A 56,134-nucleotide genomic window follows, 5' to 3' on the forward strand; every position below is an offset into this window, starting at 1 on the left:
TGAATGCAAAGGGTTTTAAAGAGAAAACTGAGGGTACTGTTTTTAAAGGAGAACAAATGCATGTCCTTAGAAAAGCATCTGTTTGACTGGGTTTTGGTTTGGGTTTTTGTTTTTAAGATTTCTGTGTGTTCTCTTTGCTGGTGGGCAGTTAGGGATGGGGAGAAAATTTCAGGAGTACCTGAAAGTAAAAATTTTCAGTGCTGGTACTTCCACTAGATGTGTTTTACATACACATGAATTGTTCCTACAGAGTCAAAACCTACAAAAATGGTTCAATAATTTGTAATTATCATTTGAGCATTAAGTTTGCAAGTACAGTCAAATCATGGGGTAGCACTACGAGGAAGTGTTTATGGCTCATTGCTTCCTACTTCATATCTTTGGGACTGAAAGTTGGTATTTACAGGTACCTCTAAAATGGGGATACCTCTAGATGAGATAGTGGGAGCATTGCATGCACTCAGGAGTTTCTGTTTTATGAACCTGAAGACTAGAGAATTTGAGTAAAGTCATTGGGAACAAGGAAATGTGGTGTCCTGACCTGATGCCTGTATCCTTTGCTATTACTTTTTCCTTTTATAAAATTAATTTGATAATTTTGTTGGCTATCACAGGGATTATTTCTATTTCATGGAAACTTTTCAGTGCAGAATATATGGATGGTTGGAAAGGGTTTGGAGATGAAGAGCACTAGGGGTATAATTAGTCAAAATCAGTGTGGGTGAAAAAAATCCCGGATATTCCACTTCTGTAAAAAGACCTTCAACCAGAATAAAAGAATCTTGTTCAGAGGCTTATACCAAGAATAAAATGTATTATCAATGCTTAGGAGTGGCTCTGTTTGACTAAGAAAATGCCATTAGAACCAAGTATTTATGACTAAACACACTTGAATAGAAAACATGCAGAGAAAAATCTTGGTAGTTCATTTGTCAAAAGCTGACTGAAGTGTAGCCCTGTAATAATTATGTACTGGATATCACAGGCAGAGAAGCTGGTGACCGCAAACTGACTTCCTCATTCCTTCTCCTTCCTCCAGGAGTGGTTTGGATTAGGTAGTCAGCTGAAACTTCCAAAGCACATATTTTCTTACCATGCTGCTGCAACCCATCTCCAGGTATTTCTTTCTTAGATTCCCACTAAATGCTTTTTATTTTTTTCCATCCCCCTCTTTTGTCCATGAAATGAAAAGTTTATTAGTGCATTGACTTATTTAGTTAAATGCTTCCCAAGTCCCTCTGCATGTGTGCACACATACAAAAGCACAGAGAGGAAAGCAACCTATGTACTAGAGAAAAAAAAAAAAAGACAGCTGGGTATTGCTGAATGTAATCCAACAATTCTCTGGTTCCTTGTCCTGAACAACAGATATTCTGTATCACCTAATATTAACAAACAAAAGACTTTTTCCCACGCCATTATATATTTACATTAGTCTACTGTTCAAGCTTGGCATGTTGGCTTCCTAAGACTATTTGATCCCAGATGCAGCTCTGTGCCAGAATTGCTGGAACAAAATGCAGTGGGTGGACAAACCTGTCCTGCTGCATTGCTTCTAGCCTTTTAAACACAGAAAGCATTTATCTGACTCATTACTGTAAATGTACTAACAGAGCATACCGGTGATGATTTTCTGACTGAAAGTGCCTGCATCTGCTCAAAAGGTTAACACGGGTGCAAAGTAAGTGCATATCATGACACATTTGTTGATACCAGCCAGGGGCAAATATTAAGTAGCTTATCTTTTAAAGAGAGAGATAAGGAAGAAGGTTTGTGAGGCGCTTGCCAATAAACATATATTCATCACAACTAACGCTCCCGTGCATTGCCGTAACCAGGGTGGGTAGGGCTGGTAATGAGAGCCCCAGACCAAAAACCAGAACATCTGAGTTGTAGCCCTAACTCTTGACAGTTTTGTTTTTTTTTAACTAGGGCCTTTGGCAAGTGATTTAGAACTAGACGAGGCTGCCTCCTGTTCCTGACTAGGTGAAGGGGGAAAAAGGTTTCACACATCTCCACTTTCTCCAATCGCAAAATGAGAACTTTTCTTCTTTTTTTAGAGACTTACAAACAAAAAGACCTACAAATGAAAGAAAGAAGAATTATCAGGTGTTATCAGGTGTTATCAGGTGTTATCATGGTGCTGCTGACACAGTACATCTGGAAGGAAACGTGGAAAATTTGTATTCCTCTATTTCAGTAAGAGGCCACAAAATCCACTCTCCTTGAAAAGGGAAAAATTGAGGAAGGATCTTAGAGAAATTGCTCTGAATATCTGCAGTGTGTATTTTTCAGATATGCACACACATATTTTTTAAAATATATTTACATATAATTTTATGTGTGTGTGGAAATACATGTGTGATATGTGTGCAGTTTGGCCTTTTTATTTGGGATATATGATGCAATTTGAGGAGTGCCTTCTTTTCCTTCTGTCTGGGTATGCTAACTCTTATAAGTACTGGTATGTATATATTCCTTTGTCTTTTAAGCGTATAATACTTTCCTCAGAAAGGTGTTGAGACAAGTAACCATATTCTGTGTGATGGCTAGCACTACAGAAAACATGTGACTGATAAATTTCACTGCCTTGTTAGCAAACCTAACCTGGAGGCTGAACTCAGCTTCAATGGCAGGGTGCAATCCATGCAGGTAGTTGGGATTCTGCTGCTGCAAGAGTCTTTGGCATAGCGTGATGAGCAGCAGCCTGGATGCGCTCCAATGAAATAACTGAGGGAGCACTGCAATGCACACCCATTAGGATCCTTCACAACCAGTATCATAATGCTATTAAACATTCACCCCTTGGATTAGATTTCTCTGCACAGCGCATATGTTAAGAGGAAGTCAAAATCATAAATAAGCCACTTTGTAGGAAACTGCTTCATCAAATCACTGGATAATAGTCTGGCTTTTTATAATTCTCTTTGAAATCATTTCTGTGGGGAAATAGTTCATGCATAAAATCAGGAGTCGGAGATTGGTTGGAAGAGACGACAACAGGGTGGCAGTAGAAAGGAAAAGCAAAGCCAGTTTCACTGACATAATAGAGTATCTATTCCACAACACATAAAATAATAAATCTCACAGTTTAAAAAAAAAAGAAAAGGAAAAAAAAAAAACCTAAGGAAAATATAATTAGTGCCCAAGAGCAGCTGAGGCAAATGCTAGAGGGGAAATGGGAGTTCATTCACATGACACAATTTTTGGTGCTTAATTTCAGTGGATAAATTATCCGGCGTGTCTCCCTGGGGTTTTTCTCCAGTTGAGAAGGAAGAGATGTTCTGTCAGAGCTGCACTAATGCCTCCCCCAGAGCAAGTTTGCTCTCCCTATTGTAGAGGGAGTCCAGAGAGGCTGTCAGCTCACTTAGCCCGTCTTTTAGTCTTTTAAGTTGAGTGGTGTGAATAGTTTTCAAAATGCCTTTGGGTTTCCTTTTACCCAAAGATTGAGGGAATGCTCCTTTTCATTCTCAGCCACGGGAATTAAACAATAAGATCAAAATCTTGTAATCTCCTTGGGAATTCCTTTTAGTTGTATGGGATCTAAAATGCTGGCTTTCTGCTAAATTGCTGGGCAAATGAAGGCAGAGGCTAATCATACAGCTGGCCTTCGATGCAAATACTTCCAATGTCTGCTGCAGTGCCATTTGTTTGGGATCACCTATGAAACAAATGTGTTAATTGTTTTTAATACCTATGCGTAAGTTTAATTGTCATTAAGCTGGTTCTCTATTGAACTTATGGCCTGTTTACAGAGAGAATGAGAGGACCTGGAACCAAAATAAACTTTATTCCTCCAAATTTTTGGGCCTTTTCATAAGTACCAACTTATGGAAAAGACGGTCCTATGAAATGGAATTGCACTAGGGTGTCCAAATAGGTAATATTTAGTGTACTGCACTCAGTAAAAACAGCACAACTAAAGATTTTGAATTTAAAGCAGTATGATTCCCTCTGCATCAGTCATCTGTGCAACACAGTGCAAACAACAATCATGTATTGTGTGAAAACTTACACCTTCCTTCTTCACCAAACAAATCTTTTAAAGCACATATATCTGTACTGCAGGAATGTGCAGGGGAAAAACACCCTGGGTCTTTATTTAAAAAATGAGATGCAGATTTTAAATTCGCAACTTCATGTCCCCTGTCAGATAAATGATCCTCTGCAATTTCCTAATAGCAAGTGTAACACCAAAAGGAAAATACTTGCCAGCTTTTGGGTATGTTTGTTCTCCAATGAAACAGTCTGAATGTGCAGAGATGCAGATGGGGACTTTGGATTTGAGGGGAAAAGCTATTGTGGATGAAGTTCAGCCTACAAAGCTCTTTGTTTTGTGTGCAGGAGGTTTCTTACAATATCACGATATCACAAACTGAAATTGCTTACAACCTCCCTTGCTTTTCCACCTTTGATGTTTTTTTCCCTTAGACATAGTTTTAGCTGTGTATACCCCACATCTCATTGTGGCTGTCACTCAGTGAGAAGAATATTGGATCTTTACTGTACCACTTACTGTACTGCCTTTGCTGTGGGAACTGTCATTGGAACAAAAGGTCTGAAGGATTGGAAAGGAAACGTGCAGTCACTCTGTCCAGTTATGAAAATCACTATGAATGCAAATTATCTGTAGCTTTATAGGAAGCATTTTCTGTTGAACACCAATTGTGCCTTCAATACTGAAAGGGATATCAAGTTATTTGCCTGGGAGAGCTGGTATAAGGGAAGGTCTTGATTTGTTACGTTCAGTATCACTTTGGGGTTTTAACCTTAAACTAAGAAAGAAATCCATGGAAATACGTTTAAAACTTTAAGTGACCTACTTGCGACATGCTTTAGGTTTGTTAAAAGATTTGCAAACCTTTTGATGAGTTTCATCTATTTTCCAGATGTCATCGTAGAAACAAATGTAATATTACCATTCGATATAAAAAATTCTTCAGCTCTATTAACAAGTTTCCCATGACATAATTAGAAAGAAGGTGCAGTGTTTTCTTTGGCATCCATGGATAAAATGCTGTACATACTTATGCTGCTATAAACCCAGGCCAACTCAGTTCATTTTAATGAAGTTGATTTGGACATAGTTCATGTGGAATTTGGCTATACCTTTATCTATAGCTGGATATCTTCCCCGAGAGGCAAATACAACAAAGGTTGCACATTTTCTTTAGATTTCTTATAGGAAGACACTGTACTCAGTATCAAGGAGGTTGCTACTATTCTGACCAAGGTAAATGCTGTACAATATTCTAGGTACAGATTCAGGTAGGGTTTTCAGATGTGTCCATAACTTGCTTGAGTGAGCTAGAACATGTGCAAGTCCTGAAGTCAGGGTCTTCAAGCCTCTCCTCTATGCCTCTTACTCCTCTCTGTTTGCTGATCTGTTACATGAGGTTCATGGTCAAGAACCATTTTGGAGTAGGATGCCACATTTTTTATCATGAAACATTTATCCTTTTCTCATTTGAGCCGGCCAAAGCCTCTGGTAATAGCAGGGTTGGTGGTGCTTGTGCCAATTTCTCTGTTACTACTGGTGTAGGTAGATGACTTTGGACTGTGATACCAAACATACATAGATTCGTTCATTATTATTTCTCACAAAACACAAAAACTGCTTTGGACTTGGAATCTGCCTATCACTTCTCTTCCAGAGAAGCCAGTACACAACTGGCTTTTGCATAAGGCCTTGATGTTTTCTTTCTTTTTTCTAAATGAATAACAAACAGAAAGGGAACTAGAAGGGGAAAAAATTAAATTTTAATGGACACACATTTCATCTTTTTTTTTTATGCTTGCCATAAAACATTAACGTGGTAAACAAATTGATCTTTGCTCATAAGTTCTTTAATAACATACAGTATTATGAGTTTTGTCATGGCTAAGGTATGGTTAAACCATGTTGTGTTGCTGGTCGCATTCAAACCTCTATTGTCACAGTTCTTTGACATCAAACTACATCTTCGAAAATAGAAGTTGTGTGTAACCCACTTCTGTTCATAGACACCTTCATTAAAAGGTCACCATTTTGAGGGGGATGTTTCAGTACATTAATGGTAATGGTGTTTTCTGACCAAAACTGCTGTTTCCTGGGACATTGTTCAAAGTCCATGCATTCCCATGGTCAGCCCGTGCTATGTGCCATGCAGTACCCCCCCCCACAAAAATTTTATAGAGTGCTCTGAAACGTTATATTCTAGACAGCTAATCCAGTCGTAGGACTGTTACCATGATGTTACAATAGCTGACAAAGCTATTTGAAATAAGGGTATGTAAAAAAAGAAAGTGTCACTTTGGTCCACTTTTCAGAGTGGTTGGTGTTATAATATATAACCTTTTTTTTTTCTTTTTTAACGCAGTGTAGTTCACAATAATTTAAAATACTCTATAGACATTTAAACGATATACAATAATATAACTTAATTGGATTCCTCAATTGTACTTAACAAATACTATTCTAATATATTTACAGTATCTAGTACCATAAAGACTGTGCATTACTGTGCTTGGGAGCTTTATTTGCTTCCTGTCAAGAATGTATTGAAAGTACAGTATATCACTATTATTCAACAAAAATACCCATGATCAAAGGGACTTTAAATTATATGGAGTGACTCTAGCATTTTGGGGGGCCCCTCTTGACTTCTGTGGGGTTGTTCACATCAAGGCTGGCATTTAGAAACCAACAGCAACAATGAAAAAACTGAGCTCTTCAACTTTGGATTGCTACATGGCAGGCTCATCAAAGGGCTCTGATTTTCAGAGGGTAAGTACTTGGGGTCAGAAAGGCAGGTCCTCATGAGTGTTCAAATGAAGGTCCCCAAGTGATTAGTTACCTTTGATAATGCAGGCCCATAAAATAGGGAGGTAATCCTGGCTCATTCACATATCCAGCATGGGAGCTAGTGGGGTGGCAGCTCCACCAGCCCCTTGCACCAAGAGCACTGTGTGGTGTGGCAAGTGCTCCCATGTCAGGTGGGGAGGGCTCATGGCTGTGCAGCCCCTCAATAAAAGTAATAAAATGAAACAAAAGCTAGAAATGCAGATATGCAGCTGTTAGGAATTTTTTAATCCCTGGTTTTAGAAAATCATGTAGGGACCCTTGCTACAAGCGAACATTTATGTTATTAAATATGGCTCTTGGGTTTAGAAACACTAGATTTTACAGTAGTAAAACATCTGAGGACTTTCTTTAAATCTCTCCTAGGGAAAAGGTGTGTGAATTAGAATTGAGTGCTGGTGTAAAAAGTCAGCTTCTTCCTTAACATTCATGTATTTACCACAGGGTATGTTATTTCCAACCTTAGAATAATGACAACACAGATTAACCCAAATTTTAGCTTTCTTTTATGTTCATGAAGCCACCACAGCTCACAGGTTGCAGCAACCTAGAGCTCAGCTACCATATTTTTATTAACTTCTCAGTTCATACTGAGCATGTTATTTAAAACTACTGGTAATATTAACTTTCAACCGATAAAGGCAAAACACAATGCTTGGAAGATCCTGCCAGTGCATTTGACAGCAAAGCAAAACCTTTGATATTTGTCGAAGCATGTCTTTGTATCCTAGGACTCCCTACAAGGAGCTGAGAGCAGGTGCTCCATGCCTCAAGCCTGAGTCTAAAAAGAGTCATTCTTAATCAGGAGGCAAGTGGGAAAAGTCTTTATCAAGCATTTGTAACCACAGTTTCGCATGATCTTTTTGCTCAATTCTGGTAATTGCTTAAGGCCTACAGTAATTGAACTCTCTAATAGTGGAGTGACAACAGATCAGTAGCATTGAAGAACTTACGGAGAACCAAATACAAAAGTCATAAAGTCAAGAGTTCCAGTAAGTTTACATTTAGTACAGAATTAAGACATAGCTACCCGTTAGTGCTTAGAATTTTTTGATACTATTGAAAACATAAATAATTATTTTTAATGTTCATTCAAAGAGTTCCAGTGTCACTGGCAGCTGACGTAATTTTGTGAACGTTATTTTTTTCCAAACTGATAGTGGAGTATTTCCGCCATAGATTTTGTCTCCCTACCAGTTGTTTTCTCCTTACCTGCTTTCATAGAAATTTAGGTTTTTGCAGCAAGACTGCTGTGTTCTAGTCACAGAAGATTTCATTTCCGTAAAAAAAAAAAAAAGTCTTTATTTGCAGAGGGCTCGCTGGTTTTGTTGTTGTAAAATAGGAGAAAGTGTCTTTTTCTTTTCAATTTCATGGGAGCTGCAATGCAATTAACTTCTCTGATGTGTATAACTTAAAACACAAGAGAATCTACAACACCCAGACTGTAGTTTAAAAAACAAAATAAGAGTTTCATATGGTTGTCAACATAACCTTAATCCTGTTGCCCTTGTTTCCAAAGCAGTTACAACAGCCAGCCAGCCAAAATGCACCATCCTTAGAAGTGTAAGTAGTGGGGAGGGAGTGGTAGTTGTGGTGGTGGTTGTGTTTTTCTTCCCAAAGATTAGATGTGCAAAATGATGCTGTCGTTGTTGGTTGTACTCCACTTTCTTCACTTGTGGTGATTTGTTCTGTTCGTTTGCACATGATGCCGTTATTTGCAGGTGAACACCTCTGTCCGCTCACTACACGTGTTGCACTTCACAAAGCAGCACCAGTGGAATTTGCAATTACATTGCCACACCTTCGTGTACTGGTGTGTGTTGTACCCTCTTCCACAGCACATCATGTCACACCCATCCGCATTGGGTGAGGTACGGTTGCAGAGTCGTCCCTGGGTACCAACACTCCCTGTGGAAGCATCTTCCTCACAGTAGTTGGGTGACTTTTCGATATACACTAAATCTGTTTCCATGGGTTTCTGGTAACTCTTAATCTGCTTTATCTTTAGGAAGGTTGGCTGCCTTAGTCTACTGGCTCGTACCACCTCCACTTGCACTGCAGCATTGTATTTCTCTTTCAAAATATATCCAATCTCTCTGAATTTAGGAAGTGTGGTCCAGCAGGTCTTAGTTGTACAGGAACCTGAAACTCCATGACACTTGCACTCCAATTTCATTCTTTCTTCAAGAACCTGTGTGTGCAGACATTTGCATATTGTTACTGCAGAAAAATGGTATTGCAAACTTGCCTAAATCTCAGTGTGTTTAGTTCATGTGAATATTCATGACTGCTGATTGAAATTTTTCGAATTCATGCTTGTAAATCTTCTCGCCACCAAGCAGAACGCTTATAACACATTTTATTTTACACAGTGCTTGGTTGGAAATGCAGCGTTTTATCATTTTGTTAAAAAACATTTGCATTCTGTTTCCAAACATTGGACAATATTTACTTAAATTTCAGAAGACATGTCTTTAGAGCCAAAGTAACTCATAGTACTACAGTGACTCAAAAAATATGTTTCAAACCATTTTCATTTTGAAAACAGGAAAAAAAAAATGTTTTCTTAAGTGATTCAGAATATTTAATCTTAATTGCTTTCAGTAACGTTCAAAGGATGTTTAAGAAAATTTGACCAGTTTTAATTTGACAGCTTTAACATATACTGTGTGACTGAATAGACATTTGTGTTCACTGTTCAGTTAAAAATATTGCCTATACTGACAGCAGCAATATGGGCATACCTATTAACTATTTAACCCACAGAGCATACCATCCCCTTTAAAAGCAACACTCTTTGCAATAACTACCTGACTATCATGCAAGTGTTCAGCCACAAATACGTTTTTTGCACCAGGGCAATGATTGTGCAACATTAAATAAAAATCCACTGAAGGATCCTGCTCAGCTGTAAGTCACAAAGAAATGGGAGCATTTATTATTTCTATTGCTAGAGCAGGTTAATCTCAAGGACGTTAATCCAGCATCATGGGGTCCCTAGAAGGGACCCAAACTGGTGGGTGCTCAGGCTCATGCTCCACCTCCTGCTTCTCCTGCAGCCAAGCTGTGCTGGCAGATCCCTCCTTCCCTGGGCATGGGTGTATGCCCAAGGGAAGACAAGCAGATGCCCTCTCACTCCTTGTGCATGGCGGAGGGGAAACTGGCCTTGCGGAAGCGCCTCTCTGTTTTTCTGCCCTTGCGTTACCACTTAAGCCTGACCATAATTACATCCACAGTCATCATTAGCTTATGAAAATCAAGGCCTAAGAACAAAGCAAACTGATCTTTCCCCTTTGCAATGGGATGCTAACAAAGAAATATGAGCTACCGAGCTTGTCTTGAAGCATTACTGATGCTGCAGACCATCTCCTGTAGTGGTTTCGTTGCAGATCCCAGAACACGACTGAAATGGGCAAAGGATGAAAGGGCCGAAATCTGAGTACAATGGCATAATGAAGTAGAAGGGAGTAAAAAATGCTTACTGCTTAAGAAACTGGCCTTAAAATAAAAGCTGTACAGATCTGGTTATCCCTGCAAATAGAGGGCACCCTCCTGAGTTGTTCGAGTTTCACTTAAATTGTATGTTTTGTTTTTTCCCAAATTTCTGGGGTTTCAATATTAAAGAGAATATTTGGTTATAATTCTCCCTTGCCAACACACAGTAACAAGTACAAGACAGCTGACCATCCTATTCAAGATTACCTTAGACCTCCTGGAACCGTAGGCTTTTCCCAGGTCAAGGTCAATTTAACCTATCAGAGGCAGAAAATGTGATTTCCAGGAAGGTTTACCAGGTTAGAGAAGAAGTTCCTATAGCCACAACTACTCTAGAAAAGAAAATGCAGCAGCAGCATTTCAGTGTCAGTAAATAGAAGAATGCCTTATGAAATACTCCAGCATCTTTCTGGGGCCTCCGGGGTTTCCTCTGTCTCTACTTTGTACCTGTGCACAAAGACTTGCAAACAAGATTCTAATCTTGTTCCACAAATCTGGGTTAAAATATTCTATTGGTATTTAGAGGTGCATGTGTATGGCTATAAAATTGCTTATAAATTTTTCTTGATATTGCTGAAATATGTTTCTTCGAAACTAGCCTCTTTCTGCAGCTTTCCCAACCACTAGTCAGCATTCAGTTGCAGCCACAAAAACTGCAGCAAAATCCCTGTCAAATAGTGGATGGAGGCAACCTTCACTGCACCTTCACCAAAGAGTACTAAGATCCAAGGTCTTCCAGGAAAGCATTGCCAATGGGATGGGTCTGCCACATCTGATTCATGCTCCTCTTTTCCCCAAGCAGTTAATCTTGGTGAAAAGTACGTGTTTAGTCATGTTCTGTGTGTATTTCTGATGTCTGTTATTTGGTTGACAAGGCCAAGTCAGTAACTCGCTCAGAGAGTGGGAGGAGGTAAAGCTTGTGAGGCTCCTTATTCTTGAGTGGGCTTAACACACTGGACACTGTTCCAAGGACCCTTTGCATCTGTCATTGATGTGCTTCCCTAATACAACAGAAAATGTCTTTGTTCCTGACAAACAAAAATATTAACTATTCTGGTGTCTTAGGGATATCTTTGTATATTTATATTTATATATGGATGTGTGTGTGTATGTTTGCTTCTGTGTGCTTATTTGGCTGAGATGCTGACATTTATATACAGCACTGCCTGGCACCCTCCTTAGTACAATGTCCAGCAACTTTATCCTATGTCGTGATTTCTCTTTTTGGTTTTGTCTTTCTGAAGGTCCAGTTTCATGAGTCATTTTGCTGTACAGAAATCTGATTTCACTGCTGTATTTTTTTGAAGGTTCCCACTGTTTATGATGGTGGAAGAACTTGCAAACGCAAGCCACACATGCTCAAAAAAAGCAGAAGTTTCAAAAAGTATTAATTCATGATCTTGAAGCCAATCTCACAGGTTTTTTTTATTTTTTTGGAGGCTTCTCTCATGAATGTGGAATGCTTGGGGTTACAACACTGAGCACAGGCCCAATCATCAGGTAGTTAAATTCCTGAATGCTATAATTTGTGTGCCCACAGTCAGCTGTGGGTATAAAATTGTGCCCAAAAACTTGGAGGTCAGGGAATACAAGGCCCAAACTAAGCAGATTCTAAGCAATATTTTTTTCCCTCTTTCCACCCAGATGCCGTGGAGCATTCCGCTTTGCTGACAAGCCAGCATGGTCCTGCTTTCCCAGAGGTGTGTCTGTCTGCGTGATATCTCAAGCAGCTTCCCACTTGCCAGCAAGATGACACTGAACCTGGCAAAGGTACCAGGATTTGACTGTGTTTGCTCGATGCTGTGAATGAAGAGCAGATAACTTTTGTTTTTCCTAAACGTCCCTCCAGCTCAATTTTCCTCAGCAAAATTCCCATCAAAGCTTTGACCCTGAGCTTAAAGGTACTTATTTACTCAAATCTAATACCTTATGCCAAGGTAGGTGCCTGATTAAAGATTGAAAATCATTAGCTCATACGACCAACTCTCTCAGCAGTTTCATTTGTCATATGTCAGTGCCTCATATCTAATCTCGAATGGTTTACAGCAAGATCTACCTCCCAGAGCAAATTCCCATCGTTGGACTGTACTGCCTTAGACTAATGGTAGGAACATTCCTTAAGTCCCTTTTCCACATACAGGCCCACTCCCACCCCAGTATGATCTTGCCAAGCAAAATTTTCTAACTACTGCTACTTTGTTAAATGAATTGTGAAATATACTGTTAAAGCTTTCTTATCCCACATATTTTTATACCGATATAAATCACACACTGAAAATGCAATTTGAGGGTTGTCCGCCAGTTAAGTTGAAAAAGACTAGCAAAGACTGAAATAAAGCAAAATGAAAAGAAATTAATTTTTTTCAAGTTCCATATCTAGACCCAACTGCATAACATCAGATACAGTTTCTGTACATATTAAAAATCCTATCTGGATAAAATATGTAAAAGCAATAGTAACATTTTGTGTGTGTGTGTTTTGGCTTGCCTTTTCTGGTTTGTGTTTTCCTTAGTGGAAATGCGCATTTTTGGACCAGATGTTGAATGTAACAAAATCCGTATTACTTTCTTACTGCAGTATCAAAAAGAAATAGAAAACTTCAGGCATTTTTCCCCATAAAATATGCAACTGATCAACTTTTGTTTTGGATAACAGTACCAAAGAGATGGATCCTGGTTACAAGATGTCACCACCTCTTTGATACTCATGCGGCTGCAGCCATGAGAGCTGATGGCTTGCCGATGATGATATGTAGGCACCACGTAACCTTAGTCTCAGTGCAGACTGGGGTCCACGACTGCTGACAAAATGCTGATCTCATGGACCTATCTGGGAAACAAAATTGGATTTGTTTGGGTTTGGTTTTTTAACTCAGCTAGCCAGGAGTATAACTAACATTAGTAGGGTGTAATGCCACTTCAATACAAATGTGCTGAAAATATTCTTCATTAATAGCAGCTCACAGAGCCCAAAATTGAGTGGTTCATGCCATGTGTCTTTGGACTGTGCCTAGACCTGTGAAGTTAAGACATGGATCCAGCAGGAAACGAGTGCTTCAGCGGGCGTATTTTTCTTTCTGCTCCTCTGTGAGGAGCATCAAAACAGTATTTATACTTTGTGGGATGGGAGATGAGGAACTGAGTTACTGTGCTTACTCCTTTTGTCACATTCCTATTTTCCTTATTGTTTAGTTTGATGGGAGCAGGGAGCCTCTGCTTTGCAGCAGGTCAGTATTCAGCCACAGCGTGAGATGGTTTTTCCCTCACACTGATGAGAGCTCAGCAGGGCTGTGGACCCTCAGAGGTGAAAGAGACATCAAATCACCTCCTCCTGCCCTTCATGTACCTCCCTAGGTAAGACATCCTCACCCATAGTATCCCCATTAAATGCCTTAAAAAAAACCAAACTGAAGAAGGCCCACTGCGTCTTTACCCAAGTTTTCCTCTCAGCTAGCAAGAAAGTAATCCTGGGATTCTGAGATGAAACTCCCTATTACTATGGGGATGGGCTATAGAGCCTAACCCATCTGTGTCTCTTTCCCACCTTCTAGAAGAAGATAAAATAGCTGCTAAGTTTGCGCAATAAGCTGCTGCAATTGGTTAAAACTTTCTGAATTATTTTTACAGTGAATTGCATGAAACCCAAAAATCTTGAGAAGCACTCTTCACATCACCCCCGAACCAAGTGTGACTGCAGTATATCACTCTCTTTTTATGGAATTTGCTGTAAAGCTTGAAGGTAAAATTTTAAATATCATCTTAAAGGGTTAAAAATATTTTATTGATGTTTTTATTCTGTCAGCCTGTATAGAGATGTCATGTTTGAAGGGGTGCAGTAATATTTTACTAGATGGATGATATGTGTCTTGCATACATTGCATGGTATGCATGGGCATGTGCATTTCTAGAATAAAACCATTCAGCAAGTCCTAAGATATTTGGCTATTCCCCCCTTCTAATTTTAAGGCAAAATGTTCAAAAAGTAGGATAGTACCAGATGTAGGTTCTGGCAGTCAATGTTAAGGGTGTGTTTCTGGAAGAAAAAAATAAGCTAGTAAATCCAGCCCAACTGGAAGCAAGAGAACTATCCTCATGAGATTTTGAGCCAAAGCTTGCATATTCAGGACATATGGATAAGCATTAGTTATCCATCTAACCCACCCAAGCTGTAACACCAAACTTTTTGAAATTGGATTTGTATCTGTCTGCAAATCAATTTAAGTGGGAAAGTGGAAAGTATGCTATGAAGCACAACTATCAAAAGCTTTTCTTTCATGAGTGTTCTCACAAGGGACGTGCAGTGAATTAGTTTGTCTCTTTCAGAGAAAGAAACTTTCAGCAAATGATGGACTCAGGCCTGTAAAAGCTGGAAAGTCACATTCTTTAAATCGCTGAAATGACTTAAGAAACAGTCACATTTTTAAGAATATTTTAGGCTTATAGGAGTATAAACTTAGTTGGCTTTCACTTTTGAAACTGGAATTCAGCCTCCACAGTGACTTTGAGCATTTCATACAGTCTTTTTCTGGACATTGCTTTTAATCTTTATGACCTGCTAGGTGACAGTGAGGGCAGGCTGCAATGTATTAGGTCATGCTGTGCATCTTGCAGGAGTGACTTTATTAATTTAAATGTTTTAAGTGAGCTGACACTTTCTTACATATTTTATGCACAGACAATGCATATAAATATGTGTAAATATCCATAATTATGTATGCACACACACTCCACGTATATGCATGTGGGCGTGTATGTGTATATATATAGAATGAACGGTGACCAACAAATCACCTCATTAGCTGTTCTACAGCCAAAGCATGTCAGCAAAAAATCCCTTCCCAGTACCACAGTCCTGCGGCACAAGGAACTGTGAGAACGAGCCATGGCTTAGATGGAAATATTGTCCCAAGTAATTGAATAATCTCTTCTGAAGAGAGTCTGAATTATCTTCTTTTTTTTTTGTCCCTACACTGTTATTGTTTCAAATGTAAAATAAGATGTTGTCATCTTCCAGGCATTCCAAAAAAAGAACAAGAAAAACCCATTGACATTACAAAGAAATAAATATTGGAATGGTATCAGACTGAATTGCTGGCAGTCAGTGTAATGGGTGTGTTTCTGGAAGTGAAAGAAATAGGCCAGCTTTTTCTCTGTATAACCACAGTCATTGTCTATCATAAGAGCATAATTGATAGATAAAATGTTAGAAACATTTCTTTTCTTCTTTTTGGTAAAAGCTGTGATCTGCTACCAATTTGTCAGCTTGTTCTTTTAGCTGTCCCCTTAAAAGCAAACAAACAGAAAACCCCATATTTATAATCGAGATTCCCCATGAGAGTAGGTCATTGTTTTGAAGCTTTCAACAAAAAGTTAAGATTAATGGCATGTGTCCCAGATGTTACTCTTTCTAAGTTCATTTGTCCCAGAATAAAGATACTTGTTTCTAAAAATACATGGTAGAAAGCTGTCTCATAAAACAGCATCAAAGCTTATTTGGTTTTGTTGGTATTTAATTTTTCATTACTCTATCAAAGTTTTGCCCGCATATCTCCCTGTAATAATTCAGATTTGCAGCATGCCATTCTTTCAGTCACATTTGCATTAGACCTACACTAGTCTTCCTCTGGGGGCTTGTTTTCATTTACCACACTTGTACTTTCAATCCTGAATCATAGCGGACATTTAAAAACTGGTGGTGAAGTCAGCTACTTTGCTCTTTTACACAGCACGGCACTGTTTTGCTTCAAAGCATAAATCTTCCATCAGTAGCATCTCATGCCACCAGGAATCACTAAGCACTGATTTCTTCCAAATGGCACCAATGGCAAGTTTATTATTTTGTTACTGGTGCTATTTGTTACAAATTTATTAGAAACTTCACAAACTTGCCATTAGCTGAAACAATTCATAGAAATGCAATGCAGAGCCATTAGGGGATGCAGTGCGGAGCAATTAAAGGATTCATTCTTTCCACAGTCATCAGAAATTCCCTGAAAAGCCTAAATATTATCTTCTTTTCCAAGGAAGTACTTTATCAGTGTTGTGCTGAGAATCTCAGCCTCAGACTCAAGTTAAAGGGCCCCCAGAACTATTTGCCCCCTCATCTGTTTGCAAGGTTTGTGCAATTATTTATACAGCATACTGTTTTTTCCTCAAAGACGAATTCCTCAGAACTCTATTTTTAACAACAGTGAAATACTAGCAGGCCAGCTTTTGAAACCATCCCTATGAGAGCAAATATATGATAGTCACTGCTGCAATTACAAATGCCTCTGACTCCCAGGCATGTCTGGGACAAGTGCTGGGAGATATTGAGGATGGGCAAGATTCCTGTGCTGGCACATGCAAAAGTCCACACGATGGTGTAAGAGATGCACATGCACCAGGTTTTGCTTTGGGGGCAAAACTGGTGGTCAGAGTCATGGATAATGATCCTAGCAACGATCTTCTGGCCACCTGGTAGAGTCTAGTGAGGTCATCAGGGGCTTTCCACTGACTTCAGAGCAAGTTGAAAATAACTGTAGGTGGGTTTGGGAGTTCTTTGTTTCCTTTTTTCCTCATGTTTCTGTCTTAGGAGGCTCTGGGATTTAAAGAGAAGACTATTATGAAGATAGAATTATTGGCTAACGACTGTTGTTCTTAACCTAACTCAAAAAGCCAATTTGGTGTGATTGAATAAGAACCATGAGCTTTAACATTATAGGTAGAAATGTGGGGGGTTTTAAATAGTTACAGTGCTGTGAAACCTCTGTAGGAAGCTAAAAATGCATGTATTTCCTTTACTGTCTTGGCATTCCCACCCTAAGGTTGAAGAGATTATTTGAGAACTTCCGAAGCAACAAAGATGTAAAAAAAATAAATTAATCTGACTTGCTTGTGGACTCCTTCTTACTTTTTATTCCTGTTCATAGAAAGAGAAAATATCCTTAGTTTTATTCTTAATAATAGCAGTTATGAACCAGAAGCTTGGCTCCAAACTGTTTCCAAATTTTAAAAGAAGTTACATGCAGATCGGCAGGATGGTACTGACAGTCTTACTCAGAGAAGTTTCCCGACTCTGTTTTGAGATTTTTGGAAGGGAAAAGGAAGACAAATGGAGGTTCAGTATTGTGATTCAGCAAGTCTCCAGACGTAACTGCAGTTATTTCTGACTTGAGTGTCAGAATCACAGTCACACATAGGCAAATCTCCTGGTTTCAGGTTTTCTGTCAGGCTCACAGTCCAAGCCACATTTACTCAGGACCCCCAAAACTGCCAAATTTCAGGCGAGCATAGGTCAGATTTCAAATTTGCCTGGATTCTCAGAAGGGAGGGGTGATTTCACATTGAAATTGCACAAAACTGTGGCTGCTTTTGTAAAGGACAAAACATATCCTAGTTTCCAGAGTTCTGTTCTAACCTTAATTTTCAGACAGTCTCAAATTCAGAATGTTTTATTTATGCAAGAAGCAGATGATCTCAGATGAACCAAAATCACTAAGTACTATATAGTGTACAACTTTGCATATTCATTTCATGGGAATGTATGTCTTAACACCAACATTATTTCTAAACATGACCCCCAAACCATCTTCCATGTGAGCCCATTCCTTGGGATTTGACAGATTGTGCTTAAAAACAAAAAGCTACACAAAATCCTTTCAGTCATCTTTAGCTTTTGAAAGTAATTGGATGCATTAATGATTACAATCAATATATATGGGTATAAATAACTACTCAAAAATGCCAACAACAAAAAAAATGGGTAAATTCCTAACTAGTATTCATTTAAAAAAAAAAAAAAAAAAAAAAAAATGGGGAAAAAAACCAGCCTATATTGCCAGTATTTTCAAGCCTTTTTATTCCTGTCTCAAAGACATGAAGGTGAGTGTTATCATCTGTTTTTGCAAGAGTGTTTGCAAAAAATCAAGTTTTTAGAAAGGTTAAAAGAAATACATTTGCATTAATGCTGCTACAAGAAATATCTATAAAAGCAGACACAACTTTGGTTTGCTTATATTCCACTGCTTATGAAATCCTGATGAAAAGTAAAAATACAATTTCTTAATAAGACTCAGCAATGTGGTCTAGTGGTTACTGGCCTATATTTAGAACTGAGGGACCTAAGATCAGTGCCTGGCTCAGATAGTGAGCCACCTTCTGTCCTTGGGCAAGGGACTTCACTGTTCTCCATCTGTGTATGCACTTCTGCTCTTTTGTCCCTCTTTCACATCTTACCTGTAACCCGTTAAAACCAGGACATGCACCAGCATCTCTGTGGGGGTGGCTGCCTGTTTAAGCAGGGATGATAGTGCATCTAGCAGTAATAAATGCTACCTTGCAAGTTTAACATGTGGCTTCCATCTTCTTTTGCATCCAAGCGCAATGCATGACACTGAGGTGAAACACTCAGGCTAAGAGAAGTGATCAGACTTGGAGCTGGTCTTCCAAGCTCCTGGTCTTCCAAGAGTGCCTCATATACGAGTATGAGGTGCTTTTACACCTGTGGCTGCAAGTTTTGGAAAAACAGATTGTGCCTCTCTGGAGGATGTTTTTCTGTCTAGCTCTTCAGTCAGCTGTATCCTTTACATATGAAGACCTCAGTATCGACCATCATTCAAGCATTGATCCTGTCTCTACAATTGCAATTATGCCCCATATCTGGTTTCTTTCACTATCTTGAGTTTATGTAGCACTTTCTTCCCAATGAGTAACTGTCCATACACCACCTTCAGTTTCAGTGAGGAGCCAGCTGAAACCCCCAGGAGGTTTTGTTGCACGGACTGAGTGTTAAAAACAAAATACAGCCAGTAAGATAACTGTACTACTTCTGTCACCACCAGTTCAACCATCTCTGCCCACCTCAGTGGCTAGTGCTCAGTGTAGGACTGGAAGCACGTGATGTTTTAGAGGAGAAAATTTCAGTCCAACTTTGGGGACTAGGTGTGGAGAAGTGGTATGTTGGAGTCTCCTACAACACTGGAGGGTAAAAGCAGCATTTATTTACCTGTGGGAAAATACTTTGAATGGTATAGTAAAATCTCTCCTGAGGTAGGTATATATTAGGCAGAAATATTTATTATACTTTTTAAAGGGGAAGCTTTGGGAACTGTGAAGATTGTTATTCAATGGACATAAATCAGAGTAGCTTCACAATGTTTATTGTTTCCATTGCAAGCAGCTCAGTCATGATTGCAGATATGAAACTCTTTCTTCTTCCAAAGTGACACTTATGCAGCCATTTGTAGCATGCCAATGAGAAATGGACAGTTGTGCATTTGCTATGAAGTATGTATTTCATTAGAGCTGTGGTCAAAGAGGTTTGAATTAAATAAATAGCTGCGAGTGTCGTGGGAGTTCAACAATGCAGGCACAGTCCTGTCACATCACAAGCCCTGACCATCTCTTGCTAGGTTTTTGCAAAGCAGACGAAAAGCAAAGGTTTATCATTATGCCAAACAGCTCCAGCAAAGCCCTTTCTGTTGTCGGTGGGACTGGAAAGAACACTCAGGAAGTAGAAAGATTTAGGAGAGCATCTATAATACATGGCCAGCTCTGAATAAAAAAAACCAGCAACAGAATGTAAATATTAGATGCCATCAGGTAACCTGATGTGGGTGTGGGATAACAGCAGAGAGGGGTAAGTTCTCAGGGAATGCCTCCTGCACCAAGCCAGCCTCCCCCCATCCTCCAGCACACATTTCCCCATCCCTTGTCCTTTCTGGAATACCTTTCTTCCAGCCTCATTGTTGTGCAAGTTCATCAGCCTCCGTGCATTCTTTTTGATTTCTCGGGCATCCACAAACCTCCGGGAGAACTCAATGCCGTATCTGATATCCGCAGAGCAGCCTCCCCACTTCCAGCCCTCCTCCTGGTTGTAGTAGCCCTGTTTCTCTCGGTCACAGCCACAATTGCTGAGGTTGCCCTGGCTGCAGGCGGCCGTGACAGCATGTGCAACGCCAGCAGCAGTAATGGCATAGGTGAACGCAGCTTCCCTGCTTCCTGTGGAGAGAAGCCAAAAGCTGATGGGTTGGCAGAAAAGCAGCACACACTTACTAAATACACACATTATCTACATCAATGGTGTCAGGCAGCAATGTGAAGAGGGCATTACTACTATGTGTATTTCTCATTCTTACTGAATTACATACATATTTAAAATGCTTGGTGCAACTGGGGCATATTACCACAGGCAAGCACCAGCCATCTGATAGTCCCACCTAACCCCCTTTGCCAGAGGGGAATTTGGCAATGAGTCTGGACAGTGGTGAGGTGAAGCAACATGATTTGTTTTTACACTGTCTAGTCAGGTTTGCAAGCTGAATCTTATGTATTTCAGATGCATAATAAGTGAGTCACTGGTGGTAATGCTCACTAGAAAGCAATAGGTATCTCTAATTGTTTGCACTGCATGGAAAAAGAAAAGCAGTCAGACAGCATAAAAAATACCAGACCTTTTCAGATGTGCAAGAGAGCTAAGACACAAATGGGGAAGATTGTTAATACACCTTTATAAATGCTCCAGTAGCATCCATTAGTGATGCTGTGTGTAAAGTATTGCAAGAGATGCCTGTAGAGAAAACAGCTGGGTAAGTTCTGTTTTCTTTCAATGAACAGTACAGGCTACCCCTCTTCCTTGCATATTAGTTTTGCTGTAATGACCCTTTTCCACTCCCACTCTGACTCAAACCTCTGCATTACCTTGGCTATTGAGCATGCAAGGGGTATGGAAGTGCTGTGGCAGCATTATTTCCTGTCCAAAGCAAGTGAGATACTGTCATGGAAGCACAGTCTTATTCAGAAAAAGAAAAATAGTCTTTTTTTGAATTTTTTTTCTTTTTTTTTTTGCTATAATCCACTACTTGCCAAGTTTCCTCATTCCCAGTTCCATGTTCTAGTTGTTGATACTGAGTATGTGAAGGAAGGTAAATAAGACCCCTTTCCTTACTGGATACTGGTTGGCTGAATTGCCTGTGGGGTGCACATGAGATACAGAGGCAGAACAATTGAAAGGGATGTGACAGCCCCTTAAAACTCTCATGTGAGACTGCACTCTGTCACTGACTTAATGTAGGGCTGGATCATAGCCTTTGGTGTTTTGCTGTTCTTACTTATACCATTTCTCTATAAGTTGCCTTCTCAGCCCTATAATCATTTTCCTCTGTGTGTTTATCTGGTGATAAACAGACTATTTTGTAATATTGGAGCCAAAGAATAACTGTAGAGAATTTGCAGAAAGTTGCTGAAATGACTTAATGACCACACACAGAGCTGTAACATTGTTAATGGATTTGTGAAGGAAAATAAAGAACAAACTTTCCAGAGGAGGAAAAAAAAAAAACAACCAAACAACTTAGAAGCTATTTTTAATTTTTTATTTTAGGATTCCTAGATATCATAACTATTCTGGAATGACCAGTGCACAGTGTGGGGGGTTTATGTTCTATTTTTTTTTTTATGTTTTATATTTCTTATTTTCATAGATAGCTTCCTGAAAGGTTACACCACTGCCGGATATGAGAAAGATCCTACAAGAAACAATCATAATCTGGTTTTTGGCACCATATACTTGTTTCTCCAAAGCAATAAAAAAAGAAACTTAAGGTAAGAGAAAAACAAAAGGGTGCTGTGTTCTTCAGGTACCAAGAAAGTTAAACTGACTTGTGTATAATTTAAGTATATCACGCAATAGAAGGACTGACTTTGCTTTCAGACACAGAAGTGTTTTGTTGGGGTGTACGATGTGTGTAGTCTGGTTCAGTGGTTCCCAAACCGTGGTCCGCAGAACACTGGTGGTCCAGGAGGCCATGGTGAAGGGTTCACAGCTAATCCACAGAGCCATATTAAACACTGTTTTTAATAGTGTTTTCAATTAAAAGTTTGATGATAATGATGTCTGGTGGTCCACAAGAAATTCTGAGGCTTGATAGCAATCCAAAAAAGTTTGGGAACCACTGTTCTAGTTCCTAGTGTGTTCTCTAAAAATGCATATTGATATTGACTCCTCTTTACCCAGCAGCTGAAGTCAAATCTAGGACCCATGTTTTAAAATGCATCCTGTTGTCTTGAAGGATTTATTTCATCATCTTGCTTTTTGGTTTGGTTTGGTTTTTAATCTATTCTTCATCTATAAATCAAAAGATTGGAAATACGAGATGTAATAGAAACTATACATAGAGGTAAGTTTTCCTTTTCTTCAGGATGAGGGTAAAGGAGAAAGCAAAATCAGACCCAGGAAAATTTTTTGTTAAGACACCTTTGAAACACATGTAGAAAGGCTTATAAACAAGCAGAAACATATTCCTGTCAGGAAACATTGCAGCTGTCACCTGCAGTTCAGTAGATTTACTTAAAGATTAACCAGAGAGAGGTTGCCTATGTTTTATGTTTAAGCTCAATATATTCCACATGTATCCAGAGTAGAAGGTAAGCCATTTTATCATGGCCACTGTGTCTGTAACCTGTTTATGAATTTTCACACAGTGCTTGCCTTGATGAGTTTTGTCAAACTAAAGAATATCTTGTCTTTATCTTCCTTTCAGCCCACCCCCTCCACCCCCACTTGTTCCCATTATATCCCTGATTACCTTCAGGAATAGAGGAAAACATCTTTCCTTCACCCACTTTAGAGCTATAGCAGTGATGGAATTATCTTGAGTCATGGGATAATACCTAATGGAAACCATATTAATCAAAAGATGACTCTTCTGTTTCAATGCAGCTCTAAAATAAGTAGGGCTCAGAAATAAGATCTGGCTGAAAATCAGATTCTTCTTGCAGGTTAAGTTATCCTGCTAAGCATTAAGGGGGGGTTGCTTTAGCTTTTTAAACCAGAGGATGTTCCAAAACTTCCCTTGAACTTCAATGTAACCATTACCTCAGCAGTTCTCTAAAGTCCTGGGATCAGTAGAGCCCATCAGAAAATGCTGAGGGGGGAGGGAGGGGAACCTCTGTGCTCGAATAATGTGTGTGCTGTACACAAAGCTTTCCATTATATGTCATCACTTGGAATCAGTTCTAAACAAGTCTTTGTTAGGCAGCTAAAAATATTTAAGTAATGATTGCTGTGATACCTGGAGAACAATAATCTCATTTTATGGAATTTTCTGATTTCAAAAATATTCTTGTTCTGCAACGAAACAGAGACAATTCTTTCCAGAAATGTTCATGAAATGAAGAAATACTTATAAATAGAAGCAAATCTGGGATTTGACCCAACTTTGAAGCTAGAATTTTCTTTTTCCCGTGAAGATCCTGGGCATCTCGTTATTTGGCACTGTATATGCTCAGCATCTGTGTCTGAGACGAAAAATTCTTGTTTGACTTCCTGAAGTTTTCTGTCCCATAGACCAGAATAATTCTGCCAAGGTTTTATTTTGAGGGGATGTTTTGGCTTTTATTTCAATCCTTAAATTTATCCATTTCACTGTTAGGAGTGCCTGCTTTGGTGTCAATAAAGACAGTTCTGATTTAATTCCCAAAAGATAGAATGAATGTTTTCATGAGTAACATGAACATTACTCTATCTGATCTGATAACTGCCTGATCTAACAAATCGAATAAGAGATGACTACCAGTAGTAATTGAAATGAAGACTTTTGTCTTTGGTGAAGGTGCTGAAGGTTACTTCTTGCAATCTGCTAGGCCATAAGAGAAGTCTTGCCTGTGGTCTGCCAGTCAGAGTTACTGCCATGTGGTTGAGTTCATTTGCATTCTAAGTGAGGGCTGTATTTTAAAAGTGCTCTAATACCCAGCAATGCGGGTGGGCAGTTGCTGCTCAGAGAGACAGATACTGGATCATTGCTCCTTTAATGAGTGATTTCTGACAGATAGGGTAAGAGAAGCCTATTTATCCATTGTTAGAGTCATGGATCAGCCTATATTTTAACTGTAATTTAGATGTCATCTCTGACTAAGCTTTAGACTGCTAACTGAGCACTAAACTTAGTATAGTCTGCTGTGGAAATTATTGCAAGTTCCATAATTGCTGTAGTTTACTACACATGGACATACATATATTCAGCAGTGTATTTTCAACATGTTACCACAATCAGCTGAGAATCATGTATGTTAAATACATATTTTGATCATTCAGCTGCGAGTGCTGGTTAAAAATTTGACTCTTTCATAGGTATTATCAAGGCATATAATTTTCTGAGTAACTATATGAGAATATTGCTATTCCACACATCATTCTGAAATGTCTTACATCTGCAGCTACATGAGTAAGACTGCTATTGAATGTCAGCTATTAGAACTACAATTTAACTTGAAATATTAAAATGTAGAATATATGCTTTTTAGACAGTAACTTGCTGAATCTTGGATCAACAATAATAGAAAATAAATACTACACACTGCTGTTAAACAAAACAAATTACACAAGACACCAGATTGATTATATGACACAATATAGGTCAGTGGTAAGAAAAAATGAACCATTGCAGGCAGAAGTCTGATTTTTTTGCCAAACCTACCCTTTTCAGCAAGTCTTCTTTTGTGAATGAAAGCTGAGGACACACTGAGTAATTTCTTATGGGCAAAAGGCAATAGATGCATCTAGATGAGTAAACTAAAACTCAGACAACAGCATCCTAAGTAGGGTTGGATGAAGACTTACAGACAAGTTTAGCTCTTTTGTAATTTTATATTTTATTCAATACATTTATTAGCAATTCTCAAGGAAAATATTACAAGTTCTTCTCTTTGGGCTCTACCCAAGAGAAATACAAGTCAGTGAGAGTTTTCTCACTGTCTGAAGCAGATCCTTTCTCTATTTGCATTTTCAGTGTAATTAACTTTAGGCTTCTTGTTTATAATCTAAAAGCAGGGATTGGTTTAATTTCTCTATGCCTCTATTTTACTATACCCACTGCTGCGTATCAGAACTATAGACCACTGAAATCAGTTTGTACAAGCAGAAAAAATGCCACAGAAGTACAGGGCTGGCAGAAACCTCAAGAGAGTCTCTAGTCTGACCCTCAACCCTAATGTAGCCTAATAATGCAGATGTCCTTCACAACAGCTTTTTATTTATCCTGTTCTTAAAGATCTACAGTAGTGGAGGTTCCACAGTCTATTCCAGTGCTTCAGGACCCCTATTACATGTTTTACTAATATTAAGCTAAAACTCTTTCTGAATGCAAACCCACTGCTTCTCTGCAGATGCTAAGAACTGATTACTCTTTTCTTTTAGCAGCAGCCTTTAAATATTTAAAGGCTTCCATCAGTTTCTAGATATGTTCCATCATCAGTTCTTGCAGAGCACTTTCAAGAGCTCTGATCATTCCCCCTGCTCTCCCAGCTGGCTGGCCTGTGCCTTGCTGTGCAGTGCCGAAGATGTGACAGGGTGCTCCAGCTGAGGTCTTCCCTGCTTGGAGTTAGAGCAGAAGGAGCACTTCATATGTCTCACATGCTACACTCCTGTTTACTTCTGCCAGCGTGGTGTTTTCACAGCAGCGGGACACTTTTGACTCTTACTCAGTTTGCAGTAGTCTTCTGTGCAGCTGCTATCACACCAGATGTTACCCATTTTGCATTTGTGCAGCTGATTATTCCCATGTACAGATCTTTGTATTTGTCTTCCTGATCTGGCTCCTCTTTCTTTTTCTCTTTTTTGATTTTTTCTTTTCTTTTCCAGACCATTTCTCCACGATAATCTTCAGTTTTGACCCAAACTTCTTCCAATTTCCTTGCAGTCCTTTCCAGATTTGTAAATTAAATAGGTACTACTTATTCCCTTGGTCAAGTCAAAAGTATAATAAAGACTGGTACTGGTTCCAGCAGAGATCATAAGGAAACATAGTTAGCACATCTTTTTATTTTGATAAATACCCTTCAATTATGATTTCCAGATGGTATGTACCCATTTGGCATTTCCTTAGTTTTCTTATGAGAATGTCATATAAAGCAGTGTCAAAAGCTTCACTTAAGTCCAAGATATATGGTATAAAGTGCTGCTTCTCTGCCTCTGAGGCCCTGGGTGGCAAAAGAAGTAAAATAAATTGATTTAATATGATTTGTTCTTGACAGATCCTTGTTGACTGTTACTCATCTCCTTGTTCTCAGTTATAAGCTTACAAATGGGGGTTTGTTCCCATATTTTTTCATTTACTGAAGTTGGTTGGTCCTGTAATTCCTTTTCTTTTTTCTTTTAGACAAAGGCAATACATTTGTCTTTTCAATTCTTCTTAATTAGAGTTCTCCATAAGTTTTCAGCACTAGTGACTCTGAGGACAAACAACTCTAAAATGGCTTCATTAAATGTTCTGAGCTGATTGGAAAGCATTCAACCTGGACAAATACTTCCTTCTGTCTAATGTGTAGGTGATATTCCTCTGTTAGGATATTAGTTCTATAACCATCTGCTCATCATTGATCTTTTTAGTGAAGACTCATGCAAGAAGTGTTTGGCCTTCTTGGCATTGTCCCTGGTTTACACTCTCCCCAGGAGTCCACTCCACTGAGTACTGGACCAGCTTTTTTCTTCATCTTCCACGCACCAACAAAGTACTGACAGAATAATTAACTCTGTAGCCTGTGGTTGTACAGCTATATATGACCATATACCTATATAGCTATCCAGGGTTGTGAGGTCCCTCTTATAGCACCTGCGCTCAGATGTGTTCCTGAATGATGAATCTGGTGCAGATTGAATATCTCTTACTGTGGCAAGACTTTCTGGTCAAATCTGATGGAGTTTCTGATGGTCTTGTTGAGTAATGTTCTCTTTACAATATTTGTTCATTCCCCATTTCCTTCCTAAACCCCTATTTTCTATTACAGTCTAATTAAAATAGTCTCGTTTAGTCAGACTAGAGCTAGAGCAGGAGTTGCACATGATTTCAGCAGCTTCTCCCTAGATATCTTCATGATGTCTATTTCCAATCACACATGGTTGGGACAGAGAACACTGCTGATTTCAAAGCTAAGAATGTGTAGTACTATGGCATCATAGTTTATTTACAGACTCTTCTCTTATTCAGCATTTTTCAGCTCTAGAATCCCACTAAGTTTTTACATCTGGAGGTGCCAGAATTTTCGCCATCAGTCTAGAATCACTTTGTCAATTGGATTGTTTTCTGTTGCTCATGTGGGTTTGTCGAATTTTGTTTTAGAATGGGCGGTACATGAACCAGATTTATTTCACACTTGCCATTTGCAGCTCCTTGCTGTCACTATTTGTATACTTTTGGAAGCATGTCTATTAAAAAGAGCTATTTACTATGCCTCTGCTTTTCACATTTTTTCAAGCATTTTTCCAATTTCATGGTTATTTTCTAAAGGCTTGGTGGTACTTTCCACAGCGATTTCTGTAACAAGGCTTCCAGCAATTTACAGGGGTTTTGCACTTAATTACCCCCTAAACATATTCAGTTAACTCCTGGCAACTGCAAACAATAGTCAGCATTTCTGTTCCAAAGTGAGCGTAATTCTGTTGTGTTTTTCACTGTCTTTTGGCAGCACGTCTCTTGGTGAAGTTTTCTGGGACAGCTGCTGTGAAGTTAGTGAGTTAGCTGTGATTTTTGAAAGGATGCTTAAAAGTGCCCAAAGAAATATGGATTTTTTGGTCTCTCCCCTGAAAAACTATTAGTTGTAGCCAATATTTCTTACTAACTCAGCCCTAGCAAACAATCTGTATTTCATTCTTACAGAAAATGGGAAAATTAAGTCCTCATCCAAAAGCACCACTGCTTGTTTTTGTCAAGGTTTAATCAGAACATGGTGCTAAGCACTCATTTAAAGAACGCACAAGAGCATGGCTTGAGAAATACACAGTACACACGAGGGGGTAGTTGCCAGATACACTGTACCATTGAAAAAAGCCTGTGCAGTGTCACAGCCGGCTGTGTTTTCACAATGCTACTGCTAATACTATCAAAGTAGTGTGTGGTAAGCAATAGCTGAAGCAGAGAGATTGTCTCCGGCCTGTGTTCTCTTCTGGACCTACTGACGTCCCATTGTGGGACTTAATGATTCCCTGCTGAAAGTTTGGTGCTTTTTCTTTTCAATGCTGAGTAGTGGTTTGATACATCGTAATATGTGAAAGCTCAGCTGGAGACATCTTGCAGCATACTGGAGTTTTTAAAGGTTCTTTGCACCCTTTGTTGGAAAGCATGGACTCCTGAATGCACCTCAGAGAAACTAGGTCCTAAAGTATGCTAACGTTCTTAAATTAAATGGGGTTATGAGGAACCAGATTTTGTTATCTAGTCTAGTCTAGTTTAGTCTAGTCTGTTTAGTCTAGTCTAATAATTCTACTGCCTCAATCTATTCACTGTAACAGTTCTTATATGTAGGATTTGCCAGCACTTTATGATCTCTTTTTCAAGGGCCTTTCACAGCGAGAAATAAAAGCGATAATTAAGAAAAAGGGAAGGGAATTTATAGCTATGTGGGCACATATTTTTCTTTTAGGTTTGCTCTTGACAGTGTTCTTGCACTAATATAGGGCCTTTTGAAGATATTCTAAGGTACCTGTGTGGTGCTCAGCAAGGGAAATGCTGTCTATGCAGATTTAAGAAATAGAAAATATGCTTGCAATATCAAGATAGGTTGCTACCATTGCTACCAAGCCATTTAAGTCCCTGAGATTTTCATGTATGTTAACTGAGCCTTTAGTGAGTGAATCAGTTTGGAATGGATGTTGTCCCTGGCTGTCAATAGAGGATCCTTCCAGCCTAAATTATTCTGTGATTCTGTGATTATATTTGACTTTGCTATGGGCTTAATTTCACAAATACTCTGTTATCCCTACTACCATGCTTATGAATATTAAGAAGACATTGCCTTGAAGAATCAGACCTTCTCAGTGGACTCTCTTCTGGGTCAGTATTTTAATTAGCTCACTGCAATCATTTCAGTGGTCTGACATAAACATACTGTGTTGAAGAACATCTCTTTCAAAGTAAATCTGCTCTGCAATTTACATTAAGTCATCTTTTCCTGTATTATCTTATGTCACTTCTAACCTAGATAACAAAGCCCTGAGGGCAGCAGTCATGTCTGTATTCTTTTGTAAATCACTGTGCACACCTGTGCTTTGGTGTAGAGACATGTTAAATAATAACACCTTTTAAAGGGTTCACTGAATTATGAGTAGTTGTAAGCACTAAGCTCCTATACCTGGGCATGCCAAAATATCTGTGGGTGGGTGTCTGTGTAAGTAAGTTGCAGATGAAATTTCAGCTCTTGCTTCAGAATTTCTTGAGGCAGTTTAGTTAAATTATGAATGTTACTTCAATATGTTGCAAAGACCCTACTAGTGGGCCAGTACCGGTTTACCGTAACGATTAAATTACAATTATACTAAGTCATGCACTGCTGAAATTGGTGTTAGACACAAATCTGTTTATGGAAGAAGTAGTCCTTGCCTTAAGAAGCTGCATCTCTCAACCAGACAGGGCAACAGAAGGAAGATACTATTTCCTCTCTTTCACAGGGGCACAAGGAGGTTAAGGCATTTATCCATACGGCAGAAGGACCTGTAAGAGAACGAACTGTCCTCTTGTTGGATTCTCTTTGTGGGAAGGCCACAGTGGAATTTAGTTGTACACTTCTCAACCAACAACTGAAACAAATTCATGGAGGATGTCCATGCAACTTCATGGTGGAATTGGAGAACTCCAAGAAAAAAGCAACAGCTCGTAGGACTGGGACGTCTCTGCTCTACTCTTCCACATTCTGCTATAGCATAGTATTGAACTGGTCATCTGCTGCCAGAGTCATAAAGGGATTTGGACATGGCAATGCTCAGCATCACCATGCCTATGAGAGAAGTACACAGCATTTAGAGTCCAATCCTAACATTCTGCACTCATACACCATACCTGAATATCATTAGATCCACATCTTTACTTTTAATTTGAAAAAATAACCAATTTAAGTGTCTTGCCAGAAGTTTTGCTGAGGTTGCATTTGCTTCTGTTTCACTGAGATGCTAAATGTTTTCATGTCCCAGTTTGGAGTTGATGACGTTTCTTGACTACCAGTAAGGCATGTGCAACTTTAAGTAAGATCTTAAAAGCTGGCTTCTTCTATTCATCAGCATGGACTTTTTACTTGTACTTACTTCTTGTGTTAGCCAACACAATTGTTTGATATATATGTATTAATCTAGAAATACCCTTTTGGCAACATAGAAAGCAACTGCAGCAGCAAGCAAGCCTAACACAAGATATTTTGCAGGTGTGAGGTACTGTTTTCAGATTAGATGCCAATCTTTATACTATACAAAATTAATTACATCTATAGGGCAAGAGCTAGGCACTTAGAGCTAAATCTGCAAAGGGATGTTGGCTCTAAAGCCTGTCTTTTAGATGCTCTTCCACCTAGTATTTTCCACGCGGCCAGGATAGGAATCCAGCCTTACCAAGCACTGAGTTAGACACCAAAAAAGCAAGATTTCCAGAAGCCATCAAGCTGCATGGGGAAGCCCCAAAACTGGGAGTAGAAAATGCAAAGAAAGGAAGAGAGTCTAAACTTATCCCATCAGAGAGTTAAGCCAGATTTTGCTACACAGTGAGCCTTTCCAACTGTGCTGGCAGCAGTCATCTAAGTGTAATTGCTGAGGGTATACGGCGGTTTTAGAAAAGGAGATCCCACCCTTAAAGCATTCCACTACCAGTCCATATTCCTGTTTTATATTCTGACCGGGGAAAAAAGATTTTATTACATTAAAAGCCAGAAGATGACTTTGTTGGTGTCACTGATTAGGATAAAGAAATTCTACTAAACATAATATAACTTCTAGTGTATTTTTCTAGGGTTTGTTTTTTTTTTTTCAGAGTATCATTTAACTTCATTCTATCAAGTACAGAATTAGAATCCTTTTATATAAAATAAGGTACTAATTCTACTTAGTCATGACATTTGCAAAATAAGGTTTATGAAGAGCAGCAGTACCTTTCATTAAACTGAATTGCATACACTAGGCATCTATGTGATGGAGACAAGATCTAATAAATAAATATTTATTTAAATATTTGTTAGATTTCCAATCTAAATCCAGAGAAATAATCATCACCACATCATAGCTTTCACTGCAACAGCAATACAAGAGGACTATTATGTCAAATAACTATAGTTATTTGAAATAGTGACATCTGGAATTACCTTGATCTACACACCCTTTTGTGGTAATAGCAACAAATGTGGAGGAAGTACTGCCCACTCAGAAATGGTGACAGCCAGGCTGGGGCCTCTGAAAAGCATTTCAGACTACTGATCATGGTAAAACAGCTCCTGTGTGTCTGAGAGAGTGCTTTCCAGGCACAGAAATTGTTATGCTTTCATCTTGTTCAGTAACTCTGCGTTTCAAGATGGCCTGAAGATATTCTTCAAAACTGTGTAAATATAGACAGAAGACTATTTCTTATGCATGACAAAAAAAAAAAAAAAAAGAAAAATAATTTGTATCAAATAAATGTACCAGGATGTTGTCTTTTTCTGTAAAATTCTGCACAGGAACATAGCAGAGAGGTTCTCGTTGTGTTTGCTGGGAGTTGCTGTTGGATTGTCTCCTGGAGGATGATTCTGCATATTGCTCATTAGGGTTGTCCTACAAATCTGTTGCTTACAAAAGTTCCTGGCAATGTTTCTAATACCTGGCAGGACACCTTAAAGGACTAACTCAATATGTCAAATTTCACAAGCAATTCTATAATGTGAGCACTATCACTGGTGACTCACCACTCATCCTTCAGGTGTGTGGGCTTTAATGTGTTTCTCTGGCACATTCTTGGCAAAGTAGGGTTTGACAGGTGAGACTGCATGAGTCTTGATGTGGCTGGTTAGGATGTTATCACTCCCTTGATATCTCTCATGGTAGCAGAAGGATCGTGCCTCATTGGCTTTAGCATACAGTCCAACCCAAACCAGCCCTTCCTTGGTGGTTGCAGCAGAGAGGCTGGCTTTGCAGATCGTCAGTATGAGCCTGTGTTTTGCTCTGCTAGTTCCAATGCAGAGATCACATATTCCAGGCGTAGGGCAAAGCGCTGGGTGGTAACCCCGTAAGTCACTATCGCCAGAGCTCAGACTTTGTGAAAAGCAAACGAGAAAGCTCCAGTGAAAGGACTGGGATGGAAGTTGCTTTCAAATTTGCTTAAATATTTTCCAAATGCTCCAACAATGCTTGTGTGGCTGCATTCACATTTCTGATATATTTAACTTGCCTGACAATCTTCCTGGGAGGAGGACTAGGTTCAAGTAATGATGACTATGCTTCTTAGTGTAGTGCCTGCTAGTCAAGTTTGTAACCCCACTGAACAAGACACAGCACAAATCACACATATGAAAGAGATTTAAAAGAGTAAAGAGCTCATAAGGTTTTGGATAAATACACAAAGTTCAGATTCTGGTCCAAACCTCTCTGGTTTGCAAAATGAGTCTGGAAGCATCACAAGAGCAAAGTCTTTTTTTCAGATCTGGAGTTTCTGGTCCTGACGAGACTTGGGAAGTGACAAGATTCACGTAAACAAGGAAGAACTGTATGAGTCTCAGGACTCACAGAAGATACTTAATCAGTGTTCATATTAAATACTGACTCAGTGTTTAATCTGAACCTATCCAGCTAACTGTACCAGTCAGATTATCTTATCCAGTAGACTGGTGGTTGTTATTTATTATTTGTGTTGTGTTAAGCTTGTGTTTTGCCATGTACTGAGCAAGCTTACCTAAAATGCTGGTCCATGCCTGCAAGAGTTTGACAAACGAGCAGATGCTAGTCCTGTGAGTTAGCTGCCCTTTTGGCTGAAAAAACTAAATGTTACAAGAATAAAAAGACCATATTTCTAGCCCACAAAGAGCTACCATTTTTTTTAAGTATGATAACCTAGAACTGAAGGATGAGTTTTAAACAAAGATTAGAAGCAAAATCTGTAGGTTTTTAAGGTACTTCAGCTTCAGACCAGGATCCAGGCACTGTGACCAGGAATGGAGAAAAGAGTCCCTTTCTGCAGTATAAATATAAGAGTATTTAAATAAATAGATGAGTATTAACAGCAGTCTTTGAGACACTGCTTACATAAAAGTATGTTTAAAAAACTCCATTAAGTGTCTCTACTACAAAATCCACCATTAAAGTGATATATGGGTCTCATTAAATAATCTTTTCAACCCCCTGCTTTGTAGCAGCCCATTTCCAGATCTGAACTTTGAAGCTGACCCATGTCTCTGCGATGGGCCAAACCAAAAGCCAGATCTGAACACCACTGAACTCTGGGAAAGTTCAAATCTATCGTTTGTGGTTCAGGTTGAGCTCTAATTAAAACAGACCAGTTAGAAAAGCAAATGTCTTAAAACCAAACCAAAACAAACGTTTCACGTGAAAAGTCTTGAATTAGGCTATATGGTACCAAGTAGCATTCTTGTCTATCACATGATGTCATGTTCCTCTGACTAACACAAAGTGACAGCACGCACATGCATATGAGATATTCCATACAGACACTTTGAATTTAACTTTGAGCAGGACACACTATTCATGGAAACAGTTAATGCTGTGCAAAAACCCATCAGCAATCTTACTGCCACTCAGATCTGAGGGTAGTTTGCTGCCTTTCAAATTTTCCATGCCCATCCTTAGTAGCAGAGTAGTCCAGGGTCTTTTAAACATTAGTGCTGCCTTGCCTTCTCTGAGCAATGCTTATGCCTCATTATGTCAGCAGTATGTGGAATATTGCCACTAATCCCTGAAAACAAACAAGAAAGTGGTGCTGCAGAAACTTCAGTTGTGTAAGAGGGCAGGGAAATCCCAGCTAGCTCTCCTGCTAAGAGCTTCTGTTTGTACTGTAGTTAATACTACAGAGTCTGTAATAAAGCAACATGGTTGATCAATGGACAAGGGAAAAGCAAACAAAAGGGAAGGGAACTTGGTTTGAGTGTTACTGAACTGCTGAAGTGAAAGAAAATGGGAGACAACAAGGAGAAAAAGAAAGGGAAGGAGGGAAAAGATGTTCAAGCCCCATTGCTGGTGTCAGGATCTTGCTGTGCACCAGTAGCTAGAAAAAGGAGGTCTTGGACAGGAAGTTTTTCTCAAAGAATCACAGCACACATACAGCGAGCACACAGTAAGTAACCAGCAGTTACTCTCCATATGGGCTTTATTTTCTCTTTTTCACATTACATGTAGGTACTGAACACATAAGTATTTTCTCTTTGTGAAATTTGAGTTTAGGCTCTTTGTGGATAGCTGCTTAAAGTTTCCAAACTTCCTTTGTGTGCAAACTAAGCTAATAATCTTAACAGGCCTATTCTACTGAGATTTTTCAGTATGGTCTTTTTTCAGGCCTGGACTCACTTTCTAGAAGACCAGATCCTTACACAACATTTCTGTTCTTTGCTTCCTGTTTGGGTAAGAAGACTTTAACAGCAACCATTTTTGTTTGAGAATCCCAGAGTGCTTCACGAATGTTTAAATGGAGGTTAGTCCACATTAATTAAGCCTCTCAATTCCCCACTAAAATTAGTCATCTTTCGTCTCCAGACAGCGAGGTATGAAGTGACTTGCCCAGGGTCACAAGAAAAGTGTATGGCACAGCTGAGAACAGAGTCCAAATCCATTTATCTCCTGGTCCATGCTTTAACCATAAAATGATAGTTCTCACATAGAACTAGGAGCCACAGGGTATGTGAAAAATGATAGGAAGGGTATTATATTGAGCTTCTTGAGGTGACGCCTTCCTCTCAGCTTGGACAAAGACAATGCAAAATTATTTTATCCATTCTGAATGAGTACTTCTCAGGTTAAAGAACATTCACATGTTTTCATTTTTGCTCAGAGGAAATTCTCAGTTCAGATGTTTCTTTACTGGTCAAGTTGTAATTAAAAGAACAGCCTTTCTAATTAATCATTCTCTAGCAATATATTAAATTCTATTTACAGCATCCTTTAAAACACACCAAAACAATATAAAGCAGTAAAAGACACACCTATGCAAATGAGTGAGAGACTCACAATATTTTCTTCTGCTTCGATTTTATAATGTTCATGAAAGAGGATTGCCTAGAACCTAGATATTACTTTAGAATCTTCTTCAAAACAAGTACAGTAGAATGGGAAGAAAGGCCTCCTCATGTCCTACACTTGATAATGGATTGATTTACAGCAAATCTAGCTGAATCACGTGGTCTTGTGAGAAATATGGCAGAAAATATATGCTTATCCATTTTTACTGATCTTCCCCTGACTATGGAGTACCAAGTGCTTAGGATTGAGAAGCAGTTAGAGAATAAAAAACACTTGACTGTTTAGGAAAGTTCACCATTTTTGCTATGTAGAATACCCAGTGTGATCTTGCCTGGGATACTGGCAGTGGCAGTTTTCCAAAGTACTTAGACATGAAGACTATCCTTCAGAAATGCACTGACCTCAACCGTCTCCCAGCTACCTACCATTAATAGCCAGAACTAGTCAACTTAATGAAACAACAATGCATAAATGCTCTGTGCTGGCCACTTCAGATTTTGGAGCCTGCTCATTGCCATTCACCATCATCAATTTTTTCTGCTCCAGGTCCCTTTTTCTTTCCTTCTCCCTTTATGTGTAGTAATAGATCTGCTAGCCTCTTTCCCCCTTCCTCAGGTCCCTAGCCAGGCAGCTGAAAGGCTTCCATCACAGAGACTGAAAACATACCCCATATTAAACGTAACAGAATAGTATGACCGGCAGGTCCGTGTTTCAGACACATTCAATTTATATCACAGCTGAGAATAAACAGCAGGGGAAGCAACTTGATGGGTTGCTGGAGGCTGTGGCTACCCTTTCTTGTGGAACATGTCTCTGTCACTTGCTAAATAGGTGCACCATCTGGTGGTAATTTTGGACTCCCACTTGTTCTTAAATTTCCAGATAGCAGAGGTGGAGTTATGCCTGTGGTTGCAGCTTTTTTTCTTTTTTTTAGCCATTATCTGTCTGAAAGTCATCAGCTAAAGGCAAATTTTGCAGGTTCTACTGGTGAATGTGTACCAAGAATAGCTACGACTTTAAATGAAGATCAAGTTTCCATGTCTGCTATGTTGGGCAAGCAGGTGTGACTTTATGAGAGAACCACATGGTCCTCTAAGAAACATACATGGAGAGGTGGAAAAATTTCATAGACAAACAAAAATTAGGTATTAACAAACTTGATACATAAATAGGGAGTCTAAGCTCCCAGGATAGTCAACAGGGACAGTTGTGGAGTCAAATTAAGATCCAAATCATCCTCTGGAAGTGCTTTTCTCTTTTCTTTGACCATACAAGGAATACAGGCTGACTAGGTTCCTATCTTAGACATCTTGTGCAAATGCCTGGAGCTATGTGGTATGAAACTGGGCCAAAAGAAAGAAGTGAGGAAGAGGCTCCCCATTTTTCTGCCTTTGTTGTCTGAAGCCCTTTAGTTCAGCAACAGTGACAGAAACCACTACTACCTCTTGTGCCATTCCCTTCAGAAACTGTAAGGTTGCACTGACCATGTCAAATGGGACTTTGCATGGAGACCTTTTCTGAGCAGGATGGGTGGGAGCTGAATCAGACAGAAAACAAGTTTCCATGTAGTCATGAAGAAGTCAGTGAACAGGTAAAAATAAATCATGATGCATGAGTAAAGTTTTTTTCATTTTAGCAGCTTTAATAGAGCTTTCTAGTCTACAGGGATTCAGACCATGTCTGTTGAACTTCTATCTGGAGATAAAAGTGTCTTCTCCAAGTGCACCATGAGATTTCTGGGGTGACAGAAGACTACCTAAAGACTCCTCAGCAATCCAAACCCACATTTTACACCAACACTGTTTAAATATTAGGAATCATCTTTCTTTCGCAATCCCAGAAAACAGAGATTGAACCTCTGCAGTGGAGTGACCATTATAGATAGCAACAGATTACACATATGGCTAAAAGTCATCTCCTAGATCCACTTCAATCCTAAAGCCAAATCTGATCAAAACTGGATAAGTGCAACAGGTTTTACTAGCTGAAGGACCCATTATCACTTCAATATTGCATGCTGGCTTTCACTGTGACTTCTGTGTTCTGCAGACCATCCGGGCATGCATTTAAAGTGAAACACGTTCAAAGCCTCTTTAATAGGACTTAAAATATAGGGTTTAAAGTTAAGCACGTATGAGAACATGACTAAAGTTGTTAACCAGTTTGAATCCTGAGAGAAGAACTACTTTAGCACTACCATATTAGATTCATTTTTTTCCAAACCTCCAAATAATAAATTATGTAGTCCTCTTGCTTGCTTGCTTTATTTCTTTCATCTCTAATTTGACTCATATCAGTAACAATATTATACTTCACAGTTACGGTCATACAATACGTCAGTAAGAAATAAACTACAGTCATGGGTAATTTAACCCAGTGTTAAAAAGTCATGATACTCAAGAAGGAAATTTTGTCAATTAGAACATAAGGTATTTGTCAGATGTAATATTTTGGGATACTCCAGCTACCTCGTTAGAAAAAATTGCTCGTGACTGGAGGCAAGACAGCAAACTGCATGGCTCGGCAATCTAAGCCTGAATGCTAAAACATTTGCTTGCAAACCAAAATGTACAGATCAACAAATGCTGTGTTTTTCATAATGTTTGTAAATGGCTCTCTGTGCATTTCAGGCTTTTCAATTTAGAAACAGATGGTTTACCAAATAGAATATATCCCAAAGAACAGGGGAGGAAAGTGAGGGATGCTGCTACACATGTAACTCTGAAGTCTAATGTTATGTTTAGCCTGTCGTCCTTGATCTAGAGGTTGAACTAGACAACCAAACCTATCATCTGTAATTCTAGGGAAGAGATTTTGACAACAGAGCTAACCGCAGTAGTAAAGCTCAAGGAATCTCAAAGTCATTAGAACCCCAAGTTATCACAGGATCGCATACCAGCAGCTTAGCTGCTGACCCACGCTACCTGTCGTCTTATGTAAAGAACTTCCCTTGCAGTGGCAAGACTTGGAAGCACCTGCCTGTTTGCAAAGTTGCTCTGTACTTAAAACAGTCAAACGTTTTATAGTTTGTTTCCGTTAGCTAATTAGGTTTTAGCTGAGTCCTTCTTATGAGAATCAGCTCCACTTTGAACTTCTGCTCATACACAAAAGCCAGGATCCTTTTTAGTGGCTGTAAAATCCTGGCTCTGGTGAAAGCAGTGGCAAAACTTCTACTGACAGCAATAGGACCAGAATGTGACCCCCATCATTTTGGATTAAGCCCAGCACCACTTTATTTAGCTTTAAATGTTATTTGCCTTCCTGTTTTAAGCATGCATTACATTGTAATCATTGACCAATAGGACTGGGACACTGGTGGTAACTAATTGAGTCAGCATGCTATGGAGCATTTGTAGCCAGCAATTTTATTACAAAGTGACATGAAAAAGTTTACATTAAAAGAACATTAATATTCCAAGTGAGGCAGTTAGAAGTAAGGAAATGCCCAAATTAATGTTGGTATGCAAATTAGCCCTGTTGTGTCCAAATTTTGGTACAGTATTCAATTAACTAATAGCCTAGCATTTGCATAGTATCTTTTCCACTGACTCATTCATCCCAAGGCAAACCAGAAAACTAACATGGAAAATTTTATCCTGAGTAGCTAAAGACAAAGTTAAAGCAAGAGAAAAGGAGGATTTTTCTTATGGTGAATGCTGAGCAAATGATCAGAGATACAGGTCGTTACAGACTGTAAGGCCACATTATATGTAATAGTACCCTTTTCCACTACAGCTAATTACATATTTATTAGGATGATCACAGAATGCCAAAACCCCAAAGTACCCGCCCCTCTGCAACAAAATATTTCTTTTCCATACTGACACTTGAATGGAGCTATTCCATTTAGTAAAACACAGGTCCATTTTTGAATCCTTGAGACACAGTATTAAACTGCATCCCCGCATCAGTCCATTGTTTTTTGAGAGACCTGGGGTTTAAGGTCACAAGAAGACAGTGTGTCATGCTATGTAATGTCTCTTATCAAGCTGTGTGGTGTGTTATGAAACCATATAGATTAGAATATATATGGAAGCATGCAAGAGTGGAGATCATGAGATACAGAGGCTTGAGTTTCCCCAGTTACAGTTCCTTGCATCAATTTACATCAATGCACTTAACTGATTTAAAATTAAGTGCTCTAACAGAAATCGTGTTGATCAGAGTCAAGTATGTCAGTGCCTTTTAGTTTAAAAATGCCTACAGAAAAAGATCCAGTCCAAGAAAATCTTCATTTTTGTATTAAAATGCAATGAAATAGAAGTTTCAGAAGGTAGCACTTCCTTCAGGATAGAAATTCCAGATTTTGTTCAGGTCAACATCTACCATTTCTCATCCAGTAGCAAGACATGCAGAATTCATGAAATAGTTGTATTAACATATTAGTGCTATGTCTGCCTTTTAAAGCAAGACTGCTGCCAAAGAGGTGAACATTTAAATGCCAGCAATAACATTTTAATTTGAGAGAACTTATATTTTTCTTCCAACTCATAACCCTTGAGGGAAAAGAAAACACAACTGGGAGAGATACACTTGAACTAGACTGTAGTACCTTACAAAAATACTAAATTGGGAAATATAAAATTTGTCTATTCATAGTTGAAGATTATTATATGATACGTATTAAATATGCTATGCATTTATAGGGAGACAAAGAAAAAGAGATCTAGATGATAACATTAATGTAGTCTCTGTCCATGGCAAGGGGGTTGGAACTAGGTGATCTTAAGGTCCTTTACGACCCTAACTATTCTATGATTCTATGATTCTATGACATCTTTTCTAGTAAAGTCAAACAAAATTTATAACTGTCAACTCATAAATAGCAATTGGTACTGCCCATGCACATTTATCTTTTCATCTGTGATTTACAGAGTGTTTTGAAAACATTACATAAGCCTCACCAGATCATTATCAGGCTCTGTCACCTAAGAAATTTTTGAAGCACAAAGAAATTATCATCTACAAATTTCAAACTGTTTCATTAAGGTGGGAATCCTCCATCCTCTCAAAATAGGGTGTTTCTTTAATACAACAGTGCTTCCGTATAGAAAGATATTTTTCTTTTTCTAAAAACCTCCAAGTGACAGAAACATGCTAAAATGAGATGATTCTGAACCTACCACTCTCACAATAGGCTGTCTCCTCAGTTAAAATAACATAAATTCCTAGCACAGTAGTTGTTTCATAATTTTTTTACCAATCCTTCCCAACCTCAGCTACCACCAGCTGGGACGTTTATTTTCTTATTCAGATTTGGGTTACTGTCTTGCTTTGCTATTTGTGATAGTAAAAAACTTATTCACCCTTCAACAGTCAGAAAGTATGAACTGTTTGAATCAACTTCTTAATTTCCTCCAAAGGTGATAAAGCAAATTAAAATAGCAATCTCATTTGCTTTACCTTATAACTACTAGATTACCACAGTTTTTTTCCCACTGTTCAGCTTTCTATCAAGATGAATTGTACCGAAAAAAACCTGTCCTCATAATGCAGCTTGGATGCCTTAATAGTATTTACCTTAATGCCCATAGGATATCTAATAAAAGTGCGTGCTCATTGCAGGAGGGTTGGACTAAATGACCTTTGGAGACCCCTTCCAATCCAAACTATTCTATGATTCTGTGGGTCTTTATGTGGAATAGCCCTGCTTTGTTCCAGCATGGCATTTCTCCCTTAGTAAGGCAACTTGTGAGATAGTCACTGACATAACTGAAATCTTTCTGTAATAATACATATCTAATAAGCTAAAACAAATATACAGGATATCCTTAAGGTTTAGGATATTTTTGTTTCTCCTTCCAGCAACAACATGTCAGTTGTGAAAAGAAATGCTCTGAGACATTTTAAGAGATGGGTCTGCAATGAGTGTTTGCGGTGTCAGATCTGGGGTGGGGGGTTGCCTCTTTACCAGCTGCCTCTGCCTGCCTGTCAGTTACCCAGCCAGTATTGGTGGTGGTTCACTATACGTCTTGGGTTTTTTACTTTTATTCAGCCCAACAATGAGAAAACTCCATCTCTGAATTATGAAGAATTATACATCTTGTGATATAGTAATATGCTTCTATTAAAAATTACCTTTGCATAAGCCACAGCTCATTAAATTAGCCATGGTGTTTATAGCATCTGGTAGTTTAACTAAATCACACTTGCCAAGGCAATGGGTCCACATGACACTTTGTGAAATGGACATCAGCAGTCACTCCAAGGTAGTCATGTGAGTAATAAAGTCCCAGATTTTATTGGTCCTACATGATCTTCTGGAATTTGCACACAGTCCTAGGACAGATTTCAGCTGATTGAATGCATCCTGTGCACCTCTCTCCTGGCATCACAGGTAGCCTGCTGCTCTAGGAGTTTAAAGTTAATTCCATCCCCTGAGAAGCCACCTCTGACACCAGAATGTTTTCACAATATCCTAGCACCAATGCAGACATCCAGTTCAAATTACTGAAAATAAGTTTCTTTCTGATCAGCTGCTTGAATGCTCAAAGGATATTGTTGTCTAGCCCCATGCTATATGACAACAAAACCCCAGAAGTTTTTCCACGTTTGATCCAAAAGCCGCTGTGCAGTTGAGGTTCACAATAAGTGACAAATACCTAAAGAAATCATAGCACCTACTGCTATGACAAAGATAATTACTGCCTTTCTGTTGGTGAAGTGTGTACCCTGCTCTGTATCATATTTAAAATAATCTAATTCCAACTAGTTTTCCCCCTCCAAATTGTTTCCGGCTGTACAATTCCTTTCTTTCCCCCATATTGTTTTTATTGGATATAGCACAAGTCCGTAAAGATAGATTTTCCCATAATAAACACACAGATGTTAGAATAATAAACATACAGTCAACCTGATATAGGAAATATACGAAGTATTAATAAATACATAACTAAAAGCATAAATTGATTTAAAAATTAGAAAATGAGAACGTAAAGTAACAGAAAAAGAAATGGCAGGAGGAAAGAATGGCAAAAAGTGAGATAGAAATGTACTTACTTTAGGCAAACTATCTGGATTCATTTATTGTTCCCTTTATTGATTTGCTGATAGCATTAAAGCACAAGTATGGTTGTAAACGTTCCTAAGAATACCGCCTGTCTTCATGTGTTGGAAGTTATCTGCTCATAGCAAAAATCAAGCTTTCCAAGTTGGCCAACTCTTACCATGATAGACACTACTGTGCTAGATTAATGTATCTGCTTGGTTGCAAATTTCCATTTTTGGACAACAATGAGCCTGTCTACTCCCCCCATTTTTGGTAGGAAGTTTTTATGAACATTGGCATCTCGGTTAAACCACCATCATAGCCCAGAATAAAAATGACTGGATTCATATGTGAGTCTGAATCCAAATTTAATTAAGCCTATATATGGCCTGAATCAAGAATAATTTACTGGCTGACACCCCCTCAGCATGTATGATAAGATGCCAACCATTTCTCCACAGTGCTATCACTTATATATCTTTCATGCCCAATTCCCATGTTCTTTCAGGCCTGCATCTAAAACATTGTGATCCAATGTGGACTTAGTTACCTGTTTCCCATGCAAATATAGAAGGAATCACTTTTTTAATTAGTATCTGTTCCCCTCCCTTTCTTAGTTTTCCGTTTGAAATTATGCTGTCATCTAAGCGGTTTATGTGTGCATGTGTACGAATGCATGCTTGTATATAACCACGACATTCTACTTTATTTTCTGATTGTGTTTCTCAAAATTACTTGCAGTCTTCTTCACCTGTGAGTTAATAAAATCCATTAACAGATTTTATTCACCTTTAAAACTGTATTTTTCTCTCCCATCCCTCACCCTTTCTGCCTGGAAAGTGGATCAAAAGTTGAGCAAATGTGTGGTGACAGGAAGCTGCTTAATATGTTGTTCTTCTAAACCTCGCACAGCAAGCAGGGTGCTAGCCTTACTTCAGATGCAGCCTTTCAGCGTGCCAGAAAAATAGAGATCAATACAAAACGGCAGAGGTCTAAAAAAAAATAAAATCAGAACTCCCTTGTTTTTTGTCTATCTGTTGATTCTTCCCTGTCAGGTGTCCATTTCAATGATTTGCCAAATCAATGGCACAGCTAAATGAATGCTACTAAATCATGATCATTTTCCACATTACATGTCTGAAAGGGAGACATCTACAGATTATTTTTGATATCTTGACAGCTATATTTCTCAAAACACCTCATTTTTGCCCTGGATTTAGCACTTGTAAGAGCAGTCTGTTTATAAGCACATCAACTTGGAGACTTCCAGTGGAAATCATCAAATCACAAATAGTTAGCCAGCATAATCCACTGTCAAAGAACAACTGTAGATTTCACTTCCGTAACTGATTCTGACTGCATAGTTCAGAAGCTGCAGTGCTTACTTTTTTGTGTGGAGTTATTCGCTCCCAGCTGCTATTGTCTGTAACTTTTAGAGCTACTTACATGATAGATTGCTTCAACCATCATTTGTGGGAATAAAGATGAGTCTTTTGCATCAATAACCTAATACAACCAGAGGCTTTACTTTCTAGATCTGGGCCCTTGTCTTCGAAAAGTTAGGACAATTTTCTTTCAATGATGCTTATCAATAATAACAATTTATATATCATTAACCAATTAATTTTTGATCCCAAGAGGTAATCTTTACAGAGGTAATTTGTTAAAGAGGCTTACAGCAAGAGGAATGATTGGAGAGTGCAAAAGATGACTTTATGTCAGAAGCTGGCATGAAAACTAGGAATGAGTGCAGGAAGGTGACAAATACAAGTACATACAGGAACAGGGTGAGTCAAGTGAGTGTAGTAGTGAGTTTTCTTTCGGGACGGCAAGACTGTGGAAAAGTTCCCAGCTATAAATATACCAAAAAAAGCTATACACAATGCTTGGTTAATTCATCCCATGCTATGTCCTTTGTTCATGCTACTAATTTGTATCTATCCGTCACTTTTTATCTTGGCTGCTATTAATCTTTCACACCAACATGAATGCCCCATGCCTAACATAATTTCTACAGTTGTTATTCTGTCCTCTGAACTATTTCAAATGATTTTTAGTAAAGACTCCCAGGTATTATATAGGTGTTACAGCCCTCATTCACTGAAGCACTCCTTTGAAAAAATAGCTCATCACCATTCCAGCTTAGGTAACTTACTGGGGATTCCTCTGGCACAGTAGGATCCCCAGTATCCCCAGAAGTCACAAGGATAGTCATTTGCTCTTGTGTCATGCCTTCCAGCTGCTGCTTGGTATGGCTGGAAGACATGCATAGTTGGAGCATAGTGGCACCCAGGAGCTGGTGTTGGTAATAGATGCACAGCTATTGGAGAAGCCTCATGCTGGGTGAGGCTGGGGGTTTGCTTTGAATTTTGAGGGAGAAGTGTTGCATGGGGATATGAATTAGAATAACTGTAAATCTGCACTTGTCAGTGCTAGTGGTAGAGCCTTGGCCCAGTGGCTAAAGAGTAGGTCCTCTCTTTCTCATACAGGTAAAGAGCAATTGATATCACACTATCATAGCCTACTTGACCTCTCCATCATATGACCTGAATAACTTGCCTTAATATTCATATCCTTGCTCATTGCAGGGGGATTGGACTAGGTGACCTTTGAAGGTCCCTTCCAACCCAAACTATTCTATGATTCTGTGATTGTTTATCTCCTTAAGCAGTTTTGGTAATAATTTTAAGAGCTTCCCTTTGGGGTGAAGTGAAAAGCATACCTGTCTTTTTTAAGTCTTAATCCTTTCTTCAGTTTTTTCAGGCAGAACCAAATATCTGGTTTAGTGTTTCTGTATGTGTCAGATGCAAATGTGTTTTGTTACACAAGTGAATATATATGCTTACAAGTATCTGGTACCTTTAAGTGGGTTTTACATTTTTTTTTTAGCTCTGTCCTTTTTTTATTCCCTTCCAACCCCTAGTGTAATAACAGCACTTCCTAAACCCTGTCCTTTTCCTAGATACTGACCACATCATCTCTGGGTGCTACTCCACTAATAAAACAAATAAAGACATGTGGATTATGGGATCCTTTACAGACCTGCATGGAGCTCATCTGGCTCAGCTGGCAGGGGTCACGTAAACCTCCTCCATCCGTTACAGTATGTGTGGTTTCACACCCAACAAATGTCAAAGCAGAACTCAGCTGCAACTGCCAAGTTTCATCTGTGTTTGGGTTAAGCCATAAAAGAACCCACCAAATTCCACATCAGTCATTTCAGAGTTGCAAGAAACCACCCAGGTTTGGTGAAGAGGTCAAGAATATGGTGAATGTTTTGGCAAATATGGCCTGAAAAGGGGCTCAAGAAAACACTGTTTTTTTTTCAAACTATGTATACTCTGACCAACCCAATAGCTGGTCCATCCTGATGCCAATTTTTGTTCCCTGTAGCTCTTGTTTTGTATAGGAATGTTAAGAATTATAGCAGAGGCACTACTTGTAGTCCTCTTTAGATATTTGGACTGCACTCACTTTCAAGGTTGCTGAGAATGAAAGGAGTCTTTCTGGTGAAGAGGATTATTACTCATGAGTACAAGAACATAGCCTGAAAAAGTACAGTGTTGGCGTGCTTGACAGCTATATATTTTCCGGCAGCAACATAATTTTGGACATCAACTTAAGACAAGAAAGCATAAGGCCAACCAAGGAGGACCAGACCTCTGCTTCTAATAGTCAAGACAACTGACTAGATGTTTTTCTGATTCATTTAAAATTGAAGGTGAAAGTCAAATGTTAGGTTGTTTCTTGTACGTGGTGTCTTGAGAACGTTTGATGCCTTCTACTTACGCACTTTAAGCAAGAAGCATTATCTAAAACACTATTTAGACAAGAAGCATTATCTAAACAGAATTTAAAATATCTTAGGACAAATGCAGGAGGAGACACTGATTAGCAAATTCCTCACCGCCAGTTTACAGCATCAAAACCAGAATCTACCCATCTTTTTTTCTGAAGTTCAGAAAGTTCAGACTTTTCTCTTGTTATAAATTTGGTTTACTCAGTCTTCTTATTATTAGTTTTAGCTCTCTCCACTTCTGTGATTTGGTGTGGAGTAACACTCACAGAATATGACAGATTCTCTGTGGGTGTCAGTTTCCCTGATGCTAATAGACTTACTTCATTACAACACTTTACAGCTGAGCCAATGTGCCCTTGAAAAACCCAGACCTCAGCCAGACTCTTGACTTGCATGTTCTTTGAAAAAATACTCAGTTTGATCATTGACTTAAGTGTACCTCATCTTTTGATGTCCATTTCACAAGGGTGTTGGGAAAAAAAAAAGCCTTGATGTCCAGTAACAACCAAAGTACCATGTAAGTCATTTCCTCTTTGCACAGATGGAATGAAATTGTATGCCTTTTTTTTACACAGTTCGAATGAGTTCTTATGTCTGACCACATTTAGTTGTGTTGGAGGCACAAAACTCACCCAAACCATTGAATTCAGGAAAGACATGTCATCCTAAGAAGGATCAGACACAAGAACAGGCTACAATCCCACTGTGGAGCTGGATGGCGGTATCACTCTGAGCACCCTTGTGAGAGCCACACACTACAAAATGCTATCCCAACACTGAACAGCAGACAGTATAGGGAATGAATGGTAAGTGGGCAGCCTTTGGTAAAGAGAGGAAAGGTCACAATAGGCTAAGGATACTCAGTTGGGCGATGAGGAAAGTAATGATCTCAGTGCTGGAAAAATTTGTATAATCTCCTGTGTGAAATAATAACAGATACAGGATAAATGGAAAGGGATCAATTTAACTTCTGCCAGCTAATAGTGTGTCAGGCCAGGGTCCTGTATTATTTTCTTTGATTGGGTTACCTCAAATCACTTGTGGTATTTTCTTTACAGTATGTTAGCAGCACTAAAATAGGTATGTATCACTATCATGTACTGGAAGGCCAGTGCCTTGTATACCATCAGTTAACTGGGACTCTCCCATTGCTTAAGCTTTTGGGAAGTCTGCAGAGAGATTTTAGAGTTGGTTTTAGTTCCCTTTTGATCGGTCATAATATGCACCACAGTTATCATGGCAGCCTCTAACAGGATAACATCTGGAAATATTTTTTCATGAGGTGTGATGACTGTGTCCTTGTATGCCTGTGCAGGCATCTGGGTCATTGCTGGGTATGAAGTTGAACAGAAACTAATGACTTCATCTACAGACCACTAGAGATTTTGTGCCTTTTGCCAATTACTTTTCAATGAGTGAAAACACACAGACCACAGTTGTTCTAGGAGCATCACTGCTGAACTACAGTAGGCAAATACCAGAGGGTTATAAACCTTTTCAGGATTGCAGTGGGAAAGCTAAAAAGAAAACCAGCCCAAACACATTACTTCAGCACCATATTAGAGACACCCTTACCTACTCGAAGCTCTTGTCCAAAGACTGTTTTCTCTCCAAGCGCGGAGCAGTTCCACCTCCCGTACCGAAACTGGTACTGGCACTCATTGATTCCCATTTGTGCCCCTTCCCCAATCACAATGATGGCATCAGGGCGGCTCTGGCAGATTGCTCGCTGCCGAGGGGCCAGGCCTGGGATTTTGTTGCAGATGATATTAGCTCCTAAAGCCACCACAGATGACAAAGCTCTGAAGAAAAAAAGCAGAAATACATGTTATAACCAAATTTAACCCATTAAATGCTTTTGCCATGTGCTGCCATGTGGCAAGCAAGGTACTGTGCAAAAGGGCAAGTGTTGGAATTTAGGTTCCTACAATTATGCCAACTTATCCCAACCTTTCCAGTCTAGCAAAAGAGGTTGGAAATCTTGAAATAATTCCTGATTTGATTTGTGCCAGAAACAACAGAGAAATCTAATTTGGGCACTTTTGCTTCCAGTCCTACACAGAACCATCAGCTGATGAGATGTGGAAAGCAAGACATTTGAAAGTGAAAAATTGTGATAATTGATCATCCATGAATCTCTGAAACTCATGTCTGCTTTGAATGGCTTGCATAGATTTAGGCTCAGCATTTCAGTTACTGCAGCCAGTTCATCCATTTCCCATTTGAAACTGTTAAGCACAATTCAGAGAATGACTTGATGCTACCAACCCATTATTACACTCAGGATATTGAGTGATTCATGGAAGTTCACCAGCATAACTGTGCTTTTAGATCTGGCAAATATCATGGAGCACATACGAGTGATCCTTAATATGTGCCATCCGGACTAGAAACATTTGTAATTTTCATTCTTCAAGTATATTTTCAGAATTCATTATAAAGTTTGCATATAACTTGCACCTGCCATATGTTTCCACTTTAGTGCATTTATTTTTCATTTTTCGGCTCACTTTTCAACATCTTTACAGGCTCAATTTTTTTTTTTACATCTTTACGGGCAACATTTTAAGTAGTAATATTTTGAAAAAAGTAAGACAACTTGGGTACACATTTAGTGATGCCTCATGGTGCATCTACCGAGTACCAGCCGGGCTCATGCTGGGATGCTTCAATTGGCTCTGAGCAAGTCAGCAGGACCAGAGGGTTGTATCGCTGTGTTAGCTTTACAGAGCATGGTGTGATGGACCCTGAGACAGCTACACAACCAAAGCCTAGAAAAGCCCCTGCCACGCTGCCCAGCTGTCAATCCTGCTCCTTGGCTGTGATACTGAGAGTGTCACTGCTTCTCAGCATCTGCAAGAAAGTATCTCCACAAACCCATTCCTCTCTTTAGCTTGTTCTAGCCTGGTGGTAGATCATATGGATAATTTAATTTGCCCATCAAATCCTGTTGTTGACTGCCTCTGTAATGTAAAGATCATGCTGCAGCACCTTGGTTTTAAGTGGAATTTCATAGTAACAGAAGGTTAGTTACTGGATACAGATTATCTTCCCCATTATCTTCCTCTCCATCTTGAATACTCACTTAAAACCTTTTTTCTTAATGTTAAAAATTTCCCTCTAGAAATGCTCCTTTTGGAAAAAGCTGACTGAACAAAATCAAAGAATTTCATAGGAATGTATCAACTTCATAACAAAGGTAAATGCAAAATTACATAAATGCTACATTTCAATGAATGTTTCGTTTTGCCATTTCAATAAACTGCAGTAAAGCCAGAGCAAAAAGGGTGAAATGGAGAACTCTTCACTGGCCAAAATGAAATACCACATTTACTGTGGAATGGAAATTCCATGGTGATTCATTCTGCCTTTAATAGGTATTTGTGCGTCTTTTCCAAAATTAACAATCCATGAGAAATTCACCAATTGTGGTTTTTTATTTATGGCTTGGTGAGGGTGTTAATAGGTACAGAGACAAGGTATTGCAAACATAGAACATGCATGTCTTGTGGCACTACCTATTAAACAAAAATAAGAACAAAATGTAGTTGCAGCTCTGACCACTCACAGCATTTGGAGCAGGAGCACTAGACCTGTAGCTTTAATTCATGTTCCCTCTGGGTACTGAGCAACAAAGCTGGAGCCATGGAGTTGGAACCATTGAGTCCCTAAGATGCAGGTTTTGATCAAATGTTTTGCTTCTGGACAACCTCAACTTAAACAACTGAATAAAATATTTAAATTATGATGGCTTTAAATCAGAACTTTTCAAGACATGGTAATCTTCAAAAAGAAACATTATGAGGTTGATGTAGAAATAATAAGATTCTCTGAACTTTACAATGTTAGAATCCAGGTCTGACCCTTCCATGGTTTTAAAGTTATGATAAGGGAAACATATCTTGTACAAGCAAGTAACTTGAAGATGTCAGGGAATAGGGGACTTTGCCATTACAGCTCAGTCCATGATTCTTCCCTCTGAGGTAGACTGAAGGGAACCCAGGTCAGCTACTCACTTTCTGCTCGGATGCAAAGGCAGCAAGCAGGCCAGCTGAGGAAAGGGTGAATTTCTACATCCGTTCTTCAGAGCAGAACAACAGCCAGGGCTCCCTGGCAGCAACACCTCTTTGGCCTGGCATATGCAGCAGGTCTCCAGTGCCTTTTAGGCTGTGCCGCATCCTTATCCCACCCCTTTCACTTGGCTTTTGCCCAAACATCCTGCAAGACCTCTCCATCCAGTAACACATTAAAAAGCCCTCCCCATCCAGTAACACATTTCCCCTGCAGCAGGAGCTGTATCAGACACTAACCCTTCTAGGAAAACCAAACCCTGAAGGGGTTGGGTCCCAAGAAAAAGACATGCACAAGCATGCCACATTGAAGCTGATGCTCCACACACAGTCACAAGATGCATAGTTCTGTTTCCGTGCCTGCTCAATGGTCATTGACTTACTGAGTTCATGTGATGAGTTTGCTGATAAAAATTATATATAAAAATTATTTTTATATGATACAAATATTTTTAATAAAAATAATAAAATATATTATTAAAGCTATGAGATAACTTTCTGTCATCATATTTTTGGAAGTGCTAAGCCCTTACAGTTTCCACTGTTATCTCAAGTTAAGCAGCAAAAACTTATGACTTTCAAAACACAGGAAAGCAAGAAAGAGTTGGCCACAGTATCTACCCCATGTATCATTTTCAGTTTAGTTGCTTCCTCTCTATACATTGCTACTATCTCATAATTAGGTTAAAGAGAGTATTCTTTGGTCTGCCATTGTTTTTGGAGCAGACCTTAGTCAAAGGATTTTATTTTCATCCAGAAAATAAGCATGATCATATCTGCCTCAGAAGGATATTATAATTATTATGCATTTGTAAAGTTCCTTAATACATTCCTCATTAAAAGAATTAAACTGCAATTATTGGGGGTAGAGGGAGTCTTAGGTTTTTTACTATTACTTCCAGGGACTTCCCCCTCTCCAGCCTGCACTTACCAGCATATTCCCTCAGACTTGTTTAACCTACTTTTAAATTGTTACTATAATTTCAGTGCCAAAAGAAATGCTGAATCATGAAATTGAGGTTTTGGAAAACTTTATTTATATTGAAGAAATGCATCCAGCAGCATTTCAAGCTTCCTTTCCACTATTTCTTGTGGCATCCCTCTGTGCATCTGTCACACATTCAGGAGGGTTGTGCCGTGCTTCTACCCCTTGGCAGGTTGAAGGCTACACTTTTTTTTGCTACTAGGTGGAGATTATTTCACTTTATAACTGTCAAAAGGCAGATCCCCATGCCCCATTTTGGCATCTTCTCCCATCTAATCTTTCTCTGCGGTGCAAACTTCCTTGATTCTTATCACAAAGAAATCTTGAGTGTGATGTTTTGTGAAGATTTCTTATGCAGTTTACGGTAATCGTAACCATGCCTCATGATGACTACCCGCACACGCTTCAGAGTTTTATGCTGGGCCATCCACATGGGTTATTCAATTAAACATCATCCACATGGGTTTATCTGACTAAAGAGCATTGGTGGAATAATGTCACATTTCCTAAGCAATTAACAGTAGTGTCTAGCGTATGGAAAGTCTTCACCTGCCTTCACCACTCAGTCATTAATCCAATGGAAACACCAACACTGAAACTGAGACGTAGTAATAAAGAGAGTTACATCCAAATTAAAAAGGCACTGGACTAGGCTTGGGTAGGACCACGCAGTTCAAACTTCTAACAAACTAAACCTGGCAAGCAATGTTTTGGAAGGCCTGGTTTCTGCATCAGAATCCTGAAACATCAAGTTTTTCATCTTTGAAAAAGTAACCATGACTGCAGTCATAGCAAGCAAAAGTTCATGGCAGTGGGAGACAAGTTTCAGCTTATTTTCTGAAGTAATGCTTGTTTAATTATCCAAAGACAGATGACTACTATGGCAAAAAGTTAAAATTTTCCCTCAAAAAGCATTTACTATTTATGGTTGTGTATTCTCTCTGGAACCTAAACAACTACAGCTTTCCTTTTCACAGAGTTATGTAGAAAAATTGAAAGATCACAACCATGAAAATTACTGTTGATTTCAAGCAATTCATAAAAGTAAAGGTCTTTGAAAACACTTCAGAAATTAAATACTATGGTCTAAGATCTTGTGAGCTTTAAGAATAAAAAATTTAATGCACTGTTGCTTGGCAGAATAAAAATGTACTCCTCATTCATATATGCTTTTTTGTGTGTCTAGTTTACATTTGCAAAGGTAGGCATTTGCTTAACTGGAGCACATTAGTCATTTCATTGATTTCAAATGTTGTGTTCTTGCAACTTCAGACTAATTTCTTCCAATATAGGAAGACCATCACTTGAATTGCAGTTTATAGAGGATCTTAAAGTCTTTGCACAAGTGGAAAATATATAAAGTAAATCCTTAGAATGGAAAGTTGTACAACTACATGCACTACATGAGGAAAATTCTAATTTCTGCTGTTGTTAGAAAAATCTGAATTTTGACAAAATTAAGGAATAGAACTGTTATATAGATAAACAGCAGTAGCTAACCACTGTTCACAGTTATCCCCAAACTCCCGTGCGGGCACAGATGTGTACTGAGATTTCTCCAAGAATCTTAAAATTCAGTTCTGACAAATACAGAAGAACATGTGAAATAGAAAGATTAAACCAGCAAGACATTGCATGCAGGTAAAGCACTTATCCAAGTTGATTTTAACCTTTTGATTAAGAAAAAAGAGCAAGCCCTAAAAATTCTTCTGGGCAATCCTTGCTCCCTGGGCAAATAAAATTTATTGCTGAGCAGGAGTGGCCCCAGGAGCTACCCTTCTCCTTTGACACCCTCACTCATTTGTATACCTAGCTGCACAGCAGCACAGTGAACATTTTCCCCTTGAGTCATCAAGCCAGCCTTACTGAAAGCCCTTTGAATAGGCGCCTTAGGGTCACCGTGATCTCACCCCTAACCATGCTACTCGATATTCACCTGAAGCTGCTGTTGGGCAGGGGGTTCATTTTCAGCAAGGAGTGAAAGGATTTAGCCACATGAATTCCATTAACAGCAAAGGAGCTTCATGCCTCAAACCTCAGTGCACTGTACAGAAAACTTACCCCACCGTCTCTGATAAAAAATCCCCATAATAGTTTCTTTGTTAGAAGGAACCACCGAGATATTTTGTGGTGACACTGTGACACATCTGAAACAGTACACTACTACCAAATGGTTTACTTAATTAAGAATTCCTAAGTAAATATTTTGAGAGTGTATCAGTTGCAGAAATTGGCAGGAGCATCCTGGGCTCTGAATGCCATCTGCATATATTTAGGCTTTCAATTTTGTTTTTCACTGCCAGCTTTGGGAAATCATTGTTCAGTGCATGTGTTATTGAAATGGAAATCCAATAGGGCTGCTTGGTACTGTCCTGTGGTGCACTCATCTCTGCTGGGGCTCCAAGACAAGCCCTTGGTTGTGGGGGCTGTGCACAGCAATGTGTTTACTCCCATCAAATGAAAGGTAGAGATTTCTCTGAGGAGGTCACCCAAAAAGAGAGCCTGCTAGATCATGTTCAAAATGGAAGCGCTGGGATAGGTAAGTCGAGGGATGATTCATACAAGGGCAGAGCATGCCTCGGGCTAAATGCCTGCTTTAGAGAAGAGTGGGAACAAGGACCCCATCCCTATATGCAAAGGTGATACAGGGGATCATCAGCAAAAACTTGGATTCACACCCTGTCCTATCTGCCAGCTGAAGGCACAGGATGACTGCTATGAAGCCATCAGTGAATGATTTGCTTTCAGGGAAAAGGAAGAGACGTATTATCTAACTGAGAGATGTGCCAAGGTCACAGCACTGGTGTGGTAGTGGCCTGCGTGCTGCCTTAGGAGCACACTCACAGGCTACACTGCAGCAGCATGCACAGGTTCTGACGAGCGAAGTCCTCAGGGCCTGCATGTTTTCACCTCCTTGGAGATGATGCATTTATGCAATCCCTGCTGATGTGGCATTTACCCCACTGGTTTTCTAGTGTATACCAAAGAAAAGCTTACACCAAGTACCAGAAACAATAGTGCAGGTGTGAACATTATGAGCCAAAATGAATATGGTAAAAACCCCATTACTCAACAGAGCACCTTCCACTACTTGCACTGTGTCTTCAGCTGCTGTACAAAACCATAGGAATACTGGCAGTCCTGAGCCTGGAATGGAGGATAGCTGGGGAGCAGTACTCACTTTGGCTTCCTAACATAAGGCAACTGAAACTCTAACCAAAGGCCCAGGAGCTATTAGTTATCTAAATAGCATTATGCCAAAGTAGGAGGGCTGGGAGTGGTTAGAGACAAAATCTGACTCTCTTACTCACCAGCTGTCACAGATCCATCAGAGCTTCATACCGGCCTTTTACTAATTCTTCCTGTTCATGCCAGAGCAAGAGAAAGCAAAACTATCTATGAATTTTTGAAATAGATAGGGTATCTATTTCTGGCATGGTGCCTTCTGAGAATTATCGCCCAAAATGGCAATCCAATCTGATATTAAGATGACACATATCAGTCCACCACAATAATCAGTCAGTGAGGCAACTTGATATATAACAGCAAGATACCTTGAAGACATGTTACATCTCTAGTTTACCTGTGTTCTACACCAAGGGAAGACTCATGAAAAACAGAAATACTTCACATGCCTCCTATGTCCTATTGTATTGGGTATTTACATTGGCCATTTACTGTCTTACAGCAGACATTCCGAATTTATATAGCAAACTAATATATAGCAAGCATTTTCTTTCTTTTCTCCAATCACATTCTAAGGGCATCTTGTTATATGGTAGAAAATATTAATATCTTGTATATATAAAAATCAATAAAAGTAAAATAGGATGTTAAAATATCTGAAGTGTGGGAAACATTGATTCCAAAACAATCTGGGTTTCAAGAAGCATTCAGTTTTCTAAACCAGAGTAAACTGATAGGCCTGTGTTGGAAGCAGAAGGAAGGCAACAGCTCTGCTGGCATGCACAGGGCAATTAGTGAAAGGCTGGAATATTCCTGCTTTGGTCTTACTAGTGATGAGGGTGGTGACACACATGGCATAGCTGAAATTATCCAAGTCAGTTTAATGAAAAGTGGTGTTAATATAAAATGATTTGATTTCTTTTTAAAACCCAGGACTTCAACTGATTTCGAAATCAAACTGAAACACTTCTGTTTATTTTTCTTTTTTCGCTAAGGCTATATAAACTCAACTAAGGACCTACCATTTCAGTTCTGCAAGCATCCATACGCCTATGTTATGTCCTGCAACGTACCAAGCAACTTCCACCATCAGTAGCAAAAATGACCATTCCTGACTACCATGACGCCTGAAAATTGGTATTCATGTCTAGTGCTTTTATTTGCCTTCCACCCTGCTTCTGGTTTCCTTTAGCAGTAGAAAAAGTCATGCTGATATATAACAGAAAGTTACAGAGTTGTTTGCTGAATAGAAATCCACCACAGTGGAAAGCAAAATTACCTTGTAGAATAGCTGTGGTGGGATATTGCAGTTCCCCTGCAGGGGAATGCAACTATGAAATACCAAATGGCTGGAAGAGATAAGCCTCAGATTTTCTGTGTGGCTACACAAAAACAATTCAATATCATGGAGAAATAAACATTTCACACTTCAAGATGTAAAACCTATGCTTTTGTTATATTTCTCATATAGCAAATAAAAATGGATATACTCTCCATGGCACATTTTTGCATAGATATGGGTGTTTTCCAAACTTCATCAATTCCAAGCCTTAATTGAGCATAACTGGAGTGCATATTTTGGCTTTCACCAAAGTTTAGCAGTCTGCCCTCATCTGTGAGAAGGTTAAAAGTCCTTCAGGCAAAGTCCAAGACTTGGCAAGACAAAACCCTGCTTAATTTGTGAGATCTGATGAAATCTGTGGTCTGATCACAGTCATGGTGTGGCTCTGAAATCATGCTAGAACAGTTCCCATGCACAGACGCATATATTCCTTCGTCAGCTCTCTCTAAAATGTCATTCATTCAGTATTTTATTTAATATTA

General features: G+C 39.0%; 1 protein-coding gene across 1 annotated transcript; it reads right to left on the reverse strand.

Annotated features, from left to right (window-relative positions):
* Window positions 1-8,325: 8,325 nt before the first annotated feature.
* WNT7B (wingless-type MMTV integration site family, member 7B) lies at window positions 8,326-48,850 on the reverse strand. The gene is made up of 4 exons (XM_010020337.1): window positions 48,841-48,850; window positions 47,645-47,869; window positions 20,046-20,317; window positions 8,326-9,032 (listed from the first exon to the last, which is right to left on the reverse strand). The coding sequence occupies exons 2-4, from the start codon at window positions 47,739-47,741 to the stop codon at window positions 8,553-8,555; spliced, it is 849 nt and encodes a 282-aa protein (XP_010018639.1). The 5' UTR covers window positions 47,742-47,869; window positions 48,841-48,850; the 3' UTR covers window positions 8,326-8,552.
* Window positions 48,851-56,134: the final 7,284 nt, after the last annotated feature.

This window comes from Nestor notabilis, unplaced genomic scaffold, assembly GCF_000696875.1.
Source record: "Nestor notabilis isolate BGI_N333 unplaced genomic scaffold, ASM69687v1 scaffold588, whole genome shotgun sequence".
In the NCBI taxonomy this organism is placed as follows: domain Eukaryota; kingdom Metazoa; phylum Chordata; class Aves; order Psittaciformes; family Psittacidae; genus Nestor; species Nestor notabilis.

Excerpts from the sequence above, each read along its gene's own strand:
- WNT7B (XM_010020337.1), bottom strand. The coding sequence starts at position 47,741 with ATGGGAATCAATGAGTGCCAGTACCAGTTTCGGTACGGGAGGTGGAAC. Across the intron at positions 20,318-47,644 it reads TGGACAAGAGCTTCGAGTAG|GAAGCAGGGAAGCTGCGTTC; the intron begins GTAAGGGTGTCT and ends TTCTCTCCACAG. Across the intron at positions 9,033-20,045 it reads ACAATGAGGCTGGAAGAAAG|GTTCTTGAAGAAAGAATGAA; the intron begins GTATTCCAGAAA and ends CTGCACACACAG.